At 39.4% G+C, this 56869-nt stretch overlaps 1 protein-coding gene and 1 long non-coding RNA gene across 2 annotated transcripts; both read left to right on the top strand.

Moving 5' to 3' along the window:
• The first annotated feature begins 47277 nt into the window (after nucleotides 1-47277).
• Nucleotides 47278-51150, top strand: LOC107783231 (uncharacterized). Its single transcript, XM_016604234.2, has 3 exons — nucleotides 47278-47715; nucleotides 48939-49005; nucleotides 49177-51150. Exons 1-3 carry the CDS (start codon nucleotides 47399-47401, stop codon nucleotides 50707-50709), a joined length of 1917 nt encoding a protein of 638 aa, XP_016459720.2. The 5' UTR covers nucleotides 47278-47398; the 3' UTR covers nucleotides 50710-51150.
• Nucleotides 51151-51730: 580 nt separating this feature from the next.
• LOC142176367 (uncharacterized) lies at nucleotides 51731-53098 on the top strand. The gene is made up of 2 exons (XR_012704887.1): nucleotides 51731-51985; nucleotides 52843-53098. It is a non-coding gene; the product is annotated as an uncharacterized LOC142176367 (long non-coding RNA).
• Nucleotides 53099-56869: the final 3771 nt, after the last annotated feature.

Genomic DNA, 56869 nt, shown 5'->3' with positions numbered 1-56869 from the left:
AGCGCTTTAAGTAATACGCGAAATTAGGTAAAATGACCAAAACGTCCCTCAGGACCACATCTCAGAATCGGGTAAAATTTACATTTTCAGAATCCTCACACTCTCACGAGTTCAGTCATACCAAAAGTACCAAAATCAGACCTCAAATGGTCCCTCAAATCATCACTCAAAGGTATCTAATAAATCAAGCCCTAACCCCCAAATTACCACTGATTTTCCATAAATTTTCATGCTTATAATGATAAAAATCACCTCAATAACGATTTTAAGCACCAAAGACCTTACCCCAATGAATTCCTCTTAAAATCTCCCTTGAAAATGCTCCCCAAGGCTTCTTCCCATTTGAAAAGAGGTGAAAATAACGCAAATTCACGAAGGCAACTATTTATATGTTCTGCCCAGCTAATCCGCTTTTGTGGTCATGGAACCGCACCTGCGGTGCCGCTTTTGCTGAACAAAGGTCGCATCTGCGACAAATCACTAAACTCAGCTTTCCGCACCTGCAACTCCTTATACGCCGATGCGGTACCACTTCTGCGATGAAGTTCCCGCTTCTGCGACTCCTGCTGGTTCTCCCGTTTTCCGCTTCTACAATGATACCGCCGCTTCTGCGGCTACGCACCTGCAGGACCCAACCGTAGGTGCGGTTATGACAGAAGATGAGCAGCTGAAGCTGCTCAAACGACTCCCAATTCTTCCGACAACCTTCAGAAATCACCTCGAGGCCCCGGGACCTCAACCAAAAACACAAACAAGTCTAATACCACTTTCCATCTTTCCATTTTTGCCAATCATTTCTCTATCTACATTCATCGACAGATCTTGGTTCACAAAAATCTAAATTTACGCTTTCGATCAAAAAGTCTATCAAACCTCGTCTGAATGAGCTAAAATTTTGCACACATGTCACATTCAACACTACGGAACTACTCCAACTTCCGGAACTCCATTCCGACCCTCCGATCAAAATCTCACTATCGAACCGTAAACTTCAAAATTTGACTTTCAGCATTTCAAGCCTAAATTAGCTAAGGACCTCCAAAACACAATCTGAATATACCCCTAAGCCCGAAATCACCCAACGGAGCTTACGAAACTATCAAAATTCCATTCCGAGGTTGTCTTCACATTGTTCCGACTACGGTCAAATTTTCAAAACGTAAGCTCTCATTTAGGGACTAAGTGTCCCAAAACTCTCCAAAACTCAAAATCGAACATCCCGGCATATCAAAATAGTAGAAATAAATACGGGGAAAGCAATTAATAGGGGATCAGGGCGTTAATTCTTAAAATGACCAGCCGGGTCGTTACATATATTTATGACTAAAGATTCATTGTAACCGTACCGATTTTCCTTCCTTATTTACTTCTGGTTCGTGTATCTTCCCTTCTTGCAGCCTTCATTCATTTCGTTCATGTTTCTCCTTTAACAGCTGTCAAATCCGGATATGTCCTCAACCTAACCCCGTGGGTATTTCTCCTGTGCCTTTTCTGCATTCTTAACTCGCCTAATTGAGAATGCCACTTGTCCTTTCATCGACGTTCCACGTGTCATGTCCCGTTAGCTTGTTGACAGTCCACGTGTCATGTCCTTTTTCTACCAATACAATAACGAAACAAAAAAGGAGGAGAATAAACCAAGATCGAAGGGATTTAAATTTGTAGCGTATCTGCAGATGAGAATTTTGTGAAAAAATATAATTAAGAGGAATTTTAATAATTAATTAGAGATTATTTATGTATTAAATTCAGAGTAAGGAAAAAATGTGAATAGACAAAAAGAAAGGAAAAGGTTAAAAATCAAAATTTTGATAATTTCTTATGTGGCTCTAACGTGGCGCTGATGTGGCAATGATGTGGCGCGTGTGTAAAGCACCTCATATTGTAATACTAGTATTATAATTTTAGGGTGGCATTTATTTCATTTCAAATAAGAATAGGGGTGTATAATTTTCGGTAAAGTTGCAGTGTATAACCTAGTTTTCGGAACAAGTTTAAGGGGAACTTATATATTTTCCCTTAATTCTCTTTTTTTTATTGCAGAAAAATTTATTCCACTAAACTTATAAAGAGATTAAAATAACGAATACATATTGGCACCCATTTCGGAAAAATTAAGTGTAAATCTTGACTCTTTTTTTTTGTTCGTTTAACTTCCCTTAATATTATTATTTGTGTTATGAATAGAATTATAATTAGAGTGAATGTCTATCTTTTAGAGAGTTTTACTTTGTGACTAAGTTATTTTTCTCCTATAAATAGAGAGGTCTTACCCCATTGTAAATCATTCCAAAATTCAATAAGAATTCTCTCTCCCTCTTTCTCTGTAATATTGTTCTTTTTCTTTATTGTTTTATTTCACGTTATCAGCACGAGACTCTACCGTCTCAAGAAGCTCTTTGAGAAGATTAAGGTATAACTTTTCTCCTCTTTTTAATTATAACTTATATTATGAAAAGAAAGTTCGTTGCCCTTGAAATTTTGGGCAAGAACTATATGACATAGGCGTTGGATGCTGAAATCCATTTAGATGCAATGGGTCTTGGAGACGCCATTAAAGACAAAAATAAAGCATCCACCCAAGACTGTACTAAGGCCTTGATTTTCTTGCACCATCACCTTGATGAAGGGTTAAAAATAGAATGTCTCACAGTCAAAAGATCCACTTGTTTTGTGGAATGGATTAAAGAAAACATATGACAACTTAAAATTGGTCACTCTTCCACAAGAACGATATGATTGGGCTCACATGAGGCTTCAAGACTTTAAGTCTATTTTTGAATGTAATTCTACAATGTTCAGAATTACTTTTAAATTGAAACTCTATGGAGATACTATCACTGACTATGACATGCTTGAAAAAATGTTTACAACGTTTCATGCCTCCAATATGGTCCTGCAATAGCAGTATAGTGAGAAAGGTTTCAAGAAGTACTCTGAGTTGATTTCTCTTCTCCTTGTGGCTGAACGAAATAACGAATTGCTCATGAGAAATCACGAAAATTGACCCACTGGGTCTACACCATTGCCTGAAGTGGATGAGGTATATTCCCATTATGCTAAGCGTGAAAAAGGTCGTGGCCCTATTCGTGGTCGTGGTCATGGCCGTGGACAAGGAAGAAATTTTCCTGGAGTTAATCACCCCCAAAGAAAAATAACCACTAAAAGTGGAAAGGAAAAGATGAGAAGCCAAAGGCAAATGGTTCAGAAACTGAATGTTATTGTTGCGGTGGAAAAGGGCATTGGGCAAATATTTGTCATGTACCAAGATATTTGGTTGAGCTTTATCAAGCATCTCTAAAGACTAAAGACCCTGAAGCCAATTTTGTCGCTGACAATGATTTTAACATCACCCACTTGGATGTGGCAGACTTCTTTGAGCACCCTGATGGGAAAATAGACCACTTGATAAGTGATGGATCCGCGGTTAAAGATGATTGAATAGTTTAAATTTTATTTTTGCCTATTCGTAGTAGTTAGTGAATAAACATCATGTAATCACAGTTCTTTACATGAGTAGTAGTCATTAGTTTTATTTATTTTATGGAATAGTGTTAGTTCGTTTTGATTAAATGTAGTTCTAGTATTCATTGCAAGCGATGTTTCAATTTATTTAGTCTTCAAGGATTAATATATTATTTATTAAAGTAATTTTGATGTAAAAAAAAGGTTACCGGAGATGAACAATAGAAGTTGTAACATTCTATGTATAATTTTGGTTAATAAATAACACGTTTAAGTTTTCAATATCCAGTTGACTACAATATTACATTGTTTGACAATTGGCTTTATATGTATAGAAACATGTTTTATGTTTTCAATATCCAATTGCGCCTATGCTGAAAGGTTGTGTACGTAAGTCAGTAGTGTTCGTTGTCTTCCCTTACCTCTTAGAGAAGAATTAGCAAACAACAATTGATCAAGATCTAGAAGACCTTTCAACTGTGAATCAAGATTAGAAAACATTCAACAGTCTTTATTCAATGGATCAAACAAATGTGGATATCTCTCAAAGTAAACTTGGACCAAAGTTCAATTGTAAAAATATTTGTTTAATTGATTCGTGTACGACACATACAATATTCAAAGAGAAGAAATATTTCTCTTATTTAAGTATGTATAAGGCAGATGTTACTACAATTTCTGGTAGTAGTAAATTAATTGAAGGCTCCGGAAGAGCTACTATAACTCTGCCTAAGGGAACAATACTTATCATAAAGAATGCAATGTTCTCCTCCAAGTCCAAGAGGAATTTGTTGAGTTTTAAAGACGAAATGGATATCATATTGAGATAATAGATGAGAATAATTTTGAATATCTCGTCATTACCAAGAATGTCTCTGGCCAAAAGAGGGTTATTGAGAAGCTCCCATCTTTATCTTGTGGCCTGTATTGGACAAGAATTACTGCATGTCACGACCCTAAACTCGGTCCCGGTCGTGATAGCGCCTCTCGTGAAGACAAGGCCAACTGACACTTCTTATTTTAATTTTTAACAGTTAAACCATAAGAAATAAGTTTAAAACATAATAAATAGAATCTCAAAGTAGCAGATAATAGCATAATTTGCAGAATACAACCCCACACAGTCTGATACCGGGGTATCACTAGTCATGAGCATCTATCAATCCTAATACAAGTCTGAAAAGTCTATAAGCTATTACGAAATGTCTGATGAGAGATAGAATGGTAAAGAGATAGAAACACTGGACTGCAGACGCCAAGCAGCTACCTTATGGACTCTGAAGTCTGCCGGGAACTCTCAACTCGCACTGGTAGGATCAGCAACGCCTGAATCTGCACACAGGGTGCAGGGAGTAAAGTGAGTACTCCAACTGAGTGAGTAATAATCATAAATAAAGACTGAAAGCAGAAAATCACGCAAGGCACATTACAGGCTATAATGAAGCAGTAAAACCAGTAAAAACAATAACTCAGTAAAAGATATGTAAAAGTCATTTTAGTTCAAATTAAACTTCATGAAAGACTTTTTGAACAATTAATCATGTAAATGACAGGCATTTAAGGGAAGATAAACACATAAAGGTTCGCCCCTCGGGCACAATGTCAACAAAATCCGCCCCTCGGGCAATATCATAGAATAACACTAGCCCTTTGGGCTATATCTCACATCACAATAGGTACCCGCGCTCACTGGGGGTGTGCAAACTCCTGGAGGGGGCCCTTACGGCCCAAGCGCAATATCAAGCCATCTCATGGCGTCGTCACTAGGCTCTCAGCCTCATACCAACAAGCCACCTCGTGGCGTACATATCTCAGGTCCTCGGTCTCATAATCATAATCAGTATTTCTTCACAAATAGGTCATCGGACTTACTCAGTCAAAAACCTCACAAGCCACTCGGAAGTAGTAAAACATGATTCTCAGGTCAATTATCATTTAAAATATCATTTAAGTGTTAAAATATAGTAAACATGGTTGAGTATGAAAACAGTGAAGTATAGCATGACTGAGTTCAAGTAAAAAGTCAAAACAGTGAGGAAATATCAATAAAAATCCCCAAAGGGTTCAAATAGTTGGTGCGAGGCCCAAATATGGCATTCAGCCCAAATAATGATGATAGCAAATAGATTTCAGTCAAATACGTGGTAAAATAGTCATTTGGGATGGACTAAGTCACAACCCCAACAGTGCACGACCGCACACGCGTCATCAAGCGTGTGCGTCACCTCAATATAGCAAAACGATATGCAATCTGGGGTTTCATACCCTCAGAACATCATTTACAATCATTACTCACCTCAATCCAGTCCAAACTCTAGCCCGCGACACCTTTGCCCCTCAAATCGGCCTCCACTCGCGTCGAATCTATCCAGATTCTATAATCACAGCGTCAAAATATGCTAAGGGAACGAAGCCCAAGCGATAATAATCAATATACAACAAAAATTCTGAAATTACAAAAACTCGACCCACGGGCCCACACCTCGGAATTCGATAAAATTCACATCAATGGGTTCCTTATCTCCCCACGAGTTCATACATATCAAAAGTACCAAAATCCGACCACAATAGGTCCCTCAAATCCTCAAGTCTAGGTCTCCAATACCAAGCCCAAGTTTCCCCAATTTTAACCCTTAATTTCCATTAATTATGGCTCTAATCTGTGAAATAATACCATAGGAACGAGTTTTAGGTCCAAAATCCTTACCTCAATGAAAGTTCACTTGAAATCCCTCTTCAAAATCGTCCAAAAAGCTCCAAAGCCGACTTAGAAATGGTGAAATAGCTCAAAAATTGCGAAGGACACAATTTATACCTTCTTTTATACCTTCTAGACCAGGCATTTTTGCATGTGCGGCCATATACCCCCTTCTGCGGTACCACATTTGCGGCCAAAGAACCGCTTCTGCGGTTTTCACTTATTCTGCCCCGATCCTGCGATGCACCAGCCGGACTTGTGCCATTGCAGGTGCGGTCCACTAACAGCTTCTGCGGTTTCCTACCTCCCTAGCTCCATTCCACTTCTGTGGCTCCCTTCCACGCATCTGCAAGATCGCACCTGCGGTCCCCAATCCGCAGGTGTGGAAATACCAGAAGCAACAAAAATCTGCAACTCACCAAAATTCCAAACTTCTCCGTCAACCATCTGAAATCACCCCGAGGCACCCGGGACCTCAACCAAAGGCACAAACATATCCCATAACCTTATTCAAACTTGTACCAATCTTCAAAACACATCAAACAACATCGAATCAACCAAAACACATCGGATTCAAGCCTAAGTTTTTCAAAATCTTTCGAATTACGCTTTTGATCAAAAACCCAACTAAACCATGTCCGAATGACTTGAAATTTTGCACACATATCCCAAATGACACAACAAAACTACTGCAACTTTGGAAATTCCATTCCGACCCCTATATCAAAATCTTACTTATCAACTGGAAACCGCCAAAATACCAACTTCGCTAATTCAAGCCTAAATCTACTTTGAACCTCCAAAACTCATTCCGATCATGCTTCTAAGTCCCAAATCACCTCCCGAAGCTAACCAAATAATATGAACTCACATATGAGCCCTCTAACACATAAGTCAACATCTAGTTGACTTTTCCAACTTAAGTTTCCTCAAAAGAGACTAAGCATCTCAAACCTTACCAAATCCTTTCCGAACCCGAGCCAACCAACCCGATCACATATAGAACCGATAGACAAAGCAATAAGAAGTAGAAATGGGGAAAACAGAGAGGTAACTCATGAGACGACTGGTCGGGTCATCACAGTGCAATTGAGGCACATTCTATTGTAAACCAAAAGGTTACTTATTCCAATACTTTTGTACTTTGGCATGATCGATTGGGACACTCTAGATCAATTATGATGAGATGAATTATAGAAAACTCAAATGGGCATCCATTAAAGAATTTAAAGATTCTTTTAAATAATGAATTTTCTTGCACTTCTTGTTATCAATGCAAGTTAATTATTAGACCATCACCAACAAAGGTTGGAATTGAGTCCCCTGCGTTTTTAGAACGCATACAAGGGGACATTTGTGGACCTATTCACCCACCTAGTGGGTCGTTTAGATATTTTATGGTCTTAATAGATGCATTTTCTACATGGTCTCATGTGTGCCTATTGTCATCTCGCAACCTTGCGTTTACAAAATTAATGGCACAAATAATTTGATTACGGGTGCAATTTCCCGATAATCTAATTAAGTTTATTAGACTTGATAATGTTATTGAGTTTTCATCCCAAGCATTTAATGATTATTGCTTATTAATTGGGATAAAAGTGGAATATCATGTAGCTCATGGTCACACTCAAAATAGTCTCGCAAAGTCTTTAATTAAACATCTACAATTGATAGCAAGACCGTTACTCATGAAAACGAGGTTGCCCACTTCTGTTTGGGGTCACGCCATTTTGCATGCAGCAATGCTAGTTCATCTCAGAACAACAAATTATCATAAATATTCCCCATTGTAATTAGTTTTGGATCATGAACATAATATATCCCATTTAAATTTTTGAGGATGTGCAGTATATGTGCCTGTAGCACCACTATATCGCACCAAAATGGGCTCTCAAATAAGGGTAGGAATATATGTTAGTTTTGAATCACCCTCCATTATTCCCTACCTCAAAATATTAATGGGGGATTTGTTTACTGCACGGTTTACAGACTGTCGATTCGATGAGACACTTTTCCCAAAATTAGGGGAGAAAATGGTGAAACCAAATGGAAAATTTTGTGAAAAAATCCATCATTGTCTCATCTTGATCCACGTGCCTTTATTTGTGAAAACGAGGTGCAAAATATTATTCATTTGCAGAGAATAGCAAATCAAATGCCAGATGCATTTACGGATTTGAAAAGAATAACAAAATCACATATCCCTACAGAGAATGTTCTGATCCGTATTGATGTCCCTATTGGACAATCTTCCAGTGTCATAGCTAATGAGTCAAAAGCACACCTAAAACGTGGCAGACCATTGGGTTCTAAGGATAGAAATCCTAGAAAAAGTAAAAAAATGATCAACATGACACTACGAAAGAGTCTCATGAAGAAATCCACAATTTAACCAATCCTGATATTCATGAGGAAATCACTGAGCCTGAGACTCAAGAAAATAAGGAACTATCAAAAAATCGAATCGATATTGAGACAAATTTGAATCGATTGGATATAGTGGTGGATTATGTCTTTGCATATAATGTTGCATATAGCATTATGCAAGATAGTGAGGATCTTGAACCTCAATCTATTGGAGAATGTCGACAAAGACGTGATTGACCAAAATGGCAAGAAGCAATCCAATCAAAGTTGAATTCACTTGCAAAACGTGAAGTTTTTGGGCCTGTAGTCCAAACACCTAATGGTGTTAAGCCTGTTGGCTATAAATGGATCTTTGTACGCAAGTGGAATGAGAAAAATGAAGTACAAAGATATAAGGCACTCCTTGTTGCACAAAGATTTTCACAAAGTCCTGGTGTCGATTATGAAGAGACATATTCACTAGTTAAGCGTCACGACCCAAACCGAAGGGCCGCGACGGGCACCCGGTGCCTTACTCAACCGAGTACCAACGTAACATATCTTTCTTATCATGTTATCATGAGTAAATGAGCTAGAAAACTCGTCCTGAGATAACAAGAATAAAACATAAGGGAATAGTCAACATATGAAGACCCAACATGATATACAAACTAATATATGTGACATACGGGCCTATAAGGCCGACATGACCATTAGTAAACTCGAAACATAGGCCGACAAGGCCATACAATTATCCATACACCTGACATATGTCTACAAGCCTCTAAGAGTACATAAAATCATAAAGGTCGGGACAGGGCCCCGCCATATCAATCAATACATATCCAAAGCATACTGACCAAATAGTCAACTCCGGAGCAAGTGGAGTGCACCAACACCTTCGCTGAGTTGATAGCCTACTAGGAGGACTGTCAACCTATCAATCGGGACTTGCGGGCATGAAATGCAGCGTCCCCAGGCAAAAGGGACGTCAGTACGAATAAAGTACCAAGTATGTTAGGCAGGAAAGCATAAACAAGAACAGTAATGTAAAGAGAGAGATAAAGGAGATACAACCTGTAACATCAGAGTGCCTCTGGGGGTTACTGATATGAAATGCATAATACATATATATACATAAACTTTTTAAAACATTCGCCTCTGTGGGCATCATCATCATATCGTACCCGGCCTCAAAGAGGACTCGGTAAAAGCGTACCCGACCATCATAAGGTTCGGTAGAATCGTACCCGGCCACGTGGAGCTCGGTAAACCCAACTGATCAGTGGTTGCACAATAGGTGCCGTACCCGGCCGACTATAGCGCGGCTCGGTAGAGTAAAATAGATACTATATATAATGCATGCTAGACTCATGGAATCATCTTCTAAACCTTTTGGAGTGACTTAAGAACATTATGGACATCCCTACCATCAATATGAACCTTAGTAGGATTTAAGGATCATACACACTTGTTTAGAATAATTTTATAAGGAAAGAACAACATGGACAACCTTAGTTGCTAGGAGTAGAGTCATTATGAAATAGCATATCGTTTATGTTCATTTCATTTTAGACCATGCCAAAAGAAAGAAGAAAGTGCCTTAACATACCTTAAACCCGTTGAGTCCTTAATCCCTTCCAAGCAACTCTTCAAACAAGTCAACTCAATCTATCATAGTATAAGGAGATTCAAAATCAGTGCTGAGCAAAGGCTAAGTCTATAACTTAAGCTAGTAGCTCGTTTACATAAATTTGGGCAGCATCTCCCTTGTAACAAGGGCCTCCTCCAATACCATATACCAACAACAATGACCAGAGCAATCCATCAATACATAATTATCAATATCAAGACACCATATAACCACAACAAGTCACAACTACATTACGACGAGCGGCAAACTCCGATTGGAATCCGTATACCCCTTATCAATCCTTATAGACTTCTTACTTCAACATAAAAGTATCATTAACTTGATAATGAAGTCATTAATCAATGATTCCAGCCTTATACCATATATTTATAACAACGAAAATAATCCACAACTTCAACTATCCCCAACTAGCAACTTTATTCACTAGTTCAGGTCTAGCCCATCCATTTAACTTAATCAATATCAAGATAACCTTAGGCACAAGCAAGAACACAATATACATACCTCCTACAGTAACTTCAAGTCAAAATCCAAGTTATATTCATTTTACAACAACCCTTTATAGCAGTACAACACCATAGAAGTGACTTAAGCTAGTCCAAGTATTATCTTATAGTTTATCATCCTAAAAACTTAACCAATATACAAGAAAGCTTAAGCACAATTAGTAGGTTGTTATACTCACCTTATACAGCAGCAACAACTTGGAATTTCATCCAAATACAGCCCACAACAATCCTCAATGACAACACAACCTCAAAGAGGTGTTGTTCTTCACTAGAACTAAGTTTTGATGTTGAAATATGGTGTAATCACTTTGGAATCACTTCAAACCCTTGTGATATATGTTTAGGAGGGTTAGGAGAAGTTTGGAGATGAACTTTAGTTGAAAAATGAGCAAAAATAGGCGTCCAAATCGTTTATAAATTGAAGTAGGTCAACCACCGCCTAAGTGGGTCCCATTGGGAGCTGCTTGCGCGGTCTCGCAAAAATGCGAATATCTATCTACTCCGATGTCATATTGACAAATGGTTTAATGCGTTAGAAACTAGACTCGTAGACCTTCAATTTGGTAGGTAGAACACCCCATTATTCCAAGTATATTTGGAGAAATTCTCAGATACATTTGACCTAAATTTCAGCAAATTTATGAATGTAACTTGTGATGACCTTTGCCAACTCTTGTTCCACAACTTGCTTGCCTTCAAAATGTAGAAAATGAATATCATACGACTAAAATAACTCGTAGAATAACCTCCTTATCATGTTAATAACCCTAGTCTCACCCCAAAGTACATGTTATAACATTCGAAACTTGTCGACTTTCGACGAAACTTATTTTCTTCAATTGGTTTAGCTTCTAAGATTTCCAACCCTCTTGGTAATCGTTATTCATGATCTTAAATATTTGTAACCTCCAAGGTAACATTATTAACTTACTTTATTCGCTTCCAAATAGAATCTCATTTCCGAGCTTACATCAATGACTTACGATGTACTCTCACGTATGAAAACTTGGGGTGTAACATCATTCCCCCTTTGGAACATTCGTCCTCGAATGTTGACTGATGCACTTATCAATTTCATAAACTATGGCTCTTACGAATACTTTAATGTTCATCTTGCCATCTAAGTAACAGTTTTGTGAATAAATCCAAATGCTTGGGCATTCCCCCCTTTTAGGCCTCTTTGTCACGCCATGACATGTGGTCGGAATTTTTCCAACATCGTAACATTTGCTACCTTATATCATGCAGTATGTACGAACTGTGTCCTTATATGAGTGCCTAGCGACTCGTCTTCCCTTTTTCCTCCATCTTTTAGCCAATCTATAAGCCTCACCGTATGAACATATACAGAATTATGAAAAGCTGTCCCTCTAGGCATCTATAGGTGTATTGATGTCTTTCGCTTGGTACTTTATCGAACTTAAGACTATTGTTATCTCTTGTTTCATAGCCTTGCATATCTATCCTTATGGATTTACTACATCTAGGCAGGTTATACTATACCATAAAACTTACTTCGTTTTATAATTACCGAGACTTGCTACCCAACTCCAGGTTACTCTCTCGCTGCTTATCCTATATGTATAAATCTAAGTCCTTTAGTGCTTCCTCATTTTTATTCATCTTAAGAATAACAAACAAATCTCATCTCATACTTTGGAACTTGTACCCATCTATTGTTTATTCACCTTAATGTTGATCTATAATCTATCACTGATAACTTGCAACCTCTTACGTAATACACTGTCACTAGGGCTCACATCTTATTGGGGAACATCTGAAGTGATTTTCCTGATCCACCTAGGGATAATACTATACTTCAATAACCATATTTCATTGCATCCCAACGCGATTCATCTTATGGGGGTATTCTAATCCCGTGCAATTAATGAAATCCCTTTCTCGTTAAATCATTACTCAATCAAAGGCCTAAGAATCATCCTCTTATCTATCACAATTACACCCTTATTCTACCGCCAGGGCAACATTCCATCTCTTCTAAATGCACCTAGTCTTAGACTCCTCTGGGTTCATTCAGGCTGTATAGAGTTTTTTATTCATATGGAAATCATCAGCTCCCTTGTTTTGATGGGTTTAATCCCGAGGACATACATATTCTCGTCACCTTCTCACTCATCTTTTCATATCCTTACTCCTATCTACCTAAAACCTTGTTGCTCTACAATACTTTACCTTAGGACCTACACCGATCTATTTATACTACTCCCAATCTTCCTTTAACTTGATAGCACCATAAATTTCCTTTTGTGCCTTCTCAGTTGTCCTTAAATGTAAGCAATTACTTTTGATGGTCGTTCTATCACTTGTTGCATGAATACTTGGCTTGTCCTTTTTGCCCACGAATACTATAATTTCTTGTACCTTATATGATCTCAAACATCACCTTTGATAGCTTCTTTTTTTACCATTCATTAGCCATGATAGGTGCCACTTTCTTATGGAGTGTATACAATATTGTAGTGAGACTGTTGTTACAGGATCATTTACTCTCTAGCTCACTATGCTTAGGTGGAAACCTTCTTCCTTATTTCCTCAACTAGTCTTTCATTGTAGTACTTAGGGAGACCTTCTGGCTCTTGTAAAGTTGTGAGCTTTATATATCGTACACCCGAAGGTAATTTTCGTTATTCTTACTTGCCTATAATAATCCTTAGTTACATAAATTTATGCCTTTGTGCTCGTAGGGTTACTTCTAAGCTCAAATTTTTATTGTCTCCTTAGTGACACTCTCTCTTATTTTCATAAACCTTTAAAAGTGGTACCTTTAATTGCCTCAACTCCTATCTGAATTTTTTTCAAATGATTGCGATCTTGTATCTGCGAGACTGAATTCATTATGCTGCAGTTCACTACATTTATCTTGCATGATCTATTGATTTATCCGTGACCTCTTGTCTAGCCATAACTGGGCTCTTCCTAAATCAACTACTAATTACTCGTTGGTCCATTCTCATATATATATATATATATATTTATTCTGCATAATCCCTCTTGGATATATATATATATATATTCTGCATAATCCCTCTTGGGATATATCCTTTGTCTTAACTTATCTCTCACCACTAGCTCCAGATGTATCAAATGTCCATTCATACTTATTTATCAATAACATCCTGGCCGGAAACTTTTACTGCCTCTCCCCGGTGTCGTGCTTGTATAATGTTCTGGATTCGCAACATATCTGCAGGAACTGAATAAATGCAACATCATCCCTTTCTCCTTTTTACCACATTCTTCCTTTACCATTCCATAGTTAACTGAACCGCTTAACTCCGACTTAATACCATATCACACCATATTCCCCCCTTCAGGGGAGTACTAAGATTTAGTACTACGACGATCTACCTATACTTGTTTTACCTTTTCATATTCGGCGTCTTTTCACATTATCAATGAACCTTAATCACCTTATGGTAACCTTCTGTACCAGGGATAACTAAATTTCTTACGCACGAAGGTGACACCTACGGTAACTGGCACATTTAGTCCCTTAAGATTAACTCTGCTCAGAGTGCTTGCTTTAGGTAAGCGACTTCCTAAATAACCTTTAAAGGTTATTCGTCTGTTGTCTATTCTATTATTGTTTGGAGCACGATCTTTGAAATTCTCACGATGTCGACCATTATCAAATCCTCCGGGCCCTAATTCATGTTCGGTTTTATCTTGTTCACCAGCCCATACTGATTTTTATTACTCTGGGGTCTAACCTTTCCTCCTGGTAATCACGTTGAAGTCACCAACTCATTTCTCGAAATAAAAATATGATTTTATGGCTTATACTCTTTTATTGCCTTAAGGCTTGTCACCTCTTGTATTTTCCTTCACTTTGACTATAGACTCTGTCATCGTGTCATATTTTGATTTACTATTATCACCCCTATATCACATCTTACTCATGATGCTTCATTTATTTTCTTCTTATTCTCCGGATAATATTCTTTTTGTCTATCACTTTATTCTGAAAACTTCAACAAAAAGGTTTTTCCCTATAAGCTCCCCTAGCTTCATCTCATTAGAATGCCTAACATTCTTTTTTTTACTCGGGGCTAGAGTCATACTAAGGTAAATATTTGTCCCTTCTAGGATCCCACTGCCTATATTCTGAAATTTTTGAATATTCCAGTATTCGTATCTGATTGTACTACTCTAGAGTTCACCATCTGGGTGTCTTAGAAGGATATCTTTTACCACATTTGTACCATCTTTCGGAAACATTGGTTAATAATAACAACCTATCCACAATTTTTGGGTTACTCTAACTCCAACTGGATCCTGATATCCCATCTTTCTCTTAAATAATATCTTGTTAGCTCCCATAGAACATAACTGAGATGGGTGTGGCCAATTGTACTTACCTCTATCATTGATGAAGGTACCAAAATGCTTATATTTCTCTGCCTGATTTGAAAATATTGATAATCTTCATTATCTGGGTGCCTTGTACCCCTCTTCACCTTACTTCTTTTACTTGTTGAAACTTGTATCTAGCTTCTGAATCCCTCATAGATTTTCACCATATTCGTGAATAGATATCCTTGCCTTAAGGCTCCTTATTAAGAAGCATACACATCTTAGTACACACACGATCTGTTGAAGACCTCATATTTACTCATCATAAGTATGATGTGAAATCGAGTTCCTCTGACTCAACTCTTTCACATCCACATGTAATCTCTTACCAACTATCTTTGTGGAAGTAGGTATCGTTGTATTATGACTAAAGTCGAATTTAGGAGTTTGAATTCTTACAACTGAGCTCTACTTGCACGATCTAGAGTAAGAAGAAAGAGTGACAGATCTAAATGCCCTGTAGCCTCCTGCTTATAAGTGTGGTGCACAACACACCCATAAACAAGACTCTACTAGACACGGCTTGTAGACTCCCTAGGACAGAACTGCTCTGATACCACTTCTGTCACGACCCAAACCGAAGGGCCGCGACGGGCACCTGGTGCCTTACTCAACCGAGTACCAACGTAACATATCTTTCTTATCATGTTATCATGAGTAAATGAGCTAGAAAACTCGTCCTGAGATAACAAGAATAAAACATAAGGGAATAGTCAACATATGAAGACCCAACATGATATACAAACTAATATATGTGACATACGGGCCTATAAGGCCGACATGACCATTAGTAAACTCGAAACATAGGCCGACAAGGCCATACAATTATCCATACACCTGACATATGTCTACAAGCCTCTAAGAGTACATAAAATCATAAAGGTTGGGACAGGGCCCCGCCATATCAATCAATACATATCCAAAGCATACTGACCAAATAGGCAACTCCGGAGCAAGTGGAGTGCACCAACACCTTCGCTGAGCTGATAGCCTACTAGGAGGACTATCAACCTATCAATCGGGACCTGCGGGCATGAAATGCAGCATCCCCAGGCAAAAGGGACGTCAGTACGAATAAAGTACCGAGTATGTTAGGCAGGAAAGCATAAACAAGAACAGTAATGTAAAGAGAGAGATAAAGGAGATACAACCTGTAACATCAGAGTGCCTCTGGGGGTTACTGATATGAAATGCATAATACATATATATACATAAACTTTTTAAAACATTCGCCTCTGTGGGCATCATCATCATATCGTACCCGGCCTCAAAGAGGACTCGGTAAAAGCGTACCCGACCATCATAAGGTTCGGTAGAATCGTACCCGGCCACGTGGAGCTCGGTAAACCCAACTGATCAGTGGTTGCACAATAGGTGCCGTACCCGGCCGACTATAGCGCGGCTCGGTAGAGTAAAATAGATACTATATATAATGCATGCTAGACTCATGGAATCATCTTCTAAACCTTTTGGAGTGACTTAAGAACATTATGGACATCCCTACCATCAATATGAACCTTAGTAGGATTTAAGGATCATACACACTTGTTTAGAATAATTTTATATGGAAAGAACAACATGGACAACCTTAGTTGCTAGGAGTAGAGTCATTATGAAATAGCGTATCGTTTATGTTCATTTCATTTTAGACCATGCCAAAAGAAAGATGAAAGTGCCTTAACATACCTTAAACCCGTTGAGTCATTAATCCCTTCCAAGCAACTCTTGAAACAAGTCAACTCAATCTATCATAGTATAAGGAGATTCAAAATCAGTGCTGAGCAAAGGCTAAGTCTATAACTTAAGCTAGTAGCTCGTTTACGTAAATTTGGGCAGCATCTCCATTGTAACAAGGGCCTCCTCCAATACCATATACCAACAACAATGACCAGAGCAATCCATCAATACATAATTATCAATATCAAGACACCATATAACCACAACAAGTCACAACTACATTACGACGAGCGGCAAACTCCGATTGGAATCCGTATACCCCTTATCAATCCTTATAGACTTCTTACTTCAACATAAAAGTATCATTAACTTGATAATGAAGTCATTAATCAATGATTCCAGCCTTATACCATATATTTATAACAACAAAAATAATCCACAACTTCAACTATCCCCAACTAGCAACTTTATTCACTAGTTCAGGTCTAGCCCATCCATTTAACTTAATCAATATCAAGATAACCTTAGGCACAAGCAAGAACACAATATACATACCTCCTATAGTAACTTCAAGTCAAAATCCAAGTTATATTCATTTTACAACAACCCTTAATAGCAATACAACACCATAGAAGTGACTTAAGCTAGTCCAAGTATTATCTTATAGTTTATCATCCTAACAACTTAACCAACATACAAGCAAGCTTAAGCACAATTAGTAGGTTGTTATACTCACCTTATACAGCAGCAACAACTTGGAATTTCATCCAAATACAGCCCACAACAATCCTCAATGACAACACAACCTCAAAGAGGTGTTGTTCTTCACTAGAACTAAGTTTTGATGTTGAAATATGGTGTAATCACTTTGGAATCACTTCAAACCCTTGTGATATATGTTTATGAGGGTTAGGAGAAGTTTGGAGACGAACTTTAGTTGAAAAATGAGCAAAAATAGGCGTCCAAATCGTTTATAAATTGAAGTAGGTCAACCACCGCCTAAGTGGGTCCCATTGGGAGCTGCTTGCGCGGTCTCGCGAAAATGCAAATATCTATCTACTCCGATGTCATATTGACAAACGGTTTAATGCGTTAGAAACTAGACTCGTAGACCTTCAATTTGGTAGGTAGAACACCCCATTATTCCAAGTATATTTGGAGAAATTCTCAGATACATTTGACCTAAATTTCAGCAAATTTATGAATGTAACTTGTGATGACCTTTGCCAACTCTTGTTCCACAACTTGCTTGCCTTCAAAATGTAGAAAATGAATATTATACGACTAAAATAACTCATAGAATAACCTCCTTATCATGTTAATAACCCTAGTCTCACCCCAAAGTACATGTTATAACATTCGAAACTTGTCGACTTTCGACGAAACTTATTTTCTTCAATTGGTTTAGCTTCTAAGATTTCCAACCCTCTTGGTAATCGTTATTCATGATCTTAAATATTTGTAACCTCCAAGGTAACATTATTAACTTACTTTATTTTCTTCCAAATAGAATCTCATTTTCGAGCTTACATCAATGACTTACGATGTACTCTCACGTATGAAAACTTGGGGTGTAACGTTATGGATGCTATAACGTTCTGTTATCCCATTAGTTTTGTTGTCCATGAAAAGCTTGACATGCATTTAATGGATGTGGTTACTACCTACCTTTATGGCTCACTTGATAATGAGATATACATGAAAATTCCCGAGGGATTTAAAATGCCTAACACAAATAATTCAAAGTCCCGAGAAATATTTTCAATCAAATTCCAAAGATCTTTGTATGGTCTAAAGCAATCAGGATGAATGTGGTATAATCGTCTTAGTGCGTATTTATTAAAGGAAGGCTACTTAAATGATGTCATTTGCCCATGTGTTTTTATAAAGAAAACAACATCGGAAATTATTGTACTTGTTGTATATGTCGATGACATAAACCTTATTGGAACTCCTACATAACTCCAAAAGAAAATTGATTATTTAAAAAAGAATTCGAGATGAAAGATCTCGGAAACACAAGATTATGTCTTGGTTTGCAAATTGAACATTTAGCAAATGTCCATCAATCTGCCTAAATAGAAAAGGTATTAAAACGGTTTTACATGGATGGAGCACATCCATTAAGTACTCCGATGGTTGTTCGATCACTTGATGTGAATAAGGATCCATTCCGACCTCAAGAAGAGTGGTCCTGAAGTACCATATCTTAGTGCAATTGGTGCACTAATGTATCTTGCTAATACTACAAGGCCTGACATAACCTTTTCAGTTAATGTCTTAGCAAGATATAGCTATGCTCCTACAAAGAGACATTGGAATGGAATCAAATACATATTGCGGTATCTAAAAGGAACTACTGATATGGGCTTATTTTATGGCAATAATTGCAGTCCTGATCCTGTTGGTTATGCCGATGCTGGGTATTTATCCGATCCACACAAGGCTCGATCTCAAACATGTTATGTATTTACCTGTGGAGGCACTGTCATATCTTGGCAATCGACTAATCAATCAATTGTATCTACTTCATCTAATCATGTTGAGATAATTGCTATTCATGAAGCAAGTCGAGAATATGTGTGGTTGAGGTCTATAATACATCTTATTCGAGACAAATGTAGTTTGAAATATGACAAACTACCCACGATTTTGTATGAAGACAATGCAGCATGCATAGCCCAACTGAAGGAAGGATTTATAAAAGGAGATAGGACTAAGCACATTTCACCAAAGTAATTTTTCACACATGATCTTCAAAAGAATGGTGATATCAATGTTCAAGTGATAATATAGTTGATTTGTTCACCAGGTCTCTACCGACGTCAACATTCAAGAAGCTAGTGTACAAGATCGGGATGCGAAGGCTCAAGGATGTGAAATGATTCTCTTATCAGGGAGAGTTTAATACGTGTTGCACTCTTTTTCCCTTTCAAGGTTTTGTCCCACTGGTTTTTCCTTGCAAGGATTTTAACGAGGCAACCAAAAGGCATATTATTAAACATGTGTACTCTTTTTCCTTTAATAGATTTTTTTCCCACTGGATTTTATTTTAGTTAAGGTTTTAACGTGGCACATTACTTATTGAGTAGACATGTCACGACCCAAAATCCATCAAAGTTCGTGATGGCGCCGGGCACCTCGGTCAGGCAAGCCAGCATTGAGTAATTAATTAAACTCTCATTTTAATATTTTTAGGAACCATAATTTCCTTTAATTTAACTAGTAAAAAGGTAATCATCACTGAATAAATAATAATGTTTACAACTTTTAATATTAAATATCCCATAATCATCCCAGAACCCGATGTCATAAGTGCATGAGCAATCACTAGGAAATCAAATAAAGTACAATAACTGTCCGGAATACAGATTTGGACAGGAAGTAAATACAATACACTGAAAGAGACTATGCTAGATGCGGGTCGCCTCGAGAGATGAAGCTTGCCTAAGTCTCCGTATCATCCATGCTACTACGCCCATTAGGCCATTAGAGGTACATGTTCATGTACAACAAAAAATGCACAGCAAGTGTAGCATGAATACAAAAACAACGTGTACAAAGTAAATATCCCGTCTAATATCGAAGAAGTAGAGACGAGAGGTCGACTTCGACACTTACTAGTGGTCCAATGATAGTGTACCAATAATTTATTAAATCGAGGATTTTCATAAAAATGACGGTAACACAAATAGCATGAGGCAAGTAAACAATTCTTTTGTTTATAAGAAATTTCCAAATTCATTTTCATCATTTATACATTTATCTCAGGCCAGGGAGAAACCAAATATCAACATCTATGAATTTCAAGGCAAGCAATACAAGCATGCACAAATCATGTCGAGGTCGTACAGCCCGATCCAAGAAATATTTAAACTGTGCACTGCTAAAGGGTCGAATAGCGTGAACCATATATGCATCTATTTAATCTACCGAGGCGTTCGGCCCGTTCCACAATATATAAATACATTCAAACAATCAATCAAGAACTCATCAAGGAGCAATTATCCAACAAAAGGCAATTTCTCTTTTAAAAATATAGAAACGATGACTAGTCTTTCATAAATTCATTTACACGTTCGATATGTTTTAAGCATTTTTAAATTGACAACAAGATTTCAAATATTGCAAGTAAAGCATGCTTTTGGGTCCTAAACTACCCGGACTTAAGCATAATAGTAGCTACGCACGGACTCTCGTCACCTCGTGCATACGTTGCCCCCACAAATAGAAGCACATATCCAATTAATTCACCTATGGGGACAATTTCCTCTTACAAGGTTAGAAAGGAGACTCACCTCGCTCTGAAGATCCATCACCGGCATTCTACGTCCTTCCGAAGACTCAAATTGACGCACGACGCTTCAAAACTAGCCAATAATTATGTAAACCCATTAATATATGTTCAATTACTCATTATAATCCAATTTATAACAATTCCTAACACCGATCGAAAGGTTGACAAAAATTCCCTTGGGCCCACGTGCCTGGATTCCGAAATTTTTCGAAGATAAGGTTTACCCATAACCTCACGAACTCAAATATATAATTTACTCTCAATTTCATGTTCAAAATCGTGGTCAAAATTCATGACTACTAATTTTCTAGGTCTTCCCTCAAACCCCAAGTTTTCCACAAGTTTTCATGCTCAAATCCATATACAATCATGTATTTAACTCAAAACTAACATAAACTACTTATCTCATGCTTGGTGGTGAAAATGGCACCTCAAAGTTGCTCCAAAATCGGCTCCAATAGAAGAAATGGGGTTAAAAAACCCAACCCCCGATTTAAAAAAACCTCATTGCCTCCAGCATTTTCGCACCTGAGGTCACTTGACCGCTTCTGTGCTTGCGCAGGTGTGACCCACTAACCGCTTCGACGGTTCTCCTCCAGGCCCCCAACTTCCGCGTCTGCGTCCTTCCTTACGCAGGTGCGGTCCCGTTTCTACGGCAAGATGACCGCATCTACGGTCCCCGCCTAAACCCAGCCACTTCCGCTCCTGCGGCACCTAGGCCGATCCTGCAGCTCCGCACCTGCGGCCAAAACCTCGCAGGTGCGGTTACACCAGATACCAGCTGCTTCAGTCCTTCTTCAAATTCCAAATTTTATCTGTTAACCATCTGGAATCCACCCGAGGCCCCCGGGACCCCAACCAATCATACCAACCAATCCCATAACATAATGCGGACCTGCTTGAGGAATCAAATTATAAACAACGCTAAAATCATGAATCGACCTCCAATCCAAGCTTAATGAACTTCAGAATTTCAAACTCCTACATTCGATGTCAAAACCTATCAAATCGCGTCCGATTGACCCCAAATTTTTCACACAAGTCATATTTGACATTACGGACCTACTCCAACTTCCGAAATCGGAATCCGACCCCGATATTATAAAGTTCACTTTTGGTCAAACTTCTCAAAACCTTCAAATTTCCATCTTTAGCCAAATGACTCCAAAATGACCTACAAACCTCCGAATTCATTTCCGATCACGCTTCCAATACCAGAATCACCATGCGGAGCTATTCCCAGACTCGGAATCCCAAACGGACATCGATAACACTAAAATGCACTACAACCCAACTTATGAAATTCTTCCAAAAATGCTAACTTCCACAATAGGTGCCAAAACATTCCCGGGTCTTCCAAAACCCGATCCGAACATATGCCCAAGTCCAAAATCATCATACGAACCTGCTGGAACCTTCGAATCCCGATTTCGAGGTCGTTTACTCAAAAATCCAATCTTAGTCAATTCTTCTAACTTAAAAGCTTTCGAAATGGGAATTCTCTTTCCAAATCAACTCTGAACTTCCCGAAGTTCAATTCCGACCATGCGCACAAGTCATAATTCCTGATGTGAAGCTGCTTACGGCCTCAAACTGTCGAACGACGTGCTAGATCCCAAAATGATCGGTCGGGTCGTTACATTCTCTCCCACTTGAACATACGTTCATCCTCGAACGTGCTGAGTACTGTACTGGAGCTATCCGAAATCATTGTTTAACACCTTGAGCACCTAACCGTGTTACCACAGCTCAGCTGAGCACATTAAATTGATCAAATCTAAAGATATTCTCCTTTATTCAACAAATAATCTTAGAACCCAGTTTCAACATCCGAAATTCTCTACGAGGCCTACTTCCAATATTTGAACACCGTATCAATCACTACACGGTGTGCCAGAACATGACTGCATACGTTTGCCGAATTCTCACCATGCACCACATCCTCCACAGGACCATATTAACATTCTCTGATCATAATAACTGACATTCCTCGAATCTGATGCTCACAATGCACCTCATGACATGTATAAGTCTCGTTCCAATTCTTACAATATTGCCACGATGAAAGAGACTTGTAGAAATTCATAACCAACTGCAAAGTCAACAAAACATTGAGGCTATACTTCTGATAAGAACCATTACCTCATTCTGAACTACTTAATGGTCTTTGCTCTTTAATATACTTCATACAATCCGACTGCACTGATCCTAGATCCAATAATCCTGTCTCACCCATTACGAACTATTCAGGCAACAAGCCACCTCGGTCATGATCAAAAGTCTTATATGATGCCACAATATGCCAACAGGCTACCAACTCGAACGTGATACATAAGGAACCCGAACTCCTGAAGGGACTACGTAACTCACGCTGCTAATATGGACTTTCCTCAGAAAGTGGAAAACAAAACACACAAAAATTAGAATACAAAAAACTGTACTCAACATCATACTGTTGCGGCGTGCAAACCGATCCAAACAACACATTCATGGCGGCGTGCCACCCGATCAATACATAAAATTCACATAAGAAGATACACACCGAGCTAAATTGCTCATTACAACAAAATACCGAACATTGGTCCCAAGCACGCTAAGTGCATAATACCATCCCTAGGGAGACATATAGCGTCATAAGCCACAAACTCAAGAACAACTGAGGTGCGATGTATGCTCTGAAACTAAAGAGTCATCCTGCTCACATAACACCATCGTTACGCAGAATCTCAACACATAGAAAATTATTGAGCCGTTAACAACTCACATGGCACAATATAGCATTACATGAAACAGCCGGCGATGAAATAACATCCAACATCTGAATACTCCTCCATAAGGAGCACCATGCCTAAATTCACACATCCGGCTCATATTCGTACTTAAATCCATTCACAGACCTCAAGCCGATTCTGATTATACCAAACTAAGTCCTTAATCTTTCCTGGGTCCATAATAACCCTCTTTTTCCCAAACACACAGGAACAACCATCATAACCGGAGTAATCTTCCACAGTCCACAACCCAATAAATCGAGTTCCCTCCAGGCATCAATTCTCAAATTAATGATATCACCATAATCTTTATACTTGGTTTAATTCTTCAATCAATCAAGTGACTACATGCCACACTTATACAACCTTCCCGTGGGGCACGCTCCCACGAGCTTCCATAACAGGTAACATGTCTGTACATCCATACCACTGGCCGCAATAACGTTGAAAAGTGATCAAGAATCCTTAACTAGGATGCGAAGCCTTTTTCACAAATCACCGATCTCAGGCGACGTTGAAGACAATGCCAGCCTTCTCTTAAACATTCAAACCCCTTTCCTGATCATCCGAGCTCGTGACATCCTTGTCAATACTGAATCGCAACCTTGGCCCTCACTTTCAAATTCCATACCACTCACTACACCCAACATGCCAATATGTGATAGCACAAGATCTTCATCATAACTCCTGAACTACTAATATGGTAAACACTTCCTCACCTCTAAACTTTTTACTTAACTCATTCCAAGAGGACCATAGCAACACACGAGTGAATTCTCATAACCGTAGAACATTCAAATCCTCAAGTAGTGGCCTAAGCCACCCTTCCGGGATCCGCCTACACATAAGATGCCATAATACTTGAATACTTCCTAACAATATCAATTACGACAACCGTCGAGCCTCGCACGCACCGCCATCACTATGCCAATTCAACCATGTCTAACCAATCTATCTTATTCTAGTTCATCCTTAACTTGCCTTAGAGATAATAATAGCTCCATTCCTTACATCACCAACTTGAATCCGCACTCACCTTGAGTGACCCCATTCCACGAGACCACCCTATCTCCAAACCTGTGAATCATTTCATACACCCCTTGCACGCACATTCGCATCTTCAACTGACTCACCCATTCTAATAACTCCTTTACAAATCCAAAGTATTTTTCTCTTTTTCCTCCCAATGCTACACTGCAAGTCAAAACATCATAAAATATTCTGAGCCTCTTATCATAAGCTGCTACAAAAGCTTGATTCTTAACCATACTTATAGGCTCGAAATCATTAGGCACCACACTTTAACTTTTGAATCCACTAAGACCGTTGTTGAGAGCCACCCACTCTGACTTGGTTCCGAATATAATCAACTCCATGAATCTTCTATCACATGAATACCCTCTCAACGAAGCACCCGGCCGAATTACTTTCCTTGAAACCCGCATCTATTCAAGGCATAAATCCTGAATCTTTCCCCAAGTCTGAACATGAGCCAATAAGGCCAACCATAGCACACCTTTAACAATTCCTTTGCTCAAATTAGCTCTTATGTTCTTTTTCCTTAGCTGAAATAACCCATCAATATGCTAATAACCGGAAATCTCATGAATAGACGACCGTGCAATCCAACCGTAGGTGGTGGGACCTCCCACTTAGCTTGAAGCCACTATTACACAACTCTGGAACCCAACAAGATTCTTTATTTCATTATTGACATGATCTAGTACAACCAACCCGGCGAGTTCCTCAAAATCTTTCTGTAAGACCATTTATGAATACCCTGAATCATTAACCATATTCACATGTTCGACCTCTTTACCAGATAGCCAGTAGGATTCTTCGCAGAAGTTTCGCCAACCACGTGACAGCTGATCTTCTCACAGGAGATAACCCACCTGTGGAGATTACGCGCCGACATCTTTCAACGTTGCTGCACGAGGTACAATCACTACGTCATCCATAACCCGTCATGAGCCCATGCTCATCCACCAACTGTACTAGTCTGTTCACTTCTTAGGGACATCAACTAAATGTGCAACGGTACCCTCCCAATCCAAGTTCATGTTGTATCCTTATTCATATCGAGCAACTCCTTTATGTTGTATCAAATCTCCCGCTGTATAATAGCCGATATTTCAAATTAAGTCCGTAGACCCAGCCACTGTCCACTAAAACTCCCAAATAACTCCAAACTTTCCTCAAGGGTGTAGTTATCCTGCCATTGAATCCACATACTACTCTGCCACTCTCCCACTTCGGTCAAACCCGCCTCTTTAAGCAATTATTCGACCTCCGCTTCTTACACCTGGACTTCTAATAATTTAACCACTGCATGACACTTCCTACATGTCCTTTCTCATCATTTTCTGCCAGTTGTTGCCTTAATTCAATCTCTATCTCTGTAACATTCAAGCCAACAGATCGTCACTAACTTTAAACTTTTTCGAATATCATCTTTTCTCGAGCTGTCAACATTATAAACCCCGATTCAATCCTGAACCACCGCACCCCGCGATATCTGACAGCCAAGTCCAATACCTTTGCACAATAACATGCCCCAGAGGCAAATTGTAGAAGATCATAACATCGACGAACTTAACACATCCAATCGAGGACGACGATACCACGTCGTAGATGAAAATTCTACCACACTTGAAAACACCAGTCTGGTTACTCCATCAATCCAAATCTGGACATTCATAGGCCCACTGTTTTTCCTCCGCCGTTAATAAAATACCGAATCTCTGAATCCTGCACTGAGTAGACCTCCTTCCAAGTTATTCACTGCCCTAACACATAGGCAAGTATACTATTATCACGTCAATACTGTGCGATAACCAATCATGAGCAATCATAGCAATCTGGCATAACCTCAAAGCTCTCAAAAGTGCAGCTACCGAGCTGAAATGCCAGAATATCCTTCCGCCAGGTGACGAAAATATCCCAATCCACTATGCATGGAGTATCATGCTGCACCACGTCTTGTAGTACCACTAGAATTCTTCAATTCTTGATTTATAATAAGAGCTTTGCGTCGCGTAAGATTGAGTAGGAAGGAAACAAGGGCATAACCAATCATGAGCAATCAAATTGCACGATGAGGAATCAAGAAGGGAAGTACTCCTAACATCCATGTAGCCTCTCGAAGATAAGTACAAATGTTTCTGTACCGATCCGCAAGACTCTACTAGACTTGCTCATGACTCGTGAGACCTAAGGGAACCTAGTGCTCTGATACCATGTTATCACGACCCAAAATCCATCGAAGGCCTTGATGGCGCCGCACACCTCGGTCAGGCAAGACAACATTGAGTAATTAATTAAACTCTCATTTTAATATTTTTAGGAGCCATAATTTCCTTTAATTTAACTAGTAAAAATATAATCATCATTGAATAAATAATAATGTTTACAACTTTTAATATTAAATATACCATAATCATCCCAGAACCCGGTGTCACAAGTGCATGAGCAATCACTAAGAAATCAAATGAAGTACAATAACTATCCAAAATACAGATTTGGACAGGAAGTAAATACAATACACTGAAAGAGACTATGTTGGCTGCGGGTCGCCTCGAGAGATGCAGCTCGCCTAAGTCTCTGTATCATCCATGCTACTACGCCCATTAGGCCATTAGAGTTACATGTGCTTGTGCAACAAAAATGCACAGCAAGTGTAGCATGAGTACAAAAACAACATGTACTAGTAGTCCAATGATAATATACCAATAATTTAATAAATTGAAGATTTTCATAAAAATGACGGTATAGCATGAGGCAAGTAAACAATTCTTCATTTATAAGAAATTTCCAAATTCATTTTCATCATTTATACATTTATCTCAGGCCAGGGAGAAAACAAATATCAACATCTATGAATTTCAAGGCAAGCAATATAAGCATGCACAAATTATGCCGAGGTCATACGGCCCGATCCAACAAAAATTTAAACTATGCACTGCGAGAGGGTCAAATGGTGCGAACCATAGATGCATCTATTTAATCTACCGCGGCGTTCGGCCCGTTCCACAATATATAAACACATTCAAACAGCCAATCAAGGACTCATCAAGGAGCAATTATCCAAGAAAAGGCAATTTCTCTTTTAAATATATAGAAACGATGACTAGTCTTTTAGAAATTCATTTACACATTCGATATGTTTTAAGCATTTTTATTGACAACAAGATTTCAAATATTGCAAGTAAAGCATGATTTTGGGTCCTAAACTACCTGGATTTAAGCATAATAGAAGCTACGCACAGACTCTCGTCACCTCATGTGTACGTAGCCCCCACAAATAGAAGCACATATCCAATTAATTCACCTATGGGGATAATTCCCTCTTACAAGATTAGAAAGGAGACTCGCCTCGCTCCAAAGATCCATCACCGGCATTTCATGTCCTTCGAAGACTCAATTTGACGTACGACGCTCCAAAACTAGTCAATAATTATGTAAACCCATTAATATATGTTCAATTACTCATTATAATCCAATTTATAACAATTCCTAACCCCGATCGAAAGGTTGACAAAAACACCCTCGGGCCCACGTGCCCGAATTCTGAAATTTTTTGAAGATAAGGTTTACCCATAACCTCACGAACACATATATATAATTTACTCTTAATTTCATGTCCAAAATCGTGGTCAAAATCCAAGAATACTAATTTTCTAGGTCTTTCCTCAAACCCCAAGTTTTTCACAAGTTTTAATGCTCAAATCCATATACAATCATGTATTTAACTCAAAACTAACATAAACAACTTACCTCATGCTTGGTAGTGAAAATGGCACCTCAATGTTGCTCCAAAATCGGCTCCAATGGAAGAAATAGGGTTGAAATGAACCCAACCCCCAATTTAAAAGAACCTCACTGCCTCCAGCATTTTCGCACTTGCGGTCACTTGACCGCTTCTACATTTGCGCAGGTGCGACCCACTAACCATTTCTGCGGTCCTCCTCCAGGCCCCTAACTTCCGCGTTTGCATCCTTCCTTCCGCAGGTGCGGTCCCGCTTCTGCGGCAAGATGATTGCATCTGCGGTCCCAGCCTAGCCCAGCCACTTCCGCTTATGCGGCTCCTAGGCCGCTTCTGCGGCACCAAGGCCGCTCATACGGCTCCTCACCTGCGGCCAAAACCTCGCAGGTGCGGTTATACCAGATACCAGCTGCTTCAGTCCTTCTTCAAATTCCAAATTTGATTTGTTAACCATTCGGAATCCACCCGAGGCCCCCGAGACCCCAACCAATCATACAAACCAGTCCCATAACATAATGCGGGCCTTCTTGAGGCCTCAAATCATATCAAACAACGCTAAAATCATGAATCGACCTCCAATCCAAGCTTAATGAACTTTAGAATTTCAAACTCCTACGTTCGATGCCGAAACCTATCAAATCCCATCTGATTGACCCCAAATTTTGCTCACAAGTTATATTTGACATTACAGACCTACTCCAACTTCCGGAAATCGTAATCCGACCCCAATATCAAAAGGTCCACTTCCGGTCAAACTTATCAAAACCTTCAAATTTCTATCTTTAGCCAAATGACTCCAAAACGACCTACAGTCCTCCGAATTCACTTCCGATCGCGCTCCCAATACCAGAATCACCATGCGGAGCTATTCCCAGACTTGGAATCCCAAACGGACATCGATAACACTAATGCACTACAACCCAACTTATGAAATTCTTCCAAAAATGCTAACTTCCACAATAGGTGCCGAAACATTCCTGGGTCTTCCAAAATCCGATCCGGACATATGCCCAAGTCCGAAATTATCATACGAACCTGCTGGAACCTTCGAATCCTAATTCCGAGGTCGTTTACGCAAAAATCCAATCTTAGCCAATTCTTCCAACTTAAAGCTTTCGAAATGGGAATTCTCTTTCAAAATCAACTCCGAATTCCCAAAGTTCAATTTCAACCATGCGCACAAGTCATAATACCTGATGTGAAGCTGCTCACGGTCTCAAACTGCCGAATGACGTGCTAGAGCCCAAAACTACCGGTCTGGTCGTTACAGGACATTCAAGGGGAGTGTTATGAATAGAATTACAATTAGAGTGAATGTCTATCTTTTAGAGAGTTTTACGTTGTGGCTAAGTTATTTTTCTCCTATAAATAGAGGGGTCTTACCCCATTGTAAATCATCCCAAAATTCAATAAAAATGTCCTCTTCCTCTTTCTCTGCAATATTGTTTTTCTTCTTTATTGTTTTATTTCACTTTGGATTTTGTCCACCAGTTACTTCATTATTCCTTTCAACTTTGATTTAAAAATCAAATTCTGACTACAGCTTTAGCTGGTCGACATTTCTCCCTCCAACATTTGTACTCATTTTCAGTTTTAACCATTGATTACACTTATGAGTAATTTAACTGACTTTAACTCATTTTCTTTTTTCTATTATCAACTAATGTAAAACAATAAATAGTAACTACTTTTACACTATCAACAAATACAACTTATAGCATGATTCGCCAAGCTTTTTTCTTTTACCAACATTCCTTTTGTGTGCAAAAAGTACCCTTTTTTCAAAGTTAAGATGTTTGGTTAAACTTTTTGAAGGAACAAAAATACTTTTGAGTAGGAGCATAAATGATTTTTGAAAAGCAGAAAAAATAGCTTCTTTCCAAAACCACTTGTAGATATCGAAATTTTAACGGATCAAGCCCATATGAAATTTGGGCTATATCCGAGTCTTTTAGGCTTTCCTTGGAGGCTACTCTATCATAACCCTAGGTCACTCCTATAAAAAGGGTCACATATCCCCTTAAAAGGGATATCTCAAAAATGGAGATTATTTCGAAAATCCTATAAACTCATGGGATATTCACGAAGAGATCAAGATGCGACTGGATAGACATAATTTAATGGAGATCAAATACATTCCATGAAGGTTTGCATCATCCTACGTTCGAGAAACACGTTGTTCCCTCGAATCACGGAGATAATCAGGAGAGAAGAATCAAGGGAACAAATAGAATGTTACCCGCATCATTTTATCAATAAAACTATGTTTCTTCATATTTATATTGTGCTTGCAATTTATTTTTATATCATATATAATTTGTTGCAAATAAATTGGCACGCTCAGTGGGACCAATTCTGCCATTCATCTCTTCATCCTGCAAGTCAAAGACTACGAGCCCATTTGGATGGGCTTGTTTTAAGTGACTTTTAAGCCAAAATAGTTTTTAAGTCATAAATTAGGAATTCTAACTTTTGGCTTTCGGCTTGTTTTTGTCATTTTAGCTTAAAATCAAGTGCTTAAAAGCATTTTTTACTTTATCGGCTTAAAAGTACTTAAAACAAGCCAATCCAAACGGACACTACAAGTTTCAAATTCAAACTTTTTTTTATGGCTATGTTCAAGGTATTTAGTGGCTTCGATAGATCCGAACACTTCATTTTCTTGGAGATGCCGGGGGAAAAAAATTAAATCTCAAATGAGGACTGCAATCCAGGGGGCAACGTCTATCAAAGCCGCAAAACTGTAAGAAGGACGTCCAAGTGGTCTTTCGCCAAATCCGCAAGCTAACGGAGAGGATGCTCCAAATAATCTCACCATAGCCGTGAAACTTCAAAGTGGAGTAAAGAATATTATTTTCATCCATTGAAGGCTCAAATTCTGAGATTGCTTCCAAAATCAAGTACCACCTCATGAGAATTAGTTGGTGTAAAGTTTTAATATAGCACGTCAAACTGGTGGTTGGAGACCTCATTTTGTTGGAGTCAAAATTCAACTGCAATAGCGACTGGACTATAGTGTTTGCTTCGTCACGTGGATTTGCCAGTGTCTGCTTGGTCACGTGATTTGCCAAAGATATTGACGTGCCATTTCTTTGCGAGGAGAAAAACTGATCCAAGTGGCAAAATTCATGAACAACAAGGAATCAAGTTACTGCAATTTGGTGATGCGCGAAGGATTGCTTATATCATGGAATTATTACTCAAAAATACAATTTTGGAGAATAATCAAAGAAAGATTACTTCTTCGTTAAAAAAAAGTCCACGTGAATGAGAAGTGACGCAATGCAAAGAAGTCTACTATCCTGGTATTTCAAGTCTTGTCTCTCATTTCGACAAGTCCATGCCAACAAGCTTGAAGTAGGGGGCATTTGTAGATATCGAAATTTTAATGGATCAAGCCCATATGAAATTTGGACTATATCCGAGTCTTTTAGGCTTTCCTTGGAGGTTATGATAACGAGGGATTTTGACGTATTTCATGCTCCTTCTTGCTTATGCTTTGATTATAAATTCTTACAAAATAGTCCCAAAAGGCTCATAAGTTGTGCTTGATTGCAGGTTTGATCGACAAAGTGACGAAATGTCAAAGATCGGCCCAAAAGGAGTGAAACCTACGATCAAGTACCAAAGACAAGGCAAACTAAGGACAAACAGGCCTAGTGCGGCCGCACTACACTTTGTGCGGTTCGCACTAGGGGATTTAGAGAACTGGCAAATCAAGCTTCAAGGCAGTGCGGCTGCAATCGATCTTGCGCGGTCCGTACTGAAGGCTCCGTGGCCACACTACCATTTTGTGTGGTCCGCGGAGGAGAAGATCAGAGAGATGTCCAGTGCCAACTTCAAACCCTGCGATCCGCGATCATGTTTGTGCGGACCGCGCTAGTTGCCTCCGCGGCTGCGGTCCATTCTGTGCGGTCCGCGGAGCCTGTGTTCAGAGAGCCAAGACTTCAAGTCCTAGAGCCTAGTGCGGCTGTGGTCCATTATGTGCGGCCCGCACTAACCCCGTAGGGGCATTGTTGTCCAGTTTTTCCAGCTTAGTATAAATAGAATCTTTTTCTATTTTTAGGGTATCAGTTATTTCCAGAACGAAGCTGCGCTCGTGAGAAGCTATTGTGTAGCCATTTTGGCATCTTAACTTAGATTTAACGATAGATTCTCTATATTTACATTAACTTTTAATTAATAGGTTTTGTTCTTCATCTATTTCTCTATTTTCTTCATCAAGCATGAGTAGTTAAACCCATTAGCTAGGGTTGTGGTTCAACCCTAGTGTGGGTAATTGATGGGTGTTGCCATCTAGGATTAGATTGACTATGGGTGTTTGCTATTTGGGTCAATTTTATGGTTTAATCTATGAATTGGTGGTTGCAAACACTAGTTTGTGCTAAGTTGACTTGACTCTTCTTGGGAAAGAGAGCCTAAGTCTCCAAAATTGACCCAACAAGGAATTGGGATGGACTCAAGAGAATTGATAGTCTCAATTAAAGGGTTAAACCTCGAGAGAGTAATTACCCGACTTGAACCCTAGTTGCTTGAGCTAATTTGTCTACCCATTTGGTCTCGAGAGAATAAATTGGGCAAAATCACTCTCTCTACCGAAAGGTGTGAGTGGGTAAAATTGTGCAACGATTATAGCATATTTCCCCAATCATGTCAATCGAGCCTTAGAAGCATTTACCCATCAATTAGCCACCTAGGTGAAAGTCACTACCCTAGTGCCTTTCTACCTATTAGATACAACTCTAGCAATTTTCTCATTAGCATAATGTAGTTCTAATTAGTAGTTGATAATATTAGTTTGTTAAAGAAAAATCAAAAGATGTTTGGAAGTGACATTTGGAATAATTACATAATCCCAATCTAAATAGATACTCGACTCCATTTCTAGCTCTTTGTGGAAATCGATCCCGACCCACAAATCGGGTAAAAGCTATTGCGACCCTCTCTTCTACTTTTTAGTAGTGCGGAGTAGGTAGCGATCAACTTTTTGGTGCCATTGCCAGGGAACTAACGGTTTTGGCTATCTATTTAGTTAGTTTTGTGCATTGTTCTTCTTTCCTTCTTTGTTACTTACTTGTTTGTGTCATTACTCAGGTACCAACATGGCTTTAAACAACGCTAATGACCCTCTTGGAAACGTAATAGTGGGGAAGGAGGTAGATGATCTTGAGCAAGATGAGGTGCCTCTTGCACCTCAAGGTCAACGAAAAGGCCGAACTGCCAATGCTAATCCAAATGACAATATTCCAGACCCTCCCCCGGTTCCTCCAAGAGTAGCTCCCAGAGTATTACCGAACCAGGGCTACGCTAGTGCTATTGTCCCACCCCGAATCCGGGCGGGCAACTTTTAGATAACCAATGTGATGTTGACCTTACTTGAGCAGCATGGGTACTTCACAGGCGCTGCAAATCAAAATGCCTACAAACATCTCAAGGGGTTCGTAGATACATGTTGGGGGAGCAAGCAGACGAATGTATCCGAAGATGCATTGAGATTGAGACTTTTCCCATTCTCACTTCGGGGGAAGGCATTAGACTAGCTCGAGAGACTCCCCAACAATTCCATCACAACTTGGGATGAGCTGGAGGATAAGTTTATTGCCAAATTCTTCTCTCCTAGTCATATGGCGGCACTTCGAGATGAAATATTGGCCTTCAAGCAAGAGCCAACGGAACCTTTGCATGAGATTTGGGAGCGGTATAGAACGATGGTAAAGGAGTGCCCAAATAATGATATGACCGAGGCCATGATCCAACAAACCTTCTACCGGGGCATAAATACTACAAATCAATGCATTGTGAACCAATTGGCCGGGGGCAATTTTATGAAACTTTCTTATGATGAGGCATGTGATGTACTTGATGAAATGGCGGACACTTCTTCAGCATGGCAGAGTAGAGAAAATGTGCCTCAAGGTGACCCTACGGTTATCTATTTGCACAAGGAATTACATGATCACGGGCAAGCGATAGCTGAGCTTACTACTACTATGAACCAATTGGCTAAGGCACAGTTGCAACAAGTTCAAAATCCTCGCCAAGTGAATGTCATGGAGGGTATTAGTATGCTTGTCAACAAGAGAAGGCAAAGGAGGCAACAAAATTAAGGAAATTCTTAGCAGTTTGTTGATGAATATGATGGGTGTCAAAATGATGGTTATGATGACCAAAGTGAAGAGGTACAATATGTCAACAACTATCAAGGCAATAGAGGCAACTATTCAAACCAACAATGGCGACCCTAAGGAAACTGGGGCAATCAACAACAAGGTGGTTGTAATTGGAACAACAACAACCAAAACAACAATTAAGGTAATCAAAACAAAAGTCAAGGCAATTGGAATGGAAATAACAATAATTGGGGTAACAACAACAATCAAGGCGGGTGGAACAACAATGGAAACCAAGGCAACCGGGGGCAAGGCTTTCAAAGGCCCCCAATGTACCAACAACCAAACAATCCACCCCCTTTCCCTTCTCAAGGTCCTAGTTCTTCTGGTAATGATATGAGCAGAACTTGAAATGATGTTCGAGCAGATGATGAAAAGGAATGCTGATTCGGATGCACAATTATCTTCTCACAACACCTCTATCCGAAACTTGGAGGTGCAATTAGGCCAAATCTCTCAGTCATTTAATACTCGCCCGAAGGGTGGGAACAATCATGTTATGGCGGTCACAACAAGAAGTGGGAGAGGCGGTGATGTGAATGCCTCTAAGCAAAAACAAGTCGTGGATGATGATGTTGAGTTGCAAGATGACGAAGTCCTTTTGGTAGTTGAATATGTGGTTGATGAAAATGTGAACAATGAAGTGAGGATTGATATTCAAGAAGTCGAGGTGGAAACCCAAAATGATGTGAACCCGTCTAGGGAACACATAATTGACATGCCAGAGCCGGTTGTGCCAAAAGCCAAGGCTCCTTTGCCAAGGCCACCTCCACCTTATCCTCAAAGGCTCGCGAAGCAGAAGAATGATAATCAGTTTTAAAAGTTCATTGACTTGATGAAGAGCTTATCTATTAACGTGCCTTTGGTGGAGGCACTTGAACAAATGCTGGGTTATGCAAAATTCATGAAAGACTTGGTTACAAAGAAGCGTTCTATGGATTGTGAAACTATAAAGATGACTCACCAAGTCAGTGCTATAGTGCATTCAATAGCCCCGAAGCTTGAAGATCCTGGTGCTTTCACCATTCCTTGCACCATTGGGAGTGCGGATTTTGCCAAGGCTCTATGTGACTTGGGAGCTAGTATCAATTTAATGCCCTTCTCGGTTTTCAAAACTTTGGGTATCGGGTAACCTAGGTCAACCTCAATGAGACTTCAAATGGAGGATCGATCAATGAAGCGACCTTTGGGAATTATTGATGATGTGCTTGTCCGGGTGGACAAATTCATTTTGCCGGCCGACTTTGTCATTTTGGATTGTGAAGTGGACTATGAGGTTCCTATTATCTTGGGCAGACCTTTCCTTACAACGGGGAAGGCATTAGTTGATGTTGAAGCGGGTGAGCTCACTTTCCGAGTGGGAGATGAAAAGGTCATTTTCCATGTTTGCAAATATATGAATCAACCTAATAGAACCGAGGTGTGCTCATTTGTAGACCTTGTCACAGCTGTGATTGTGGATGATACCAGTGTTATGATCAATGTGGAGGATCCTCTTGAGGTTGTGCTATTAATTCTTGATGTCAATGAGGATGCAAGTAGAGTGGGCATTACATGGGATGGGTTCTTATTCTTATGAGCCTAGGAAATTGTCTTTGGATCTTGAAAACCGGAAAACTCCACCAACAAAGCTAACAATTGAGGAGCCACCGGTGTTGGAGTTAAAACCACTTCTTCCACACCTAAGGTATGAATTCTTGGGCTCAAATTCTACTTTACCAGTTATTCTTTCTTCTTGCCTTACTAACATGCAGGTTGAGGCCACTTTGGCGGTTTTTAAAAAGCGGAAAAGGGCAATTGGATGGACTCTAGCTGACATTCAGGGAATAAGCCCTATATTTTGCATGCACAGAATTATCTTGGAGGATGATGCAAAGCCTTCCTTGGAGCATCAAAGAAGATTGAATGAGGCTATGCAAGAAGTGGTGAAGAAAGAGGTGATCAAATGGTTGGATGTCGGGGTTGTATACCCCATTTCTGATAGCTCATGGGCTTCTCCGGTGCAATGTGTACCGAAGAAGGGTGGTATGACGTGGTGACCAATGACAACAATGAACTTATTCCTACTCGGACAGTCACAGGTTGGAAGGTTTGAATGGACTACCGGAAGCTAAACAATGTGACTCGAAAGGACCATCTCCCATTCCCATTCCTTGACCAAATGCTTGATCATCTTGCGGGGCGTGCTTTTTATTGCTTTTTGGATGGGTACTCGGGGTATAATCAAATCTTAATTGCCCCAGAGGACCAAGAGAAGACCACCTTTACTTGTCCGTATAGAACCTTCGCTTTCTCTCGGATGTCGTTCGGATTGTGTAATGCTCCGGCGACATTCCAAAGATGCATGATGGCTATTTTTACCGACATGGTGGAAGATATATTGGAGGTCTTCATGGATGATTTCAGTGTGGTTGGTGATTCCTTTGAAGATTGTTTGGGTAACTTGGATAGAGTGTTGGCCCGGTGTGAAGACACAAACCTCGTACTCAATTGGGAAAAATTCTATTTCATGGTTAAAGAGGGTATAGTGTTGGGTCACAAAATTTCAAAGCGAGGGATTGAAGTTGACAAAGCCAAGATAGAGGTGATTTCATTGCTTCCTCCCCCTATTTTTGTCAAAGGGGTGAGGAGTTTTCTTGGGCACGCGGGTTTTTACCGGAGGTTTATAAAAGATTTTTCAAAAGTGGTACACCCCTTGTGCAAATTGCTAGAAAAGGATGCAAAGTTCATGTTCGATGAGGGATGTATGCAAGCATTCGAGCTTCTCAAGCTTAAGTTGACCACTACCCCGATCATTACCGCACCAAATTGGAGCTTGCCTTTTGAGCTCATGTGTGACGCAAGTGACGTTGCGGTTGGGGCTCTTTTTGGGTCAAAGGGTAACAATATGTTTCATCCGGTGTACTACGCAAGCAAGACCATGAATGAGGCTCAAAGGAACTATACAGTCACTGAGAAAGAGTTGTTGGCTATAGTGTTTGCAATGGAAAAGTTTCGACCATATCTTATGGGGGCCAAAGTTATAGTGCACACCGATCATGCCGCCCTTAGATACTTGATGACAAAGAAAGATTCCAAAGCAAGATTGATGAGATGGGTGTTACTACTTCAAGAGTTTGATCTAGAAATTGTGAACCAGAAAGGTAGTGAGAACCAAGTGGAAGACCATTTGTCCCGTTTGGAGGAGGAGGGGAGGCCTTGTGATGGCCTTGAAATCAATAATTCATTTCCCGACGAATAACTCCTTGCGGTGTCAATGAATGATATGCCATGGTTTGACGATGTTGCCAATTACCTTGTGACTGGATTAATCCCGTGTGAGCTCTCTTCTAACCAAAGGAAGAAGCTCAAGCGGGATAGTTTGGATTTCTATTGGGATGAGCCATACTTATTCAAGATTTGCACGGATGGTATGATTAGTAGATGTGTCCCATAGGAAGAACAATTGAGTATCTTATAGGCTTGCCATTCTTCACCCTGTGGTGTCCATCATGGTGGGGTGAGGGCCACCTCAAAAGTCTTAGTTGTGGATTCTATTTGGCCCACCTTGTACAAAGATGCGGGTGATTTTGCAAAGAGGTGTGACGATTGCCAAAGAGCGAGCGGAATTTCAAAAAGGGATGAGATGCCTCTCAATACCATTCTTGAAGTGGATATATTTGATGTTTGGGGAATCGATTTCATGGGTCCATTTGTTAGCTCTTGTGGGAATACTTACATTCTCGTGGCGGTTGACTATGTCTCAAAATGGGTTGAAGTCGTGGCTTTGCCTAACAATGACGCCCGGAGTATTGTTGCATTTCTTAAAAAGAGCATTTTCACAAGGTTTGGCACTCCCCGTGCGATTATTAGTGATGGGGGGTCTCACTTTTGCAATAAAGCTTTCGACACATTGCTTTCCAAGTACGATGTCAATCATAAGGTTTCGACCCCTTATCATCCTCAAGCTAGTGGTAAAGTGGAAGTCTCCAACAGAGAAATCAAAAGTATCTTGTCAAAGACGGTCAATACAAATAGGACCGATTAGTCGAAGAAGTTGGATGACGCTCTATGGGCTTATCAGACGGCTTACAAAACTCCGATTGGGATGTCTCCGTATCGGTTGGTATTTGGGAAAGCATGCCATCTTCCAGTTGAGTTAGAGCATAAGTCCATGTGGGCTTTGAGGAATTGAACCTTGAATGGGATGTTGCAGCTAATCTTCGTGTTGAACAACTCAATGAACTCGATGAATTTAGATTCCATGCCTACTCCAGTTTGTTCTTATATAAGGACTAGATAAAGTACCTTCATGACAAATATGCTCGTGGAAAGGAATTCAACGTAAGTGATTTGGTTCTCTTGTTCAACTCCCGGTTATGTCTGATTCCAGAAAAGCTCAAATCCAAATAGAGTGGACCGTTTGAAGTTGTGTTTGTGACCCCTTTTGGTGCTCTTGATTTGAAAAACAAAAATGGTGAAGTCTTCAGAGTTAATGGGCACCGGGTCAAGCATTAACTTGGAAAGTTTGATGACAGCCACATGGTGGCGCTCCTTCATCTCCAGTGATGTGATGGTAACATGCGTTGTGCCGCGACCTTAAATCAGGCGCTTCTTGGGAGGCAACCCATGTCTTTTTCTTCTTATTTTCTTTGTAGTATAGGATTGATTTTTGGTCTCACTAGTTCTGAGATGTTACAGGGTTGCGTTGATGCAGTACAAGACATGATGGAAAAATTGAACAAGTCTCTGAAGTTGCCAGTGCGGCTGCACTACATTTTGTGCGGTCCGCACTGGTGTAAGCCAATATGAGGAGTCTCTAAAGTTTGCCACCACTGCCACATTGCATTTTGTGCGGACCGCGGTGGACCTCTACGGCCGCGGTCTATTTTGTGCGGACCGCAGAGGTTGCCTTCTCAAACTTCTTCTAAACAAACCCAGCGCGGACCGCGGTCCATTTTGTGCGGCCGCGCTGGTAGGTGAGAATGGGTCCCAGCGATTGTTCTATAAATAGACCTCAGGGACCCCTGTTTACTCTTTTCGCAAAAAATTTACACTCAAAAGAGACTAATCACTGTTCATACTTCTTCCTTGCTCGTAATTACTCGTTTGCTTTGTGTTGATTCTTTCCTGCTCAATATCTGGTAACATTTCACATAACTCTTCTTAGTTTAATTGTTTAATTTCATTTTAGTTTCATTTCTATTAGCTGGTAGCTTTTCTCCTCCCGTATATCTTCAGTTTTTAGGTTAGTTAGTTCAAATGTTAATGTCTGGGTGCTTGATGAGTATAATGCATTGGGTAATTGAGTAGGGACTTTAATTAGGTGAAATTTGAACTGAAATATCAAAAATTAGGAACCCTAACTCAGTACCATATTTGGGCACCCCCCACGGATCACAATCGTGTTTGTGCGGTCCGTGGTGCCCTTGTGCGGTCCGTAATACCACTTTGTGCAGACCGCGGTGATGAACTTATGCAAGGTGACCTTAAGCCTAGTACGGCTGCACTGCATTTTGTGGGTCCACACTGGCCCACCGCGGCCGCGGTACCATTTTGTGCGGTCCGCGATGATCAAATTCAGAGGGGGGTATTCTAAGTCCCACCCCTGTGCGGACCGCGGTTGTTTCTGTGCGGTCCGCGGTGACCCTAGTGCGGCCGCACTCCTTTTTGTGCGGTCCGTACTGGCCTGTTTCTTCAACTGTATCTGCAACTGTTTGTTTCTGTTCTGCAATTCTTATTGCACTAATGTCTCACTGTCTCTGTTGATACTAATAATGTCAGATGCTTGTGATTGCAGACAATGGTTAAACAACGAGGTAAAGGCTCAAAACAACCTGGCCGAGGTGATTCCTCTCAGGGAGGGATGCAAAGGTTGGTAAAACTCACTTCCCAGGCTAGACATAACATAAAGAACACGAGGAAAGCAATCAAGGCAGGTGACAGAGCCTGTGATTAATCGGGGAGTGAGTACTTGCCTTCCCAAGACATCTCTTCTGACTCAGTTCCAACTCACTTCGTCTCCAACTTCGGATTGACTGATGATTCTCCTTCACAATCACACATTGCCCAAGCTCCAGAGCATATACCTTCTGAGTCGTCTGAGGGCTCAGCAGTCGGCAGTGGCAAGTACTCCACCTCCCCCACAGCTTCATTATCCGGGGAGAGTGCAGGCGGAGGTGATGAGGGAGATGAGGAGGTACCTGAAGGGGGTGAGCCTCAGGTTGGGGGGATTGCCCGTACTAGGAAACCCGAAGTTTGGGAAGATAGGTTTATAAGCCAAGTAGTATACCACAAATTCAGGGAGTGGTAGCCGATGCGAAAACTGATTTTGGAGAGGAGTTTCATAGATAGAGATATTCTACCCCTAAACCCCGATGTGCATAGACAGTTTAGAACAAGAGTGGGGTGGGAGCACTTTATAGATGACTGTGTGGAGGCAAATGAACACTTGGTCAAGGAGTTTTACTGTAATGTAGCCCACATCGTCAAGGGTTCCAAAGTGACCAAGGTTTGAAACAAAAAGGTGTTGTTCGACGGGAAGTCGCTAAATGAGTATTTGGGGTTCAATGAAGAGGATGAGACCCAATATGGCAAAGTTGGAGATGGGCGAGGAGGTCCATCCATGGTTAGCTCAGTACCTGGCAATCCCAGGTACCGTTCCGGAGTGGTTGACTATTAAGGTAAAGATACTACAGAGGACTCTTAACTTTGAGGTGAGGGGTTGGGAGATGTTTGTATGCAGTCGATTAGACCCCACTTCCCATGATCAGACTCTACCTCTCCATCGGGCTGTCCTAGTTGCTTCCATCATGGCAGGGTACCCCATCAATATGGGAAATGTGATGTCCCGCATCATCTCTATTGTGGGTACTGAGACTGACAGGAACTACCTTTTCCCCAACACCCTGACCATGTACTTCAGAGATTTGAAGGTAGATAAAAGGCGGTTTGACATCAAGGTTAAGGCTACAGCTCCATTCTCATGGTATAGTTTGAGGGGACCAAACAACCCCAAGGACAAGAGCTACAAGGCACCCGCTTCCACCCCAACTGGCCAGTCTGAAGAGCCAGTTATGGTAGAGGCCCCTATTGAGCCTGCCTCTACCTCTATTGAGATGCCTCTCGGACCGTCCACTTCAGATATTCCTCCAGGCCCTTCCACATCAGCGGGTACAGAGATTCCATCTACTCGGACCCATCCTATCACTGCCCATCGGCTGAGCCAGACACTTCAAAGTTTAAACAACTGGATGTATACTGCTTCTTCCAAGTTGTCTACCTTGACCTCCACCATAGCAGCTCAGTCGGCACCACAGCCAGCACAGGTCCCACAGTCTATAGAGGATGCCTTAAAGAAGATACTTGAAAACCAGGAGAAGATCTTCAGTGCTCAGGGTGCCTTGGCTAAGGCAGTGGATTCACATGGCAAGGCTTTGAAGGTGTTTGCCAAGGAGCACAAGAAGCTACGCAAGACATGGGCCTCCAAGGAGTCCGTGAAGAAGCTACGGGCGGATGTGGATAGACTGAAGGCAGACCAGCTGCCTTTAGACTTATTGTTTGAGGACCCAGCTCCAGCAGCAGAGCCACAGCAGGAGCAGGAGCAGCAACCTCCGAAAAGGAGGAGGATGATCCCGAGCGCAGATGATGCCGTCATCCAGTTGGCGGACCAACCGAAGGCTTCCTCCAGTCAGCCACAAGATGTATCTGATACACAGCCTGTCTAGGTCCAGGCCCAGGTCCCAGCAGCTGAGCAGAAGGATACCAGGAACCAATTTGAGGTTCTCGAGCATACAGAGGACCCAGGGACCGCCCATGATCCAATGCAGACAGACATGGCTTAGGGAGTCTTCATATCCTTTCTCTATTTTATTTTTGGTGCTTATTTGATTTAGTTGGAATTGGGGACAATGCCAACTTTTATTTGAGGGGGTGCGCCCTTTATCTTTGGATGATTGTATATATACTGATTTAGTCTATGCTTTCTTGATTTTCATTTGGTCTGTATATAATCTTACATTTAGTTACTTTTATCGCACTTTTTATCTTTCATTTGGTCTGTATATAAAGTTACATCACTGTATATATTCATTCCCTGTTGTATATTCAATTCCCCTATTGTATATATTCTTTCTATTTTTGCAAAAATTTTCATTTTTAGCTCTTAATTATATTCGTAGCTTTTTGTTTCATTTTTGACGCTTTCAATAAGCCTTTGGTTTTCTTAATGTCACGGTTCTTTCCAAAGGTAGAGTATTGTGTGAACCGGGTGGCTCTTCCCGATGATGGATGGCGTGACAACCTTCTTAAGGGTTTGAGTCCATTTTTGTTTTTGGTAGTTTATAGTTAAGGGTACCTCAAGCAAAGCTTCACTTGGGCCTAGCACATTTGTCTTTGATCCCATGGTCAAAGACAAAATGTTGTGTTTAGGATGGTGAAAGTCGTGACCTTGAGACTTTTGTATTGACAGACAATCATCAAGTGGTCTTTTGGGACCATTGTGTGCTCAAATCGTGTCTAAGGTTGTTGTGGGCCCCCGACTCTATGTCTTTAGCAATCCTTTAGTTTGTGTGGTGAGAAATCGAATTGCGAGTCCAAGTCCCGAGCCATTGGTCTAGAACTTGCCCTGAATGTTTGTGAGGCGAAATCTTAAGTGAAATTTGACTTGAGAAGTGTTTATAGGCTCTCCTTGATCCAAATGATAGTTGAACAACTCCATAGCCTACCAATGATATGATCCCTAGTTAACCCTTTTGAGCCTTAGACCTTTTTCTTTCAATAACCATGATACAAGCCTATACCCGTTCTAAAAGATACCCTCTCTTGGCATCCGATCTTTCCTTGAGCACATGGCAAAAGTATAAGTTTGGGGGGAGAGACGAGGAAGGGAACAAAGTGGCAAAAGGTACAAAAGTGAAGAAAATGAAAGGCAACGAAAAAGAAAGAAAAGAAAAAGACAAAAAGAAAACTCAATGTGAAAAAGAATAAAAAGGGATTCAAGAGAAGCAAAAGAAAGAAAGGTATGGAAAGTTGAAAAGGGAGAAACGTTTTGAATTGCATAAGAAAGAGCAACAATGCGTCTCTCTAACCCCTTAGAAAGAAGTGAGAAAACTCAACGAGTCAAGAAAACTGTGCCAAATCATTCAAAAGAAGTGCTTAAGGGAAGATGGAACCCACTTGAACAAAACATTTCCTACCCTGAACCAAAAGCCTTCACAATGACTCCACAAAAGCCCTATATGATCTTGAGTTAAATGAAGCTTACATTAGTGGATACTTACATAAGGGGCAAGCATATGGTACTTAACGCCGGACTTGAAACCTTTTCTTGAGAGAGATGAATAAATTCCCATTAACCTCGGTTTGTGTGCCAATACTCTAAAAGGTGAGGTTTGCTTAGGGAGAGTTGAGGATGTGTGAGTTTGGGTTCCACAATGACCAAAGTAATTGAGAGAGCTCTTTGATGTAATGAGTCAACTCTTGATGCTCGTGTATCACACTTGATCCATGGTTTTTCAAAGGTTAAATGTTGTTAATGATCCATTTGTATTGAGGGCAATTGTTAGTCCCAATTGATGCTAGCTGAGGCTACTTTAGGATAGCTGAAAATACTTGGATTTTCCCTTAAGGGGTGGGTCTTATTTTGTTTGCTTGAGGACAATAAAAAGCTTAAGTTTGGGGGAGTTGATAACGAGGGATTTTGACGTGTTTCATGCTCCGTCTTGCTTACGCTTTGATTATAAATTCTTACCAATAGGCTCATAAGTTGTGCATGATTGCAAGTTTGATCGACAAAGTGATGAAATGTCCAAGATCGGCTCAAAAGGAGTGAAACCTGCTGAAATACCAAAGACAAGGCAAACTAAGGACAAACAGGCCTAGTGCGACTGCACTACACTTTGTGCGGTCCGCACTAGGGGATTCAGAGAACTGGCAAATCAAGCTTCAAGGCAGTGCGGCCGCAATCGATCTTGCGCGGTCCGCACTGAAGGCTCCGCGGCCGCACTACCATTTGTGCGGTCCGCGGAGGAAAATATCAGAGAGATGTCCAGTGCCAACTTCAAACCCATGCGGTCTGCCGTCATGTTTGTGCGGACCGCGCTAGTTGCCTCCGCGGTCGCGGTCCATTCTGCACGGTTCCATGTAGCTTGAGTTCAGAGAGCCAAGACTTCAAGTCCTAGAGCCTAGTGCGGCTGTGGTCCATTCTATGCGGCCCGCACTGACCTCGCAGGGGCATTTTTGTCCAGTTTTTCCAACTTAGTATAAATAGAACCTTTTTCTATTTTTAGTGTATCAGTTATTTCCAGAACGAAGCTGCGCTCGTGAGAAGCTATTGTGTAGCCATTTTTGGCATCTTAACTTAGATTTAACGATAGATTCTCTGTATTTACATTAGCTTTTAATTAATATGTTTTGTTCTTCATCTATTTCTCTATTTTCTTCTTCAAGAATGAGTAGCTAAACACATTATCTAGGGTTGTGGCTCAACCCTAGTGTGGGTAATTGATGGGCGTTGCCATCTAGGGTTAGATTGACTATGGGTGTTTGCTATTTGGGTCAATTTTATGGTTTAATCAATGAATTGGTGGTTGCAAACACTGGTTTGTGCTAAGTTGACTTGGCTCTTTTTGAGAAAGAGAGCCTAAGTCTCCAAAATTGACCCAACAAGGAATTGGGATGGACACAAGAGAATTGATAGTCCCAATTAAAGGGTTAAACCTTGAGAGAGTAATTACCCGACTTGAACCCTAGTTGCTTGAGCTAATTTGCCTACCCATTTGGTCTCGAGAGAGTCAATTGGGCAAAATCACTCTCTCTACCGAGAGGTGTGAGAGTGGGTAAAATTGTGCAACGGTTATAGAATATTTCCCCAATCATGTCAATCGAGCCTTAGAAGCATTTACCCGTCAATTAGCCACCTAGGTGAAAGTCACTACACTAGTGTCGTTCTACCCATTAGATACAACTCTCATTAGCATAATTTAGTTTTAATTAGTAGTTGATAATATTAGTTTGTTAAATAAAAATCAAAAGATGTTTGGAAGTGACATTTGGAACAATTACACAATCCCAATCTAAATAGATACTCGACTCCATTCCTAGCTCCCTGTGAAAATCGATCCCGACCCACAAATCGGGTAAAAGCTATTGCGACCCTATCTTCCTACCTTTTAGTAGTGCGGAGTAGGTAGCGATCAGGCTACTCTATCATAACCCTAGGTCACTCCTATAAAAAGAGTTACATTTCTCCTTAAAAGGTATATCTCAAAAATGGAGATCATATCGAGAATCCCATAAACTCATGGGATATTCACGAAGAGATCAAGATGCGGCTAGATAGACATAATTTCATGGAGATCAAATACATTCCATGAAGGTTTGCATCATCCTACGTTCGAGAAACACGTTGTTCCCTCGAATCACGAAGATAATCAGGAGAGAAGAATCAAGGGAACAAACAGTATGTTACCCTCATCATTTTATCAATAAAACTATGTTTCTTCATATTTATATTGTGATTGTAATTTATTTTTGTATCACATATAATTTGTTGCAAACACCACTTTTGAAAAAACACCGTGATACATTTTTTAAAAGCTTGGCCAAACACTAATTGTGTTCAAAAGTACTTTTCAAATTAATTAGCCAAATACAAATTGCTTCTCGCTAAAGGTACTTTTTTAAGAAGCACTTTTGAAAAAAATACTTTTTAAAATAAGCTAATTTTAGGAGTTTGGCTAAATGGGATATTAGACTCATGTGGCTAATATAAGCGGTCTGCTTCAACCTCTAAATTAGTGGTGTTCAAACTGAATCGGAAAACCACACCAAACCGAAAAATCAAAACAACCCTATTATGTTTGGTTTGATTTGGTTTGGTATTGAGTAAAAAGAACTCGATCCAAAGCGACATATAAATATATAATATTTATATATACTTTCAAGACTTTATATAGAATTTTCTTTAAAAAAATCTCTAGAAATATTTGGGATTTTCTCATGAACTGGAATATTTAATATAACTATAAAGTGCATTATTTTTATTTACTTTAAATATGTCAAGATTTTTTATGTCTTTTTCGAATTTGAAATAGTATTTCGGTAATTTAAATTTAAATAGAACATATCATTATTTAGGTATCATATTAATTTTTATGTTTAATTATTAAATCCGATTAAACTTTAAAGCGTACATCAACGAAAAATTATTGTTAGATGACTAAGAAAATAACTATCATGTGTTACTAAAATAATTCTCACATAAGATTATTTTAATATATTATATGTTTCTCATTTTTTTTAAATTTTACTAAACTTATATTCACTTATTAAAACTTTATCTATAACTTTAACAAAGTAAGATTGAAATAATATTCATGTAACAAAAAACTCGAAAAACTCGAAAATCTGACAAAACCGAACCAATCCAAAACAAAATAATTGAGTTGGTTTGATTTTGATAAAAAATGAACCGACCCGATCCATATACACACCTGCTCTAGAAGATCAAAACTGCAGCAAAAATCTGCATCAGTAAAATCTCTTCCAAAGTAGTAGTAAAACATCACTGTCTAACGTCGATAATCCCAAGAAGAAGAAAAACAAAGTGTTTTGAGAAACGCACCAAACAACCCATTCTCCTTTAAATTCCACCCCCAAGTAGTTTGGAGCAGCAGCTCCGTGAGATAAATGATACTAATGGAGTACTCCAAGTCCAAGAAAAAATCACAGAACAATCAAATCAACGTGCAGAATCAGAAGCTGATAATGAAAATAAGCTCAAGTAAAAACGGCAGTGGTATTGCTAGTCATGTCATTTTGTTAGGTGGAGTTTTTATCACAGCTGCTCTAGGTTTTGCATTCTTGGTTGAAAGAAAGGGAAGGAAATCCACTCAAAGAATTACAAAGAAAGAGAAGAATGGGAATTTTGAAGATGAATCAAGTAAAGGGCCTCACTTTCTTCTACCTGACTCTTCTCCATGCATAGAGCAGCAGCAACCGTCTAGGTTAGTAATTCAAGTTTCTAATAGATTAAGAAAGTCCTGACAAAGTCATGTCTTATGAAAGTATAACGACAACATGTCAACAACAACTAGTACTAAACTTTTATTTCAATTATTATTCTTGCCGTCCCAAAATAATAGTCCGTTTGGCCAAGCTGTAAAAATCAGCTTATTTTGAGAAGTGCTTTTTTTCACAAGTGTTTTTCTCAAAAGTACTTTTGGTGAGAAGCAGTTTGTGTTTGGCTAATTATAGCCTGTTTGGCCAAGCTTATTTTTGGCCAAAAGCAGTTTTTGCCAAAAATTGAGGTGTTTGGCCAAGCTTCTGGAAGGAAAAAAAGTGTTTTTGAGGAGAAGCAGAAGCAGTTTTGGAGAAGCAGAAAAAAGTAGCTTCTCTTCAAAAGCACTTTTTTGAGAAGCACTTTTGAGAAAAATACACTTAGAAGCAGTTTTTTAAAGCTTGGTCAAACACTAATTGCTGCTCAGAAGTGCTTTTCAAACTAATTAGTCAAACACAAACTGTTTCTCACCAAAAGTACTTTTGAGAAAAGCACTTTTCAAAAAACACTTCTCAAAATAAGCTGATTTTTGCAGCTTGGCCAAACGGGCTATTAGTTTGAAAAGCACTTCTGAGCAGCAATTAGTGTTTGGTCAAGCTTTTAAAAACTGCTTCTAAGTGTATTTTTCTCAAATGTGCTTCTCAAAAAAGTGCTTTTGGAGAGAAGCTACTTTTTTCTGCTTCTCCAAAACTGCTTCTACTTCTCCTCAAAAACACTTTTTTTCCTTCCAAAAGCTTGGCCAAGCACCTCAATTTTTGGCCAAAAGTGCTTTTGGCCAAAAAGAAGCTTGGTCAAACAGGCTATAAGTACTGTCCCTTTTTGCTTTTCGAGAATTTGATTTGACGAATCTTCGAAGCTAATTTAGATTAAATCAACTTAATAGTTTACAATTATAACTTTGGCATTCAAAAACTATACCAAACGTGCTAGTACTCCATAAGTTGCAATTCAAAAATACATTTTAAAATGTTGGTCAAAATTCACATAGTTCAAAACTTAGAGAAGCATACACATAATTAATTTGAGACAGAAAGAGTAATTGACATTGCTCATACAAGTCTTATTCTTCCATTATGTCCTGCTCATAACAAATTGGGCATTGATTCTAAGAGGTTGTAGCCTTTTTATTCGTATCCAGCTAATAGAATGTCAATCGATTTTAAATTTCAGCAATGGGGTAGAGAAGTTGTCTGTCAATGATTCCACCTCCTTGTTCTCCACTCCATGCTCGATCCAGGTATATTTGCAATCTCATTCCTTTGGGGAAAAAAATAAAAATAAAATGAGTGCATTTAGCATGGTCCAAGAATTGAGAAAAATCACAATCTTTTGAACAAGGTTGAACATATTTTAAGTGAAAAAATAGCATCACAACTTGATATCTAATAAGACTAGCAATTTGGTCCAGGATGAGAAGCCTAAGCTTGAGAGAGGTGATGAAAAAAGGGACTCCCAAAATGCTATAGCCTCTAATCATCCGAAAGAAGAAGAAGAAGAAGAGTCTCCATCTTTTGAAAGATTGCCCATTGACAAGGAAGAATTGGAGTCATTGGACACAAAGATATCATTGCTCCCTGATCCTGATCAAGAACCGAATGAGGTTTCCAAAGTAGGAATTGAGGTAATCCAAGGAAATGAGAAAACTGAGGTAGCTGATGTGCATCAAGCTCTAGCCACAATAGTCTACAACCCTTCTCAAGTGGATAATAAAATTGAATTCTTGATTGACGAGAAACATAATGATAAAGGAGAAGTAAGTGAGCTGCAACATACTGGCAAAATTGACAAAGATAAACATAAAAGGGATCTAATTCAAGAACAAGAGAAACAAGAAATTTTCAACCCTGATGGTTCTTTACCAGAGAGCAGCACTTCCTGTGAGCAACAAGTCTTACCAGTACAGTTATACAATCTGCCCCTTTTCGAGCACGAAAATCTGACCTCTGACTTTGATCAAGAAGATCAAGTCGTTGAAGCTATTGAATTTGTAAAGACAGCTAATGAAGATGAGGATAAAGACCATAGGGAGAGTTTGTATTTTGAAGAACAATGTACTGATGCAGAAATTCAGATTGATCAATTTGCCAAGAAGCGCAATCTACAATTGCAATTTAGTGATGAAGAAGAGTGTTCCCAGGAGATTGATCAAGTGAATTCCTGCTATGAGGAGGTAATATTAGAAAACAGCCCCTTATATTTAGGAGCCTCTGAAGTCAGAAATGCCTCAGACCAGCATTCTGCTGAAGTAATTCAAGTGATAAAAGAAACAAATGCAATGGATACTGCAGCTAGCGGAGAACATAGCCTAGAAGCAGTGCATTCACACATTCAGTTGGTTGAGAAGCAAAGTTTTGAACACGATTGTCAAGGAAATGGGTCAGAGGACGACATTGAGGCCTCAGAGACGCTAGCTATGGACGCTGTAGTAGTGGAGAAGGACCTGGAAGCGCGAAGCAGAGAAGTGAAGGATGAATTAGAAGAGAGTGTTTTTGTTCATGAAGAAGAAGAAGATGTTGACAAAGATGATGTTGCAGAGGAAGTTGAAGATGACATCTCGGAAGGAGCAGAAAACTCCTCCGAGCAATCCAACAGTAAAAAAATTTGGCCAGCTGACTCAAACCAGGAACTTTTATTGAAACTTAAAGAGAAGAAGGTGAAAGAAGAGGAAGAAGGAATGAAAACTGAAGATGAAGAGACATGCTGCAATTCGAAAAGCACTTGGAATGAGTTCGACATAACAAGTTGCCAACAGACTAATGATGGCAAAGATGATTCTGTAGTGAATGTTACTGAGAGGTACCGAACGAAGCTCATGAACCTGGATGATGTAGCTGCAATCACCAGGGGAAGGAGAGTGCTTTTGGGAGGACTACTAGCGCTAATCTGGTACTTGTGCTTAAAAGCATTCTCCCTTCCCACATTAGCGGATTCAAAGTTTTAAATCAGGGAACACGATATACTACTGAACTTACTAAGATAATAAGTGTCAGACCAAAATTGAATAAATAAATATATGTATAGTTGGATCTCCAAAGGAATGATGCATGTCCGCCAGCTGCGATGTAGATCTTGTGGGGTCCATCCCATAAACATTTCTTTCTTTTTTGTGTCAAATTCGGTAGGCGTGCAGAAGGCAATGTCAAATGTAGTAGGCGAGGCTCTGCCAATAAAATGAGAGCTTCGGCTCTCATTTTATACACCAATCTCAGAGGAAAAATATATTTGAGAGTTAGAAAGAAAGAGTGAGGTTTGACAGACAGGGTATAAGAAAATTGTTACGCCCCGCATTATTACGTCGATATTGCGCTTTGCAGTATTAAGTTATGACAGTGTTGCACCCAGCAGTATTACATTACGGTGGATTTATGCTTTGCACTATTAAGTTACGACGATGTTGCACCTTGTAGTATTGTACGTTAGATTTGTCGTAAGGTAATTGACATCAGTCCAAGTAAAAGATTACTTGGAGATTATAAGGATTACGCTATTTATACAAGCGATAAATAAGTGTTATGAAGGATAAATGGGTACACAGATTAAAGAAAACGAGTTTCGTTGAAAGTGGACAGTTTGAAATAAAATACGGGTCGAGCGATAATACCCGATAATTATGAACTAGTACCATTCAAGGTGCCATGTGACCATGGTAGTATAATATATAAAGTATATATGAAGTATTTTAAAAATAAATAAAATTTTAAGTAATTTGTGGTAATATTTAAATTATACGGGTACTTGATTAATTATCGAGTAACATGACATTACCTAGTTAACTAATAAGTAGATAAAAAATTAATATCCCACCCCCACCTCACGTGGCAAGAATCCACAATATTGGAAATGACTAAGCCATCACCATTGCCAAATGGCTAACTAGAAAGATGACTAATGTACACATTTAATTCTTATCTTAGCAAAATAAGACTTAGAAAGCAAATTCAATATAAAACACACATTCTGTCTTTGGTAAAACCAAAGACATTAGGAGCAAAACCTTATTCCATCAAAGCCAAAAAAACATGAATCATTCCAAAGAAATTCAAGGAACCTAATGCAGAATTTTATTCCATCAAAGCCAAAAAACGTGAATCGTTCCAAAGAAATTCAAGGAACCAGATAAAATTTCGTCCGTGAATTTCTAAAGAAGCAGGGGCAAATTTAGCTCAATCAACGAAGGTTTTTCAGTAAAGTATTATACTGAGTTTTCCTTACTCCAGGTATGCTAAGGCTATCCCTTCTTTCTTTTGGCATGATCCATACGATATGAACGAAACGTACAAATGCACAAATTCCATAAGTGACTCTACTCATAGAAGTAATAGAAATATCTATGTTCTTTAATTCCCATGTGTCATAATATTTTATCATCTGTTCATGGGTCTCAGAAAAATACGAAAGTTAAAAAGATGTTACTTTATGATATTGCTCATGAGGCAAAGTGGTCTTATGACCTTCCGAATGATTTTACTGACGTACTTTTCATGTATTGCATTCATGTGCATTGACCCATGACCAGATGGCGTTATATACGCGTATATATGTAAATATATGTATATGGAATGGGAAAAGGTTACGGCGTTATATACGCACCACCACCTGATCAGCTGGTATATGATGATGATGTTGCCCACAATGGCCAAAATATGATTCAAACGGCGTTATATACGCATATATGTGTAAGTATGATACAAACGGCGTTATATATGCGTATATATGTATGTATATATGTATATGGGATATGGGAAAGGTTATGGCATTATATACGCACCACCACCTGATCAGCTGGTATACGATGATGATTTTGCCCACAGTGGCCGATATGATATGATGGGATGCCCTCAGAGGCTGATGATATTATGAAACATGTACCTATGCACGACATGACATTCATACGCATATGCATGACGTTAAAAGTAATTTATGATTTACAAAGTTATTCAGACTTACAGGTTGAGTCATGTACTCTATATGTCTTCCATATCTCTCATGTATTTATTTATGTGCCTTACATACTCAGTACATTATTCGTACTGACGTCCCTTTTGCCTGGGGACGCTGCGTTTCATGCCCGCAGGTCCCGATAGACAGGTCGAGAGCCCTCCAAGTAGGCTATTAGCTCAGCGGAAGATGTTGGTGTGCTCCATTTGCTTCGGAGTTTCTCGTTTGGTTAGTATGATTTAGACATGTATTGTTTGGTATGGCGGGACTCTGTCCCGACCCTTATGACATTTATGTATTTTTAGAGGCTTGTAGACATATGTCGTGTACATAAAAGATTGTACGGCCTTGTCGGCCTATGTTTTGAGTTTATAAAGGATCATGTTGGCTTATTAGGCTCGTATGCATGTGTATATGATGATGTATTAAGAAAGATACGTTACGTTGGTACTCGATTGAGTAAGGTACCGGGTACCCGTCCCGGCCCATCGGTTTGGGTCATGACAAAAGTGGTATCAAAGCAGTTCTGTCCTAGGGATTCTACAAGCCGTGTCTATTAGAGTCTTGTTTATGGGTGTGTCGTGCACCACACTTATAAGCAGGAGGCTACAGGGCATTTAGGATTGTCACTCTTTCTTCTTACTCTAGATCATGTGGTAGAGCTCAGTCATAGGAATTTAAATTCCTAAATCCTATTCGTAATAAGACGATACCTATATCCAGAAAGAAAGTTCAAAAGAGTGATTGTTGTGGAAAAGCTGAGTCAGAGGAATTGGAATTTTATATGATGCCTATGATAAGTGAATGTGAGGTCTTTAGCAGATCATGGGTGTACTGAAAGGTGTAAGCTTTCTGATAAGAAGCCTTAAGGCAAGAATGCCTATCCATCTTTATGGTGAAAGATAATGAGATATTAAGAAGATAAATACAAGTTTCAACAAGCAAAATAAGCAAGATGAAGAAGGGTACAAGGCGCCCAGTTAATGAAGGTTAACAACGTTTATAGTTGAGGTAGAGGAACATAAGCTTTTTGATTTATATTCAATAGTAACAGAGGTATATACAATTGGTCGCAGTCATTCTAGATGTACCCTATGGGGGTTAATAGAAGTAGCATAAGAAGATATGATGGACGAATTATTTGTGTCAGTTGACATTTCCGAAGGATATTGCAAATGTGCTAATAGATCTCCTTGTGAGACACCTAGATGGTACACTTTAAAATAGTGCAGCCATATATGAGTACTACAAAGACATGCACTATAAGCCTTGAAGGGATACATATTACCTTAGTGTGGCTCGCGTCCCTAGTAAAGCGAGAACGTTAAGCAACTTGAAGAGCCACTGGATGGAGCAAAGGGAAGCTAAAGGCAAAAGAATGTACTGTTCGAGTTTTCAGAAGAAAATGATTGACAAAAATATTAGCAAGAAATTAAGAAAAGAGTTAATGAAGCATTATGAGTAAGATGTGATACATGGATGACAACGGTAGGTAAAAACAATGACAATATTACAGAGTTTATAGTCAAGTGAAGGGAAATACAAGAGGTGATTAGACTTAGGACAACAAAAGAGTATATGACATAAAGTCATATCCTCATCTCAAGGAATAAGTTTGTGACTCTAACGTGATTACTAGAAGGGAGAATTAAACCCCAGAATAATAGAAATTAGTGTGGATTGTTGAATAAGATAAACTAAACATGAATTAGAAACTGAGTGATTTGATAATGGTTGGCATCACAAAAATTTCAGATTGCATTCCGGCAGTAATAGAATGGACGATAGAAGAATAACCTTTAAAGATCATTCAGGAAGACGCTTCCCTAAAGCAAGAAATGTGAATAAAGTTAAGATTAAGCAATTGTATGTTCCAGTTACGCTAAGTGTCACCCTCGCGAGTAAGGGGATTTATCATCCTTGGTACAGAAGGATTGCCGCGAGGCGAGTAAGGATCATTGATGTTGAGAAACGACGCCAAAGATGAAGAGGTAAAACATCTATAGGTAGATCCTCGTAGCTTCAACTTTCAGTACACCTCTAAAGGGGGGAATATGGAGTGATGTGGCATTAAGTCAGAATTAAGTGATTCTAGTGACTATGGAATGGTAAAGGAAGCAAAGGTTCCTAGTTGTTATTAATAAATAGGGAGCTAGTGCGAGACGTAAGTTAAGACAAAAGAAATAACCCAAGAAAGATTACGAGGAATATTGATATGATAATGGGCCAACAAGTAGTTAGTAATTGGTTAGGAAGATCCTAGTTATGGCTAAATAGAAGGTTACAGGCAAGTCGTCAGATCGTGTAAGACAAACATAGCAGAACCCAACATGGAGAATTTAGCCTCGAAGAATATCATTATAATACTTGAAATATATTCAAACAAACGTCGGGGTAGTTAAAGGTATCGTATGAATTTTACGGGGATAAAAGAAAGTGTCACTGGGAAGGCAATCAAAATATCAGTTCAGAAGCAGTCATACAAGCACAAGGGCACGGAAGTAAGCAACTACGGATGATTATAGGCAAGTAAGGACATCAAAAAGGTCCGTAATAAGCTCACAGCTTTACGAGAGTCAAGGGTTCTCCCTAAGTATTACAACGAAAGACTAGCTGAGAAGATAAGAAAGAAGGCTTCAACCTAAGCACACCGACTTAAAGAGGAAATAGTCGTATAACAACAATCTCGTAACAACATTGTAAGCATTCCAAAGGAAAGTGGCACCTATCGTAGCTAATGAACGGGAAGTAAGAATTAAAAGTAATATTCGAGATCATAAGAGTTGTATGAAAACTCTGGCAAGTATGGGCACTAAGATACGCTAAGTATGGATGCAACAAGGAGGCAGAAAGACCAGGAAAACTAATAGCTTGCGTTGAAAGAAAGCTAAGGCGGAACGAAAGAATTATTTGATCAATGATCCAGAGTTAGTACGTTATGGATACACTCAAGATTTTGGAACATTATCCAGGCAGCATATTTGTTGATAATCATACAGCCATACAAGACTTCGGTATAAGTTAAAAGAAAGAATTTAGCTTAGGGCATAGACAAATGATTGAATTGTTAGAAGATTCTATCATGGATATTCCATAATGCCCATGAAAGGCTAAGGTAATAACTGATACCATGGTCCACGGATCGGAAGATAGCTTAAGCCTATGTAAAGGCTGATCAGAAGGATGAGGAAACTAAAGAATTACATCACATAAGTAAATCAGGAGTTTGATTATTGGACCTAGAAAAATTATAGAAGTTGTGCTTGAGAACATGACAGAACCACTCTTAATATCAGATGTACAAGAGAAATAACACAACAACCATAATCTATAATGGCTTTACAAGGAAGCCAGTTAGAAGAAGTATCAGCCTCATAAGAAGTCAGTACGAAGCTCCCACCGGATTGTGTTTGTACCAGAGGTACGAGTATTATAATAGAGCTTCAAGTTATGCACGTGAATTACACCTAGGTGGAAGGGAGGTTATGAAAGAGATAGAAGATATGATACGAGATTTTAAGTAAGGAAGGTAAAAGTGAATAACATACGAGATACTAAAATGTAGAAAGTTGTGAATAGTCCATATTTTGGATAGAAGGTTATAAGCACGGGGATTCAATATCCAGGAATGATAGTGGCATCGTTAGTGGCATATCTTCCAGCCTATAGTTTCTACATATCGAGAGGTGTAGTTAAAAGAGTATAGAAGAGTTAGAGACGATGTGACATCTCGCTTGATATTCCAGAATAACATAAGGAAATCTATGTTACAAGCAAGTTGAAGAAAGGTTGCAAGTAGAATAAATGGATATGTGTAGGTTTCAAGATAAAGTATGGTAGAGCGACAAGGTTTTAGGAAGACAAGAGTAAGGATAAGAAAACGCGAGTGAGAAGGTGACGAGAATGGATAAGTCTTCGGGATTAACCCCATAAAACCAAGAAGAGCTGATGGTTTCTCTAAGTTATAGAAAGCTCAGTATAGCCTGAATGAACTCAAAGGAGTCTAAGACTAGTAGCATTTAGAAAAGATAAAATGATGCCCTGATAGTACAATGAGGGTGTAATTATGATGGATAAAGGATGACGTTTAGGCTTTCGAGTGAGTAATGATTTCAATAGGATTTCATGGATTGTATGAGATTAAAATACCCACATAAGTGAAT

This window comes from Nicotiana tabacum, chromosome 22 (assembly GCF_000715075.1).
Source record: "Nicotiana tabacum cultivar K326 chromosome 22, ASM71507v2, whole genome shotgun sequence".
NCBI lineage: Eukaryota > Viridiplantae > Streptophyta > Magnoliopsida > Solanales > Solanaceae > Nicotiana > Nicotiana tabacum.
The sequence above is the reverse complement of the archived record's forward strand: the minus strand, read 5'-3'. Positions and strand labels throughout refer to the sequence as shown.

What these genes read in the sequence shown, in the direction of transcription:
- LOC107783231 (XM_016604234.2), top strand. Translation starts at nt 47,399, where the DNA reads ATGATACTAATGGAGTACTCCAAGTCCAAGAAAAAATCACAGAACAAT. An exon ending in GAGCAGCAGCAACCGTCTAG is followed by an intron (nt 47,716 to 48,938) that starts GTTAGTAATTCA and finishes TTTAAATTTCAG; the next exon opens with CAATGGGGTAGAGAAGTTGT. An exon ending in CCACTCCATGCTCGATCCAG is followed by an intron (nt 49,006 to 49,176) that starts GTATATTTGCAA and finishes AATTTGGTCCAG; the next exon opens with GATGAGAAGCCTAAGCTTGA.